Consider the following 60,190-nt stretch of genomic DNA (forward strand, 5'->3'; position numbering starts at 1 on the left):
TTCAGTTTATCATCATCTAAGCTAGAGATTTTTATTAAAGCAAACTATCCATTAATAGACACACACACGACCCTGAATTGGATAAGTGGAAGAGAAAAGACGGACAGATGGATGGAACAGCTGAGTAAATGTCCATCCATGTAAATGTGAAGCAGTGTAACATTCATAAATATGTAATATAAAGGATTTAAAAACACATCACAGGTCTGATTTTGGGCATTTTACATTAATCATCTGTAAGTCTTGTGGTAGGGCGACGTTCCTCTTTAAGTGGGACTGCATCGCATCTTTATTCTTCCTCCTCCGTCCCACATCTCTGGAGTCATACAGCTCACCAAAAACATACAAGCTTAGCAGATTTTTTGAATATGATGAAACTATCACTGAGAAAATGAATCAGCAGTATGTACTCACATATCCTCTGTGTCCTGTCCAAACTACAGTGTGTCTGTAGAGGCCTCTGACAGTTAAGCAATAACTTAAATTCAAATTGGTGATGTGTCCCACACAAAAAACTAAGCACATCTATTTTGTTGGGACCTGGTCGCTCTAAGTGGAGCTGTATCTGCCCTATGAACTACAGTACAAAGAGCTTGATGCCCCTGTTGTAATGTATCCGACTCCTTCATCTGTCACTCACTAACACTGCTTTTCGTTTCTCCCCTTAAATATTTAACTCCTGTCTTGCTTCAAGTTTCTAAATATCACAAACACCTGTTCCTACATGTACACCCCCTTTCAGGCTCCAATCAGTTCAGTTACAAATACAACTCAGCCTGTCCCAAGTTACGATGGTAAACAGGGCTTTTCTACTATACTTGAGCACTCAAAGTGTTTTATATGTCATGTCTCATTCATACATCACATATTTCTACAATGCATTCTGTTTAACATTCACACACATTCACGCTGAACACATTGGAAAGCAAAGTGGGGTTTAGCATCTTGCCCACTAAGAATTATGCAGACTGGGACCAAACTTCCAACTTCCAGCTAGCAGATGATCTGCTCAACCCCCTAGCCACCTGTCAAGTGCTCTATGAGGGTAGAAACGTTTTTGCACAGCAAATGAAGTCAGCTGCCATGAATCAGATGTGCTAAAAGGCTGTACTGTTTTCTTAAGCGTCATACTGTCCGCTCAACAAGCCCTGAGCTGGAAAACACCTAGACCACAGGTGGGCAACTCCTGGCCTCGAGGGCCAGTGTCCTACAGGTTTTAGATTTGTCCTCAATCCAACACAGCTGACTAAATTACCTCCTCAAAACGTCTTAAACCTCTCCAGGGGGCCTGGTTATGAACTAATCATGTTATTCGGGTATGTTGACACAGGTTGTCAATAAGCAAATTCTGTGGTTTCAGGTCACGATGGAGCACTCGGCGACAGTGACAGAAGTAGATGCCCTCCAAAATCTGGTAAAGGTAGCTCTTGACCAACATAGAGTCCATGTACTGGCCAGAGGGGATGGAGTCCAAGTATTTCTTCAGGTCCATGGACAGGAACTCGAAGATGAGGTAGAGACGAGATTCTTGCATTAGGACGTCTAGGAGTCGTACAACATTGGGATGTTTCAGCTCCTGGAGCAGAGAAACCTCTCTGACAGCTGTGCTGGGAACGCCCTCCTCCTCACTCTACAGTCGGATCTTCTTCATAGCCACAATTTGCCCCGTTGCCTTTTGCTTACCTTTATACACAACCCCATATGTACCTTCTCCGATTTTCTCTATTTTCAGGTAGTCTTCCATTATTGCCTTTTTTTTTTTTTTTTTTTTTTTTTTTTTTTTTTTACAGACACGAACAAACCTCTTCAGTTTTGCTAACGCTGCACTACCAGCACATAAAAAACCTGCACCTGTGACCTTTAACTAAAACTGAAACTAAAGCTTCAGGAATACTTTCATATCACTTCACACTTTTTGCTCACTGGCTTCCCTTCAGGTTCCAGGTTTTACAGATTTTATTGCTGAGAATCAGAAAGTTTCTTGGTCCTCTGAGCCCTCTGCTCACACACATTGCTGGTCCCTCACTTTTAATATGTGGCCAGCATTAGGAGTGAGACCCGTGCACCTGTCCACACTCTTGAATATACCGTCCATGTAATAGTAAATTGAATGCATGAACACACTCATGCTTTCTTCATGCTTCACAGCATATCATAGACCAATATGTGAGTCAGATTGTGTTCTTGCAGACTCAGTCTTGATGTTTGTTTGAACATTCATTGAAACCATCATATTTGTGCTGCCAAACTCTTTTTTGCTATTTTAAAAACTCTTGGATGTTAATTTTACAACTTTTTTAGTCAAATACCAGATCATTAAGAGAAGATTGCTGCCACCTGCATAATTTCTGTTTGGTGGTATGGCTGCTCTGGGACTTCCTCTACCTTTCAGTGGAAAAGCAGTGGAAAGGAGAGCAGCACCAAGACGTGATAGTTGACAATCATAGAGCCCAGTTCCTTGTATGTGCAGTTGGGACTAAATATGTCTTCTGTGCATCTACCTTTTCTCCTTCCTCCAAGGTGTTTTACATAAAGACAGCCAAACAGACTCAAACGATAGAAAAGAACTTTTATTCATCATCAATATTTGAACCATTATTGTACACGGGAACATCAGCAATAGCCTGAAGACTTTATTGCTTTGAAATGAATCCACATACTTTTAATCATCAGCATACTTTGACATACACAGACTGCCTTCACTCCAATCACAGGCACAAGAAGCAGACACAAAACTGACACTCAAATCCAACCTCTCATAAATATCGCCTTCACTGCCGTGGGCGTGCTTGCAGCTGAACGTGTGTGTACAGAAGAAAAAAATATTGTGTGACGTAACCCGATTAAGGCTTCTAAAGCAGCAATTACTCCACAGATTATAAACAGATAAATAACAGAGATTTTTGATTTATGCATGTCTCAAATGTGCAAACTACTGTAACGTGTGCCATCCTTAAAACACAGGAGACACAGATCACTTCATGGTCCCACAGGCACTTCAGATTTTGTGCGACTGTGACATGAAAAAGGCAACAAGATCACAGCAACAGTGAAACTGGCCCGCCTGGAGGGAAACGTAGTGCTTGAAACGTGTAGGTGAGAGTAACAGGGGCTGAATATTTAAACTATTTGACACAGTCAAAGCTTTAACCAATCCATGAGATTGTCTAAACAGGTTGTTTGGGAATTTTGTCGACCAGGCTGACACAATCGCGAGTGACATATTAAAAACGAGGAATGTCCTGCTGTGAAAATATTTAAAATTAGGCTGAAAATCCTTCAAGTTAGAGGAGATCTAACGTGACTGAAGTGCAGCTTATTTTTCTGACCACAAAACTATTTACACGAGACATTTGGCACAAAGAAACCACCGTTAACCGACCACAGGAGAAATGAGACCTCAGAACAAACTACATTAGTGCCCTACACGTGTACGGGTGTGTGTATATATATGTGTGTGGAGACATTTTAAAGTACACTTAATAAGCCACAGTGTCATTTTCCGTTTTAAAAAAAGTGTTTGCACGATGAGAAATGTGATACGATGTCATTAGTTTAGAGAGAAATAGCATTTTTTTTGTACAGTTTTCTTTTTTCTTATGGAACGTCATAACAGTCCCACAAGATCTCCCCCTGCTGGTGATCTTCACTCACCACAGGTGAAATATAAACATTTAAAATGCTGCATTTTCTGCACAAAAACAACAAATAGTTAAAGTAGGCTAAAAATCACTCACAGATCATTTAAGAAGCAAACTAAAGCAACACTGATTACATAAAATACAGTCATTGTTCAGATTTTGTTATGTTAAAAGTGCTACAAGCTTTCGTGTAAAGTGATCAGCTGTCTAAAATAAGACAAAATAAAGAAAAAAAATCGTAATACCTTTATATTTCCTTCGTAAGGCGCTTGGTGATCTTAAAATGTGAAGAAAAGAGTGTGAATAGCAATAACTCATAAAGCATAAAGGAATGTATCCCGTATATCTTCCACATATTCAATGTGAATCAGAGCAACTTTCAGGGCTAAAAATCAATCGTACACGTCTATCTACTGTTAACATGTTTAACTCGAGCTCGAGATAAAGTCATTTGATTCGGTATCTCCTGTCCCCTGAAATGTTTAAAATAAAAACAAATAAACTAAGCGAAGAGTTTCCAGCTGCTTTTCCATTATTTGAGACACAAACTGTTATTAAAGCAGCAGAAAAGCTTCTTAAATAGTGAAAAGTTAAAAGCCAAAGCAACCTTTGACATACTGCATTTCAATGTCTTGATGATGATGATGAAGAGGGACATCGCTTGAAGGACGCCGTCCCAGAACTCTAACTGGTGATAACTGACAGATTTTCGGTGCGATTTGACGATGCGAGGGCTCGCTGCGGATCACACCGGCATTTGCATCTCCGAGTACTCGTCGTGACACTCGCGCTCGTCAAACTTTGGCTCTGCGTCGTCAGCATCCAGCTAAAAGAAAGACAAGAAGTCACATTCAGTAACCTGAACTAACTCCGAAACAGCTGTGACTCATTTAAACGACTATTTTATCGCAAATTTGTTTTATTTTTTAAAAATTAGTGAAATTTTGATCTGATGTTTTGTGCTACCCATCTCTGTGGATCAACATCAGAGCCATAAATGTTATCGATATTATCAATCAGTTCTAATCATAACATTTAAATTACGTTTCCTTTTTTACCTCTACAGTGTGTGTCAGCGTAAAGCAGGGCACTGCGCCCCCCTGTGGTTAACTTACGCATGCCATCTCTTTGACAGTGAAGACCCGTCGCAGCACAAACATCTTGACGGGGACGGTGAGGATGAGGACAAAGGGGAAAGCCAGAGACGCCGCTGTCGACATAATGGCCCACAGCACCGCCAAACACACCAGCTGGATGCAGGTGAAGAGATGCATGCGCAGCGTGCGGACCTGAAGGATAGAGAGGTCGCTCACATATCTGACAAGGACAACAGTTTCTGCAGGGAGCGCTCAAAAAATTCCCAAATGTAGATACGTATAACCTTTGCAAACTATTTTAGGGGTTTAAATAAACGTTTAGAGGTTGTGTGGATTAACATAGATAAAGTCTCCCCTAGCTAGAAACCACTCTGAGGGAACTCCGGCGTTTTTAAGTGTGCAAAACATCTTTTTTGTGACAGACCGCAAAAATCCTGAAACTTCTTTTTCTGTTTGTTTCTGCTACAGCAGAGCATCTCCATCCTCACGTCCTTTACTTTGGCTGTAAAAGTGTGTTTTCATGTTCCTCTCACCTTGCGTACATAGGTGTGGTCAGGGTGATACTTTGGTGGCATGAGCAAAAGCATCATCCGCTCCGTTAGCTGGATACCGTTGAGCGACATCACTCCCATGTAGAGGAAGATCCCGAAGAGCACGGCGAGGGGGATCTGACACAGCAGGTCGCCGATCACGATCGACAGGCCTAACGGAGGAGAGCGTTAAAGGGTAAAGTTCACACAGGACACAGCCACGGGAGGAAAGAAAAGATGATAAGTCTGGAACTCACCAACTAAGATTGCAACCAGAAGCCCAGTGACCCGCTGCTCCTTCACCTCCTGGATGCGAGGTTTGTCTCCGGGAGCGACGGCCTTACTCATGACGGTGAGGGCGTTGACGTGGGTCACCGAGCGAACGGTCGCAGCGGCCATCCACGGCAGGCCGAACAGAGCTGAGGTGCCGCCCAGCACCACGATCAGAAGCAGGTCCAGATGGAAACCAGAACCTTTGACAAGCATGCGCTCCTTTTTACTAACTATCAGCCTGCAGGAAGCCGGGACAGAGCCAAACGTAAGAAACACATTTCAGATTAATCACATATGATGAGGTACGGCATTTTTTTTTTTGTGTGTGTGTGCTTGTTTATCTGCATTTTGATGCGTTACAGAAGCTAAAACACTAAACACATCATTTAGAAAACAGCTTAAACATCTGATGGGTTGAAACTGGGAAATAGCTGGAAAATTCAATCTTTGGTATGACCACCTTTATTCTTCACTCTGGGTAAACTTACTCCTTTTGTCCTCAACTTTTTTAAGGACACACTGCACACCATGTCAATTTGACTAATAGTTTTTTGCAGACAACCCTGCTAGTTTCATAGATTCAACTAAAGGAATCAGAACTAATTGTGTGTTTTTGTGACAGGCTGCTAGTAACAAAATCCCTAAAGATATCATTTCACACTGGCTCTTTGCTAAATTGTTGGTTATGTGTAGACACAACAGAAGTTCATCCCTTGAGTAAGGAGTTTATTTTATGCTTGAATGTCTCATGAGGGCAGTGCTGAGCAATTTAAATAAACAAACAAAATATTCCTCTGAAAATGGTCAGGTACATGGAGTGGACTGGACATGAGTGGTAAAAGCAGCCAATGTCCAACAAAACTCGTCCAGAAATTTTGGTCAAGATGAAAAAATGATAAGAAATTCTGGCTCCTTGGAAGAAAAACAAATAAATGAACAGTGGTTAAACGTTTAAACTTGTGCACGGTACTGTGCATCACGACTAAAATACACAAAACTTCCAGAGAATCTCCTGATTCAATAAAATGTTGGTCACTAAAGAACTCGGCTGATGTTTTGTTGCTGTAGTTTACCATTTCAGTTATGGTAAAAATGTAGAAAATAATGGAAAAAAATAAAGGAATACTGCCCCCAGCAGGCCATTGTAGAAAGTGTTAAACTGAAATAAATATCTTTATACTTTAATATCCTGCATAAAAAAAGCTGAGTGACATTTTCCCCGTGTTTCATCTTTTACATTATCTGCCTTCTTTCAGTAACAGGGTGTTTGTCTGTTTTTGGAAGGAGGTTATTAAATGTGCAGTCTACTCTGTACAACTGTGTTTAATTAAAAAATGATCTGGCTGTTTAGAAATATCAGTTAGGAAATAAATAATGACCAGGTGCATTTATTTCTTTCTTAGTAAAAAGTTACAAATAGTTCTCTACTAAACTTGTTTGACCCCACATTTGGATATGAATCTGATAGTTTTGTACTTTTAAAAACGTAACAGATTTTATTTATTTGATTACTGAATGACGTTCATACAAAACTATTGAAAAACTGTCAGTGCCCTCCACCTGTAAAACCATTCCTGGTTTGGGGTCTGTCCCTCTCTCTGTTGTTGCACCTCTAATGTGCGTGTTGTTCATTTCATTAACATCCAAGCAGCTGAAACCGATTAACAACCTCCTCTGCTACTACACTGACCAGATCAATATCCCAGGACTTTGACTTGATAGTGTCCACAGGGGAAAAAATAAAAAGTGTTCCTTAAGGAGTTTTTGAGCAGCGTATAAATGTACACCAGCAACTCTTCAAACATCTGCCTGTGTGATGCGGCTCCAGCAAAACTCACGTGGTGATCTGAGTCTCCATGAAGATAAGGATGAAAACCAGCAGAGCGGGCAAGCAGCAGGCAAACATCATCCAGATAGGGAATTCCCCATTTGATCCAAGCGGACTGATGAACCAGCCGCGCTTGTTGGAATTCGTCACTGAAAATCCACTGGGGACACTCAGTTTCTGTAAGGAAGACACGAGACAGACTCCCATCAACCTCTGAGATAAGGAGGTTCCTTATTTTTCCAATATTTTGCATGATAAACACACTGCACAGTCCACTGAGTCTCACCTGTGTGAATGTGTCTTCTATGGAGTAATCCACCAGAACCATGATGAGAATGGCGATCGGTACCCCAAAGTCTCCAATAATCCTGCGTATCTAAACACCACAGACGGCGCGGTTTAAAGAAGACTGCAAAATGTGTCACATCAAACAAGATCAAATATTTGCTGCAGATCTTAATTACAGATTTCAGCTCCTCACCCTTCCAGGGAAGAAAGCGCTGTTCTTGAATTTGCGCAGGTAGAAAGCGATAAAAAACGTCCCCGCCATGAGAACCAAAGAGAGCAGCGCCGTGTTCGGTTCCCCGCTGACCTTCACAGTCGACGGCTGGCTGCTGTTTTTCATCATTAGGGTGATGTTTTCCGCCAAGTCGTCTGCATCGGTGCCGTTGAGGGAACAGCTTTTCAGCGGGTGCTCCTTGAAAATCTGCACACAGAGTTTCATATTATAAAAAGGTGCTCACGCAAACACGCTGTGATTACTTTTCTTAGACAGATTAACAGGTATCGCAACCACTCTTTCTTTGAAATGAGATTAGCTCGTAGCAAAATGCCTTTTAAGTCCGTGCCATAAAACTCTAAAAATAGCAGATCTTCCAAAAATCATAAGTCTGGACCATAATTAAAACTCTAAATCCATTTAGGATTCAGGCTCCATCAATCAGAAAAGATTTCAGGTGTGCTTGTTAGAAAAACACGCTCATTTCGACCCCGACTTCTGAACCCTGTCCAGAGATTAGTCTGCTCTGCTTAGCGTCAGCGGCGCAAACACACAGCGTGCCAACAAAAACTTTTTCTAATCAGGAGCTTTTCACGTCTCATGTGTACCCTGACAAGCTTGATGAAGGTCTCGCAGATGAAGATGAGGGAGATGAGGAAGGAGAAGATTTCCTGGGTGAAGCGGGAGACGAAGCGCACCAGGAAGCTGCCTTCGAAGGCCACCATGGTGACCACGATGATGATGAGCCAAAAGCCGATCCAGACGCGGCCCGTCAGGTACTCTATGTTGTTTGATGTGCAGAACTGTGAGCACAGAGACATTAAGCACATTTGTTTGCCTATTTAGTAAGTCACCAGCATTTTTAACATTTTTGAAATTAACTTCATATGTTTTTATGCAACTTACACTGTAAAAGGCTTCTTCAAAGACCAGCAGAGGTCCAGAGAAGCCCACAACCAGCAATGGCTGAGCCCCGAGCAGACAGAAGACCACCCCCTGCACTGATGTTGACACAATCAGCTCAGAGACACCGATCAGGCCGTTTGTCTTCTCACCTGGAGGCAGACCCGGGGTTAAAAGGTTAATCAAGAGGCCACTATTACCAAAACACGGAGAGGATTTGCGATATGAGGCGTGAATACGCTCTCAATTCCCTCACACAGACTCACCCAGCAGACCTCCAAATGTTATGGCCGGAGAGAGGGCAGCGAAGTAGATGAAGATAACTGCGGCCATGCACTGGCTGTTCAGGGCATCCTTGAAGTCGCTGACATACTTTGGGTAACGCCGCTGCACGTCTCGTATCAGCCCACCAAAAGGCCGCCCAGTACGCTCTAAGGGGTCATCTGACTTTTTCGAAGGTTTGAGGAGTGCCTCTGAGTGACAACAGAGCTTTACGTTAAAACCCATGAGAAGGCACCTAAAATCAAATCGAGTGAAATTCCTAATTGAAACGGAAACACTTACCTTTTTCTTCAAGGCTTTTAGGCTCTTTGGCCATTAGTTTGACCTCGAGTTCCTCCCTCTTCCGCAGCATCTCCCTCTGAAAGCGGGCGACAGACCGCAGCAGTTCATCACCTCCCACCTCTGAAGGTGGCAGCACGATGCTACAGTCCAAGAAGCTGTTGATGGCATTCAGCAGGTCCTGCCTGTCATCTGCCAGGTAGGCCGCCTCGTGGAATTGCTGAAAGATGATGGCAGAAATAAACCAATTTACCCAACATCATTGGTGCCAACAGAAACCTACAGGTGTTATTTTATTTCATATAAATGTAAAATTCTTCTATGTCCTCCTTCACATTTTTCAAAGTTGACCAGTGGTCCGGATTAGAGCCTTTGCTGGGCCAATCCTGGCTCCAGGGGCTTATTTTTGACACCCCTTGTCTAAATCAGCACCACCACTCACCTTATCAGACATGAGGGTGGAGATGGAGCGTCCTATCTGGTGGTAGTCCATGCTTGTAGTGGCGGGTCCCAGCAAAACAAAGAGAAATCTGACCGGCACTGGCACTTCCAGGACGGACTCCAGCTCCACCGCTTCCTGCAGCCGCACAAACGCCATGGTGGGCTGCTCCAGGAAGTCCACGCTGCCTGGGAAACCACAGGACATGATGGTCAGTGTGCAGAAAGCGCTACATGCAACCAAAGGCAAAGTTTTGTAAGTAGTAACCGGTTTTTAGACTAACTGTAGTTATAAAAAAACAAAAAAAAACAACTAGTGGTACAGCATTACCTGGCCTGTGATTTTAGTCTGTTGCTAGGTGGTTGCTGGGGAACATGATGATTTCATATATAATTCAAGTTTTTCTGGGTATAAATTAGATGTTACAATCATGACATTAAATTTATACCATGCTTTTATAAAAGTGTTGTAGGTGCATAAAAACCTATAAATGGGTAATCTTAGCCTGTTGATTGATGGTTGCTAGGCAATGTGATGCCATATTATGTGATATAGATGAGAACCTTCAGGGGCCTAAGATGTACCTGTGTGCCACAACTGCTGATGCTGTAAGACAAGTTCATGGACAGATGAGTAACTTACCCACGAGGACCACTGTAGCCTCGGCATTTTCAGGAATCTTCTCCAGCAGCTTCAGTTCATGTTTGGACTTGGACCGATGCATACCAGGTCCAATGCTTGGCTCTCTCTGCTGGAAACAACACAGGAAGTGTAAATAAGGACGGTAAAGATCCCTGTGATATTCTGCAAACTCTGCAGACTCGGACTTACCTGCACTTCATTCTTCTCCATGTCGATGTGCGTGTCTGTGTCCCCCGTAACGCGAACTGTGCCCATGAGGGGGTCGGTCACTGACGGCTCTGTCTGGTTGGTGTGGTTGACACTGTGGTGATGCGCTATCAGACTGCCGAGGCTGGCTGCGGAGATGTTCCTGGGGAAATGGCTACTGTGCTCCTTCTCATCGCTCGGGTGACTAGGGGAGGCAGAGGTGGGGAGAGAGAGGTTGAACAGGAGGAGGAGAGGTAGTGACCAAGCATGAAGCCATCTAATAGCAGGAAGTGTGTAGCGGTGAGGAAAAGAAAACACAGTTTAACCAGCTTCCATTTGTTTGTGCACATACATATATCCGGTCTCCATTTTCCACACCTTGCAATTTATCATTTAACTACCTTGAGACATCATCGCCATTGCAGTGCACAGCATGTGCCACATTTTTTCAGATCATTAACAAGAACAGGTTCACCTCAAATGGCACTGAATGCCTCTGTAAGATGAAATCTCTGCTAGCTTATTTGTAGCACTGAGGCGCTGCCAATCACCTGTGTTTGAGCAGCAGGGCTCTGAGGACGTTGGCCCGGTCCTCAGCTTTGATCTGGTCAGAAATAATCATCTGTTCCACCACCTGGTGGGCGATGCCAGGCAGGGTCTTCTGGTCCAGGTCCAGCAGCACCGCACCTGCAAATACACAAGCAGGCTGAGCTCAGTCGTCTATGAACCAGACGAGAGACTTTCAGGCATACAGCTTACACAAACACACTCAGTCTCTCTCTTTACCGTGGGAGATGGTCCTTCTGAGTTCCAGCAAACTGCGGAAAGACAGCGAAGCGACGTGAGGCTTCCCCCAGCGGTCCGTCTCCTCTTCAACATCTTCCTCAAACTTGATCCAACGGGCCGTCTCCTTCCACTGCAGCTCCTGGTTCTTGTCCATCGTCAGCTCGTTCAGCTCCACAAAGACCTGAGGTGGTTTACATGCATACGGTCCACACGTCATCACTTGCACATCCGTGCCAAACACACAGAAACAGTGAGTAAAGCACTCTGACTGGTCATTTTGTCCAACTTTTCTCATTTCTGTTTTGTGCCTCATCTCATCTGCCCTTGATCCTGCAATCAATCTCAAATGCCACGCTCGAGGATGTCTCCACACCTGAAGGAGAAAGGAGCTATGGTGGTGGATGAAGAAACCCATCATTCACTTTAGCATATTAAAAGAGGCACAGGATAAAGCTAGAATACACAAATAACAGCAGGAGGACCTAACAAATGTTGGCGCTAACATTTCTGATTCCTCTTGCCTTGACTCATACGTTCACATATCTGCTCAAAACTTAAGAAATGAGGAGGGGAAAATTTAGTGATTCATGTCATGCTTTCCAGAAGTGAGCTATCTAAAAAAAAAACATACTCAGCACACAAAGATAAGTGTTGTTAATCCTTAATCTAAGTTTTAAGAGTAGAATCTGTACAGCCTTAACTTTCTTCCCCTTGAGCATCCAAAAGCAGTTTTTATAACTGTACAAATTTGTAGTTTCCAACAAAATGTGATGTAGCTGGATGCGCTTTTTACAACTACATTTGTCAAAAAGCTTCTTTCGATGCCAAAATATAGCTTAAAAGCAGCAACTACAATGTTAATAACCACTTCAAGCATGCTTAAAATGTGTTTACAACTATTACAAACTAAACAATTTACACATCCAGCTGCACTTGAAAAACAAGCAACTACAAAGACTGCTGTGCATCAGCAGCAGCAGTCTCCCAGCTGCCAGGATCAGGATCTGTTAGGGAGAGATTAATTACGCCATGCTGGGTCAGTCGAAGTCCTCCGAGTAATGATGTCCAAAAAAAAAAAAAAAAAAAAAAAAAACAAGCTGCAAAATATTCCCTTATTCCCTGCTGCATGCCTGTGAAGTCACGCTCACACAGGATCAAACCTGACTCTTGCCGGCCATCCAGCCTCACCTTCTGACGAGCCATCTGTCCGCATCTGTGGATGCCTTCTGTCCACGAGGCAGAGCGGTACAGAACCACCGGCTGCAAACGGTGCAGGAAACGACTCAAACGCTGACCCGACCGACAGTGCCACAAAGGACGGGACCTTCACTTTCACACACATCCCCACACAAGTAGTTCTTCCTCATCACACACACCTGACAGGGACCTGTTGTTTACTGGGGCTGCTGGGGGCTCGGAGCTGCGTATGGGAATCTGTGTGTGCGTGTTAATAAAACATAGCTCCCCCTTTCTCAGGAGCTCCCAGTGTCTGGTTACCCAAGCTCCCCTCTTTTTTCCTTTCCGTGTGTGAAAGGAAAGAACGAACTCATTCATTTTTAATTGTCTCCTTCTCTCCCCAGCCCATCGGCAAAAGAGTCGAGCCACTGCTAAATTTGAGAGCGAAAGAAGAGAAAACATTTCCTGGACTTTAAAGGATTTGAAATCTGAAGTAGAAAACAGAGCCAACCAATTACGACTGGGTTTAAAAGCCCTGCTATTTACTTTCTCACCACACAAACTTGTTTGTTTACTTCCACTACAAAAGTGGAAGAGTTTCACTTTTAAAAGCTGCTCGTCTTTAAACTCATCTCTTCCAAAGATCCCTGAGGTAAAGAAATAATTTGAAAAATCAAAGAAACTCTTAAACTTTCACTGAGGTGACAGCTTCCAATTCAAACTCTGACTTTCCTCAGTTTTATCTCGACATCTTTATCTCAATTAGGGTCATTCAGACTACCACACACAAGCTAATTTAAGACCTTATTCTTAATTCAGCCCAGTAGATTATAAATGTGCTATAATAAGATTTTTATGCAGTTTCTTAAAATGCAGTGCTTACTAACAACATCAATTTAAGACACCTGTGCGACGTCAGTGTGAGGTGGTGTCTCACCTCATGGGGGGTGCGATCCTGCTTGCGACTGCGAGTGGTCGGCTCCTTGTGGTCCTTGCCGATGTGCACCACTTGGTTCTTGGTGCTCTTCCGGACCAGGTGTCGGCGCATGCCAGGAACATCTTCAAAGCGATGACCTGGAGTAACGGAAATAAACATGCAGCAAACTGTAGCTCCATGCAACACAACAGCATCAGGTCTTTAGTTTGTATGGCACATTTTGTTTCTTTAGCCCAGAGATGGCACACATTGACCTTCCACCCTTTTAAATCTCAACCCATTTAATCACAGGCCTCTTCGCTTTGTATCTAAGGGAGTAGAGTTACTCATGCTGGCAACACACCAACCACTGAAAGGATGAGGAGAAAGAAACATGATGACAGAGACAAATGGTTCTGTCAGGTGTTGGAAGTTCAAAGATCAACAGATCCGCTGATTCATTCAAGTTGAATTCAGAAACCGAGGAGATGACAGCTTCACACTGACAAATAAACTTGAGAAAATGAACAGGCCTGCTCTTCAACAAGAAATATGCAACAGACATCCAATTACTTAGGTTTTAACACTAAAACACTATTTTTGAGACCATAAGGGAGCCTCGACTCAATCTCACATTTAAATGCATTAACTGTGGCCATGAAAACCGGATCATTGAACAGGAAAGCCTACACAAACCCCGAAAAGCTCACATCAACCTTAAATGACAGTCTGCATCTGTTGAACAAGCATCTTTTCTCTGAGCTCACTCAAACATACAACCACAACATCCAAGTTTATTATATTTTCAGGACTTCTACTACAACCTTTTGTGACATCCTGTTTATTCTAAATTGATCTGTTAATAAGTTAAAACACATTCAACACAAAAACGAGTGAAATTTTCCTTAAAAAAATATCAAAGCTTACCATTATCAGAGCTTGCATATCCTACGTAAAAAACACTGAGGCTTTTCTGGTTCTTCATCAAGGCTTTAACTCATTATCTGATAACCGGGCAGGCCTCGCCAGGACAAAAGATGAAATTCTGTCCAGAACTGACTCATTGGTTCTCGCGTCACTCGTACAACCTTCAGGTTTTATTGGGAGGGCCCCTTGTCAGGTCACTACATGATGTTTGCCTGCACTTTGGGGCAGAACCTGGAAAAAAAATTAGCCCTGGCTGGCGTTAAGGAAGAGGAGGGTTTCTGCTGCAGGCATCGAGAGCATCTGGCGCTGGCGCAGCCACCTTACTGCGTGACCCCAACCCTCCTCGCTGCTCAAACTTAAGTGTTGGACTTGTTTTGACAAATTGGAAAAAGTCGCCACTTCTTGACCGGCTCCTGACCCCCGCCGGAGCTGAAGCTTTCAGAATGCATCAGTGAGCAGAGGTGCTAATTTGCTCGGGTCGAACAAAAGGGGAGGGACAGTGATCTAATAATTCCTATTGTTGAGCGGCAGCCAGAGACGGACACTTTCCCAGGATGATTTAGGGTGGCGGGAGGTAGATAAAAGAGGACAGAAAGTATGTGACAGTGAACCTGTTTGCAGGCTCACCTCTTTCATAATGACCAAATATCACGCCCACACTTCCATCCTCAGCTGCCTTGTTTTGGCCCTCGGGTCTACTTAATTCTTCCTCTGGTTTCACTCCTTTAATGATTAAAGGTTGGAAACAGAGGTCCGGATTTAACAATTAGCCACCATGTTGGCTCAGGCCCGAGTCCAGGGCCCTCATCTGACAGCGGGAACAGCTAATTTAATAATGCAGGCCTGTCTGCCACAGTTTCTGATAAGCTGCTGCTCTCTGCGGAGGAGTCGGCTCCCTGACGCAAATCACCTCGGCCCTGGACACTACCCCACGCTGGGCTTGGGGCTGGGAATGTCACAGGGCAGTGGAAAGCAGTCTGCAGTCAAACAGAGAAGGGCCCCACACCTTCACCCTGATGTTTGCGAAGGAATCTAAGCAAAGTGACTAGCTATCAGTTCAGCTGTATTTAATCATTTCTCCAGCTTCTTTAACACGCAGAACATGTTTTAGTGCAAAGTACAAAGTTTGTGTTAATGCTGGTGAAGATTAACAGCAAATGATATCTACAAGAAAGAGTAACGCGTGAATAATACCATATTTTTAAAATGACATTCCCAACAGTGTGTTTTAAACTTTTTGTAAAAGGTGTAGTTAGGAGATTTCCTGAAAACAAAAGAATAATCTACTCACATCAAGGCACTTTTATTGTAAGGCAAAGATCCTAAAATATTAGATAGAAAACCAACAATCACACAGCCCCTCTGAACGAGCACTTAGTGACTGTGGGAAGGAAAAACTCCCTTTTAACAGGAAGAAATCTTCCGCAGAACCAGGCTCGGGGAGGAGGGGCCATCTGACAGTTAGGGTGAGCAGAGACGGACGGGAGAAAGACACAATGTGGAGTGCCAGAGTTTAATAACTGCTAATGCAAATACAGTGAAAAGAAATGAGTGAAGAAGAAGCACCGTGGGAAGCCCACAGAGGCCTAGGCTTATTGCAGCGCAACTACAGGAGGGTTCAGGGTCATCTAATCCAGCCCCATCTTGAAGCTTTATCAAAAAGGAGTTTTAAGCCTGTTCTTAAAAGTAAAGAGGGTGTCTGTTTCCCAAATTCACAGTTTGAGCCTGAAAGCTCTTCCTCCCATTTTACTTTTAGTTACTCTATGATCCAACAAGTAAGCCCACAGTCTGACAGTGAAGTGCTCTAATGGGGTGATATTCTCGCCGCGGGATTTTGAATCAGCCGAAGACTACAATAACATCAGTTTTATATGAATTTAGAAGCAGGAAATGTAGGGCCTTTATCTTTATTATCCATGAAACATTTTCAAACCAGGATAAAAAACAAAAAAAGTGAAGTCCCATTGATTGACCATCAATGGGACTTTTTTCTTTTTTGCATTCACAGTCCAGAGACAAACTGATGATTGTAAATATGTGATTATCTGTATCACAATGACCTGTATCCCACCTCTCTACCTATGACAACCTTAGTTTTGTTGAATAAATCAATAAAAGCAATGGTTGGATTTTTTACTAATAAATAAAATACTCTAATAGATCCATCACCTCAGACATTTTGCCCACAAACTGCATATAAATACTTAGTCTTAGGCAAAGAGCAAAGCAGACACAGACAGCTGGAGACACCACAGATGAGTAGTCATACCTGTTGTGCTTTCTCTGGAATCCACCTGAAGAGTGTGTGCAGAGTTGATGTACTGTAGTCTATTGTCTCTCCTCATAAGAGTCTGGACATGCGCAAAAAGCTAGCAAGCACTCTTTTGTGCACACAAAGCCCTGCACTCTTCACCTGATGACGAAATTGAAGTCATATGGCCCACCGGAGGCTCAAGGATGCAGAAACAATAACAAACCTTTACAGCCTGAGATTTGGTGGATTATGCTGTTTAATCACCGTCGTTTTCTTTTAAGAAAACATCTTTCTATGTTTAACAATAAGTCACTATGTACTGCTGAGCAGGTAAGTATACTTTGTACTATTTTTTGTCCAACCTTGCAAGCTGTAACAATCATCATTTTGTAAAGCAGACAGAAACTGCAGAGTAAGGAGATGATTATCTGTTGGGTTTATCATTACAAGGAGCTCATTTTACATACAGGCAGTCATGTGAGCCACTGGTGATCCCAGAATACAGATAAAAAGAATGCTACATATTTACCAGAATACACAAAACATAAAGAGGTAACGAGTCCTCTTTTAACAATATCAACAGCCAATAAAAAGCAGGAGAGAAACGCTTTATTGCTCACATTACATCTCACTTCAATCAACGCTCAAAGTGCGTTTCCTTCAAAAACACCCCTCAAACACAACCACAGAAGGCTAGTTGGAGGGCACCTATGTCAAATACCCCTTTACACTTTTAGTCTGTGTAGGCTTGAACTTAAGCCACGATTAGTATCTGCTTGCCAAATGATTCGCACTCACTCTTGATGCCGTCCAGGTCAGCAGAGGCCAGCGTCTGAGCTTCGCTCTCATCAGTGGGGATGCGCTGGTACTTGGCCTGCTCGGCACCCGTCATGTTGCCCGTGCGTCGACGCTCTGTCAGGTCGTAACTGCGGCTGGCGGAGGAGACGCGGGTCAGCGGCGTGTGCTCGGCTGGGACTGACTGGGCAGTGGGGCTGGAGGGCTCAGATGAAGGCAGTTTACTAAAGAAGAGCAGAAAGATTAGAAGTAAAAAAAGGATTGTTTTTCATCTTTTATCTTTAGGATTGAACATTTCCCCCTTTAAAAAACTGGGAACTGTGCACACTCAACCACACATAAAAATCCTCCTAATAGTTATTTCGTTTTAACAGGACTAACATTGTCGAAGTATTACAGCCTTCTACCGCTTCTCCTACTCTGATAAATGCATTCACGGTGCAAGTTACACATTTAGCTGCAAAAAGCAAAAAAGTGGACAGAGGACAAAGAATTTTAACAACACATCCAGCAAAAATAGACATAATTAACTTACCGTCTAGCGTAAACGCTACTTTACAACCTCGTCTTTAAGTCAACTTCCTCCACTTTAGGTAAGAATGGTTTAAAAGACAAATCTTCTGCGGTTAAGCTGATCTCTAATCGACTCAAAATAAGCAAAAGGTGTATGTGCAGCTTCTTTCAAGCTCAGATTTCTTTAAAAAGGAACAAAGTAAATGTCACAGGTGGAGTCAGGGCTGCTGAGTAGCAACAGGTGATATATGGGTCTCTGAGGACAGGATTCCTCTGGTCCATCTGATCATGCCCAGCAGGCTCACTGGATGCCTGAGACATGGTAACGTACAGTGCATCACACACCCCCGCCCCCCGAACAGGCGTGAGCCTCAGTGCTCTCACCCAAACAGGATGGCTGTGAGGACATTTCATCAAAAAAGACAAAAACATGCATTAAGCAGTCATCGCGGCAGGTAAGGCATGATTACCAACCTAACAATCACGCCCTTTTTCACTTCTTTTTGAAGTCTATGAAGCACACTTGACTCACTCTGTGGAAGTTGCGTCTTCATGTTCACCTCCCACACCGGACTGCGGTACGATGTCGAGCTTTCGGACCGAGTGTGGGCTCTCTTTGACACTTTTGGATACATGGTCATCTTCGGAAACGAAGAACTGTGGAGGGAAAAGGAAGCGTGAGAGTGCTGCTTCCTGTAACACGGTCAAAAATAAATAAATCAGATAAATCTAACGTCTCTCACATCCAGACAATGGAGAAACAAAGCCTGTGGAGACTTTTGCACATAAATCAGAGTTATTTAGATGTTGCTGGATTTCAGTATGAATTCAAAGGGAGCAAAAAGTTTCATGCAATCGTTTGATTATTACTTGTTGATTTTATGCGAACTCATTCAAGTGGGTTGAGGCAAATAGCCACCCACTCCGAGTCCGGTTCTGTTTGACATTCCCTTCTATTAAAAAGGGGGATTTTTCCTGCCCAGTGTTGATTAGTGTTTGTTTAAGAGTATAGAGTTTCTTCTCAAATTCCACCAAGCCTCAGGAACCCATCAACATTTATTCTGGTCTAGCTTTGGTCAGCAAATCAAAAAAAAAAAAAAAAAAAAAAGTCTCTTTATGCTTAAAGTAGAAAATCAAAGGTGAAAAGTTGTCAGACAATTGCAAAACCCAGAATTCAACATAATTCAAGCTTTTAATTACTCCCGAAATTAGAACAAGCCTAAAGGTACACAGTAGGTTTCAGTTTGGTTTAAAAGAGAAAAGTTACATCACATTGTTCCATTTTCTCGAAGCAAATTTGTATTTAAAACCCATTTTCAACCAATTTTTGTATCAAATAACGCTTCTCGTGGGGTTTTATCTTATTTGCTCCCAAACACTGTGTTAAAAAGACTCAAATGAATCTAATAATAATAAAATGATTACCTCCACATCTTTGGTTCTCTCTGACTCAGATCGCTCTGACAGAACAGAATTTAGCTCTGTCCCCTCTTCTTCCTCTTCCTCCTCATCTTCACCTTCCTCTATGGGGACACTGCAGAGAGGATGGCTGCTTTTGTGATCTTTATCCTTCTTCCTTTTCTTGCTGCCCTTCCTCCTGCGTACGTCAGAGGGCAGTTTGGACAGAGGCCGGTGGATGTGGTGAGAGGAGTGTCGGTGGTCTGAAACACAGATAAATACATCAATTTCAGAGCTGTTCGCACACAACTGAAAGCATCTCCATGCTTTATGAAGCTTCTGTGCACGCTCACATTCAATGTCTTCGTCATGGTAAATGTGGTGCTCCTTATCAGGCACGGCAGCAGCAGGCGTGAGGATTTGCTGGAAGCGCTGGACACCCAAGGCTTTATTCAGGTCCCCATCATCCTCCTCTTCTGGGCGCGGAGACCCGTGTAGTGATGAAGCAGCAGGAGCTTCTGGCTGCAACAAAAGATGAAAATAAACAAGACAGCAGTGAAATAAGAATGAGGAAATGCTTCAGATTGGCAACCTGTCCAGGGTGTACCCCGCCTCTCGCCCTATGTTAGAAGAGATATGCATATGTCTAAGAGTGCATGCTGAAAACCCAGCTCAGAATGAACAAGTGTGCGCCTCACTTAAAACCACCACTAGAGGGCGTTCTGTCCTAGCTGTGAACACATCAGTTAGGTCATCTCTTCTTCAACATGAGCTTTAAAGTCAGAAACCATAGCCATGAGCTTTGATTAGTTCCAACAGGGATCACATGGGTGATAAGAGATCTGTTTTCCTGCAGCACGACGCAGTAACCCGCTGAGCCCTGCTCCGTCTCTCCCGGTGAGATATTGAGAAAAGGATGGACTGCAGCGATATGACAAGAGTGCTCAGACACCATTCAGCAGGTGGCAAAACTCGGGGATCGCAAGTCATTTGACACCCTGTTAAATGTTCCCAACATGGTGGTCCTACACTAGGCTTTCCTGTGCTGCAGGGAGCAACAGCAAACGTGATGATAGTTTTGTGTCTAGGCTCAAAGTTTTAGCACAGATGGTACTGTACTCTTATTGTTATCAAATACTTTTCTGATGGGTTTAAACTACAAAACTTCAGTTTAACTACTAGTAATTCAATTAAAACGACAATAAAAATGTCGTTACTTACAAGCACGCTGTAAAATATTTTTATCGTTTTTTTATAGCTCACATCACATTTTCTACACCTTCTACAGCACCTGTGTGATGTACAAAGGTCCCCTAGACACACGAAGATTATGAAGTCCATCGAGATGAGAAAATTTAAGCGGGAAACTTTCTGGTTAATAATAATTATAGGTCAACAGATGATCAGACATGCAGGCATGTGCAGGAAGAGCGTGGAAAACTGACTCCCATAGCCTGTAACACCATGCTTCTTTTTGCATGCCACACAAAGGTGACAGCAGCGGTAAGCCCTCTGCTGAACGGAGGACGGGCTGAAAATAAAAGGCTTTCAAGAAAACGTTCAATATTGACCCAAGGTTCAATTTCTCAGATCTCTCTCCACCCCCCCCCCCCCCCTTTTTTTTTTTTTTAAACAAGTGCCTAAAAACAGGAGTGAGCAGACTCACTGCACCTCAGTGACCTCCAGAGTCAAGAATTCAGCTTTAAGGACCAATAACCAAGCAGATCTGTGCTATTTTGCTATGAACTGAAGCATCAGCCTGCATCCACATCACCATCAACCGTTCAGCACTTAATTACTGATCCAAAACCCTGCAGCGCATTATCCAGACGAGTGAAGCCCTCAGAGTGTAGCTAAATGATCTCGTTGTTTGTTTTTACAGGGCCCTCATTCATATCATGGTTTCACGGTGAATCCCTCGAGGTGGAAGCAACGTGTGAAGGATTCTCGAAGGGGTGCAAGAATTTTCCACAACCGACGGCACGTATGAGAACAAGCTGAGGGAAGCATAGTAGGGAAAAAAAGAGAGCAGAAAAAAAACGAGTAAATTGAATAAGATCAACACTTCTTCTGCAGTTTCAGTGACTTACCTCGCTCATGACGTGAGCTTTATCAAAAGCACGGTTTTTGGTGACAACAAGCGTCAGCGCCCTCCACCATGACAAAACTGGATCTCTTACTTCACTCAGCACCTCTATTAAAGAACTGCAGGCAGGAGATATCCCTCTCCCCCTGCTTATCAAAGCCTCGTGATGCCATAATCAGAGCCCTATCGCCCAGCCTGCCACCTTCACCAGGTTGCGTATTGTGCCGAGGCCGAACAAACAAGACTCGCATTCTCGCTTTGAGGACAAGTGTGGCCTGAAAGGACAAGCCGTGTTTAAACAGTCAAGAACAAAACCCGACGCTGACATTCATCCCCACGTTTTCCACATAAAGTCTAAATATTTACCTGGGTGCTTTAAGTGCATTTGATCTAAACCTCTTACACTTCTTTTTTTTTGAAGGCTAATATTGACAGAAGTAATGTTAAGCAACGGGCTGAAAAGAAACATGAAAGACTCAAAAGTGACTAAAATCTGACCTGTGAATTACAGTCTGTCTCAATTACAGAAACTAACAAATGCAGCTGTTTTCACCACATATCTACAGCTACATTTAAGACTTTTTAACAGTACATTAAATTATTTTGATGCACGCTCAATCATCCAGGTAAGGAAAACCTAAAAAAGCTGGACACGTTTTCTCAGACTGAAAAGAGATGAACAGAATCTACTTATTTGGGTTCTACTTTAAATGAAACTAATTAAACTTGACATGGAACCAAAGAGCAGTGTGAAAATAGACTCTTTCCAAGAGCTCGAGTTTATGCACGTTGCTCAAATATATTCATTACGGCGAAAAGAAAAACAAAAGTGTGACCCATCTTAAACACACAACGCAGTTTGTTTCATAAGCATTTCCAGTTTTTAGCTTGAGCTAGAACTGTTAAGTTAGACATTTTACAGTCAATGCTTTTTTAAACATGTGAAAAAGCCTGAAAGGTTGAGTCAGACAATAAAGCACGCTCTTAATACTGAATTTGCACTACATGATCCAAATGTGTAGACCGGGGCTAGAGATGTGCGGTTTGAGACCCGGCAAAACTGAGTTTAAGACATTTTAATATTTTAGCTTTAGCCAGAAAATGAGAGAAGTTTAAATGCATTAGTAACATAATTCAATCTAAGCACACTCTTCATCAATCCTGTTTAAGTGGTTCAGCTATTTCAACAAATGATCTATGTTCATGTATGAGAATTAGCAGTTGAGGGAGCTAATGTACGGTAATGCAATCTAATGGATCCAATACAGAGAAAAAAACAGTTTAGGATTTCAATTGTTGTGAGCTGAAGAAGGAAGAACAGTGCACAGAGTCCTGGGAGGACTTGAGACGGGGTCTGGGTGCTAGGGAAGACTTATCAGATGACTGGGGAAAGTTCAGCAGTAGTGCCAAGAAGGTGTTCGGTGTGTCCTCTGGACAGAGCAAAGAGGACAAAGAAACTTGGCTGTGGAATGAGGGAGTACAAGAAAGTGTTCAAAGAAAGAGGTTGACAGAGAATAAGTGGGATAGGCAGGATGTTTAAGAAAGTAGACAGGAGTACTGGGAAGCGAGGTGTACAGGAACGAGAGGTGGTAAAGACAAGGAAAAAGTTTATAGTGAGTTGTACCTACTGATCTCCAAAGGCCTGAGCATTTCAGAGGTTACTGTGTCTGATGTGGGCGTGTCTGATCATTACTGTGTTTTCTTTGAAAGTAAAATCTCAGCCCACACAAATATATCAACAACAGTGATCACAAAACGGTGTATAACTGAACACAGTAGTGCAATTTTTAACCAGGTCTTCCCATTAACACCTGACCTGTCCAGAGGGTCAGTCAATGAGCTCGTCAATAGCTTCAATGCTAACATGTTAAATGTAATGGACACTATTGCTCCCATTAAGGTGAAGGTTATCTCTGGAAGGAAAAAGTCTCCATGGAGAAACTCCACACTGGTGAAAAATGAAAAAAGAGAGTGTAGGAAAGCTGAGCGCAGATGGAGAAAAACAAACCTCCAGGTTCATTATGACATTTATAAAGAGAAACTTCACAATTATAATTTACAACTGAGGAATGCAAGGAGGTCCTACTTCTCTGACATCATCACTAAAAACAGCCATAATGCTCGGGTCTTATTTTCTACAGTTGACAGGCTAACAAACCCTCCTGTGTCAGTGGCAGCTGAACTTCATTCAACCATGGCCTGCAATGACTTTGCCAAATTCTTCACTGAAAAAATCCAAAAAATTAGACAAGCAATTGGTACATCAACAGCAGATCCAGGATATGTACTGTGTCCACCAAAAAACAGTTTAAACACCATGAAACAGTTTCACCCGATTAACAGCAAAGACCTGGAGGACATCTTAGGTCAACTGAACTCCTCCTCCTGCTGTTTAGATGTCCTGCCAACAAGTTTTTTCAAAAAGGTCTCAAAGACTTTAGAGTCAGACCTGTTACAGATCGTCAACTTTTCTTTATTATCAGGTGTGTTTCCAGAATCACTAAAAACTGCTGTAATAAAACCTATACTGAAAAAGGACAATCTTGACAAGACACAAATGAACAACTACAGGCCGATCTCAAATCTCCCGTTTTTAAGTAAGATCATTGAAAAAGCAGTTTCTCAACAGCTTAGTTACTTCTTAAAACAGAATAATTGCTACGACGCCTTCCAGTCAGGTTTTAGACAGAACCACAGCACTGAAACCGCTCTGACCAAAGTGTTCAATGACATATGTCTGAATACAGACAGTGGAAAAATGTCAGTCTTAGTTTTACTGGATCTCAGTGCAGCATTTGATACAGTTGACCACAACATATTACTCAAACGACTGGAGAACTGGACAGGTCTTTCAGGAACTGTACTAAACTGGTTCAAAACATACGTAGAAAACAGGAAATACTTTGTATCAATAGGTAACTTCACATCTGAGCAGACAAGTATCACATGTGGAGTTCCCCAAGGTTCCATCTTGGGACCCCTTCTGTTTAACATCTACATGCTCCCACTGGCACAGATTATAAACAACAAAATAAACTATCACAGCTATGCAGATGACACACAAATATATATCACAATGTCACCAGGAGACCGAGGCCCTGTACAGGCTCTTGGTAAATGCATTGAGGAAATCAATGACTGGTTGTGCCACAATTTTCTCCAGCTAAACAAAAACAAAACTGAGGTAATAGTCCTTGGCACCAAAGAAAAACGATTACAGGTCACCAGAGAACTTCAATCTATACATCTAAAAACCACAAACCAGGCGAGAAATTTGGGTGTAGTGATGGATGCAGACCTAAACTTAGAAAAACACATTAAGACAATAACAAAGTCAGCTTACTATCACCTCAAGAATATTTCAAGGATAAAAGATCTGATGTCTCAACAGGACCTGGAAAAACTAGTCCATGCATTCATCTTTAGTAGGCTTGATTACTGTAACAGCATCTTTACAGGTCTACCTAAAAAAATCAGTCAGACAACTACAGCTCATTCAGAACTCTGCTGCTCGAGTCCTCACTAAGACCAAAAAAGTGGACCACATCAGTCCAGCTCTGAGGTCCTTACACTGGCTGCCTGTCCGTCAGAGGATAGACTTTAAAGTTCTGATGCTGGCCTATAAAGCTCTGAATGGTTTAGGACCAAAATACATCAATGACCTCCTGACCCAGTATGAACCATCCAGATCCCTCAGGTCATCTGGATCCGGTCTTTTATCAGTTCCCAGAGTCAGAACCAGACACGGAGAAGCTGCATTCAGCTTTTATGCTCCTTATATCTGGAACAAACTCCCAGAAAGCCTCAGATCAGCTGAAACACTCAGTTTATTTAAATCCAGGTTGAAGACTCACCTGTTCTCAGCTGCATTTGAATAAAGCACCAAATCCACACTTTAAGCTTAAATTTCAAAACTTACATTAACTACTGATTTTATCTACTGTTCTGATTTTATCTGTTTTGATTTTATATACTGTTGTTTGTTTGATTGTTAATTAGTTAGTTTATTTGCTTGTTTTAATCAATTTTAAATCATGCTTTTTATTTGTTCTTGTTTCTAATGTCTCTGTAAAGCACTTTGAATCACCTTGTTGTTGAATTGTGCTATACAAATAAACTTGCCTTGCCTTGTATGTGAGGCTGGATACTGAAGGAGTGTTCATAGCTGCACCGTGCTGTTCTCTTCAAGGAATTACCATTCCACTGCTTTGATAGCACTTTAAAGCATATACCTAAGGTTAGAGCATTTAATATTAATTCAGTGCCAACTGAGTCATGTGTGATTCAGCGAATTTCAGTTATTTACCCACATTAAGGCCTGTTTATCTTTTGTGTTGGTGCAACCTGACAGGAGCCCATCCACTCGTGTTACATATAAAATGTTATAACGCAAGTTAAATCATCAGTCAAGCAGAAGTTAACACCAAGATAAAAGTAGCGAGGTAGTGGCTGGATTTCATCTTTACTTTTTGCGGATGATGTCATTCTGTTTGCTTCAACAGGTGGTGACCTCCAGCTTGCACCGGAGCAGTTTGTGGTCAAGTATGAGACGTCGAGAATGAGATTCAGCACCTCCAAGTCCGAGATGATGGTTCTCAGCTGGAAAAGGGTGGCGTGCCCTCTCCTGGTCAGGGGAACGTTTCTACCCCAGGTGGAGGGGTTTAAGTATCGGGGTCTTTTTCATGAGTGAGGGGAGAGTGAAGCGTGAGCCACAGAAAGGAGTTTCCTTTAGAAGTGTCCTGGACTGTGTTAAACTTGATTTGGACTTCTTTGGGAAATCTGATTTATGACGAAACCAGAAGTCACTCTTGACCCTACACCGCAACTCTCCACGCCATTCACACCGTTGTGAGCTGCATCAGTCTGATGTGTAGTTGCATTTCTCAGGAGGTGCACATCAAAGGTTATAGCATAAGGTTAAAATGAATTCACAATTACATTGTAAATTACATCATAGATTTGCCTTTGAAGCATGAGTCACGCATTAGAAATAGGGTGAGGAGGGCTGTCTGTGTCAAAAGGAGCCAGTTGAGGTGGTTTGGGCATCTGACTAGGATGCCTACTGGACAATTCCTAGGCATGTATTTCAAGTATTTCCTACTGGAAACAGGTCCTGGGAAAGACCTAGGACTCTGAAGATATTATCTCTCTCAGCTGGCTTGGGAACAACTTTGTATCCCCCTGGATGAGCTGGAAGACGTGGCCAGGGCGAGCAAAGTCTGCCTGAGCTGATCCCACATATGCGGCAAAAGAAATATGGATGGATAATTTTAAAAGGGGCATGTCTAGTTAGCTTTTCCTCAAAAAATATATATTTTGTTAAAAGCGATTTTCAAATAGCTAACAGGGTTTATCAAATACTGTATTTGCCAATTTTAAAACCTTTATCCACTTGTGAAAGATTTCCTTTCAACATTAGTTTACTGTATCTGCCGCACTAAGACTGCTGAAACATGTAATGCATCCATTTTTAATGCAGGTTTTAGTAAGTGGCATGCATGTGCAGAGACTGTTGTAGAAAGAAACCAACACTCAGCATGTGGAGGCTGCAGGAGATTATTTGTGTGGTGAGGCAGTCGCAAATCCTCCACAGTCAGCACTTGGAAGCAAAGTGGAGGCGGGGGTGCAGACACTGTAGTGATCATGTCGTGCATCGTGGCTGATGTGTCGCTGTATTAACTCATATCTTTAAAGTAAATCAACTGCAAGGAAATCCCAGTGCAGATTGTGCTCAGTTTTCCAGAACAGTGTGTGAAAGCAGAAGAGTTGTAACCCAGGTCTTACCTCAGCCAAATTTCTATTACAAACATTGATTTCAACAACCTTACTGTTGCATCATGCATTAAAAAAGGCCATGTTTAAAGTTTTGCTTTTCCCAGCCATCAGTCTAACGCAATTTGGTAGTATACACAGCCTGGGGTCGTGTTTCTACGCCTCATTTTATTTTAAAATGTCCAACTGACAAACTCAGTTTACAAACCTAAGTGAGATGAGTCACATACAGAGGGAGTCAGATACACGTCACAGGAAGAATGAAGCTAGAATGATATATAATACTTTTTTTAAAAAAAAGTGTGAAAGAGGAGGTAGTGCAAACCACAGAGGGCTGATCCCAATCACGGACGACCAACAGCTCACTGAAAGAGTTCACTGAAAGATCAAAGTTCAATGCCGCAAAGACAAAGTGTCCATTTCAATCTCAACGTGAAGTTCAAGGGTGAGACTCCCTAAAAGGAATCAAAGAGGGGGGCGTGATTACGATTGTGAAATAGTCAACAGGCAAAGAATATTTTTATTTTAACCTCCAACAAGAGGCCATCTATCCTGTTTAAAGCTGATTTTTTAAGATTTTTGTAGCATCCCTTAACATAACAATTGGAATCACGTGTACCATGTTTATAAAGCTCTACATACTAAAACCTGTAAAGCGGGAATGGAACCTCGTGAGAAATGCCACAGTCGTGGAGGGCAGCACCAATAAGCTGAAATAATTCTACTCAGTAGAAGTTTTCTCTCCTTATTAGCTTATTGATGCCGTTCTCCACAACAGTCCCAGTTAGGGCTGCTCGATTATGGCAAAAATGATAATCACGATTATTTTCACTGAAATTGAGATCACGATTATTTGACGATATTTATTTAACCCTTTAAGACCTACCATAGAACCAAGTCCACCAGAGCTTATATTATTTTTTTACATGCTGTAGTGCCATTTGTGGGAGCATTTCAAGTTGCTATACATCAATACAACTGTTATAGCCCATATTTTAATAATATGTATGCATTAAGTCCATAGTAATTACATAAATTGCAAAAAAGTGCAATAAACTACAAAAAAAATTGAAAATCGCTTTTGTTTTGTTTACATATATTTCTACTTGGAGAAATTTAAGAGGTTTATCCCTCAAAACTTTAAATACAATAAAGTTGCAAAAAAATAGTTTCCCACCACAGGAAATTTATTTTGAGTTTCTTCATAGTTTTATTTTGGAGATACAGCAATTTTTATATACTGCAGGAAAAACAAAAAACAATCCTATGATGCAAATTTGCAAAGAAAACAGCAGGTGCATCATTTCACTGTGGGAAGTGTTACGAACAGCTGATCGGATCGGCAAAGCGTGTTTCTGGAATATTATGTTTTTGTTCCTGCAAGCGCTTTTTATGCAATTTTTGCAAAGCTATATGTGGAACGAAACCGTGACCGAGGACAAGCTGATGGCATCAGATGTAAGTACAACTCCTCCGGTTTCATATGCAAAACAAATTATTGCGCTAGCTTACACGGTTCAGGTTCTACAGGGATTTAAAAATAGTTACGCAAAACGGAGCGTGCTGCTCTGACCGGCTTTAAAGGGTTAACAATGACTTTAAAATAATAATATAAAATGGTGTGCAACACCACTGAAGTTTTTTTTTTTTTAAACTCTCTTTTCAACCAACAGCAGTCACTCTCTTCTCTCCAAATAACTTCTGCTTAGCTTTCCGGGCTTCCCTCGGGTCCTCTTAATCAGCGGTCTCCACCCTTTTTTGCGCCACGGACCGGTTTATGCCCGACAATATTTTCACGGACGGCCTTTAAGGTGTCGCGGATAAATGAGGGAGGGGCTAATAATCGGCTCAGTCATTTTTAATGATCGTTGAAAGCCCAGATCGTAATCGTGATTAAAATTCGATTAATTGAGCAGCCCTAGTCCCAGTGTCAGTTAAGTGTAACATTTCCCATTAAAAAACAAAGTTTAATAGTCTAAACCTGCAGTTCTCAAAATCACTGATGACAAATTTTACGTCACTTAAACTAAAGTGGACCCAACGAGGCTCACAGACGTGTAAACTATAACAACTATTACAGGGGAGAAAATAAAGGATCCTCCCCAATAATTCTAACACTGACTCAGCTAATTTGCTAATGTGGACTGATTAAGCCATTTCTCCATGTACTCTGTTTACATTCCTAATAAGGTGACCTACGCAGCAGCAGGGGCAGAAGGAAGCATGTGTTGCACCCCGAGAGAATGGAGTGAGTTAGCTTAGGGTCACCAACCAGCAGATGTTCTGTAAGAAACCGTGACTTCAGAGTTTCATTTCCAAGGAGAGAAGTAACAGAGAATACTGCCACAACACTTGCCCCGTTATTTTTTGTAGGAAGTTCATTTCCTTGTTTGCTTTGCAATTTAACAGTTAACTCGTTGTGGTTTGGTTACAACCACTGAAGAAAAAAAAAAAAAAAAAAATCTCTGTAAGCCCCTGTGAAGAAAACCCATAATCTCACTGCTGACCATCAGAGGAGTGACTATGTGCAACTACTCGCGCATTAAGATGACATAAGAAAGTAATTATTAACTTCTATTTCTGCAGCTTAAGGAGAAAAGGAAATGAGCTACTGGGCATAGAAAAAAAAAACCCTCAAGAACAAGACTGAACATTAAACAGCTGCAGGGGTCGTGCTGAGGTTAGGTTTACCTTAAGAAGCAAAGTCAGACAACATTTGGAACAATCTCTGTTCGGGGAAAGCGGGGAAAGATAACATCAAGCCAAAATGTCACACAAACAGCCTAAGCACAAAGGCGACAAACTCACCTTATACAGGAAGTCCATCAAATGACATTACAGGCGTTTTTGCGATGTGAACCTCAGAGACAGTTTTGGATTTCCTGTATCAAGGTAGTGCTGGCTCCTTTCCTAGAAGGCAACGCGTTTCCATTTCAGTTTGCCTCAGTTACGTGACCAGGGCAGATCTTCACGGCAGGAAGACGACAACCACTGACATTAGTTTCAAAATGTCAGCACATAAAATCCAGAGTGGAGTAACTGACCACTCCTTGACCACACACACACACACAGAGCTCAGGAGTTAATCATTTACCCAGAATTTTTTTTATCTTTGTGCTACCAACTGGCAAATCTCATCACAGCCAAAAGAAATTATGGATCACAGGCTCAGTTGACTGCCATAAACCTACTAAGTACAAACACAATAAAGACATGCAGAGTGCTGTAAATGAACACAGGAGCTCTGCCCTTTGCACCATGTTCTTCATAGCAACTAATGCCTTTGGTATTATACACAAACTGAATATCTGTGCATCTAAAAGCACTGTATTAGGAATTTACTGCTTCTAAATAAACAGCATTTTACCTTTTTTGCTTTGTCAGGAACAGAAAGTTTATTTAGTTATTATCATTATTATTATTTAGTTATGATTTTGATCAAGGGAATAATCTGATCCTGAAGTGCTGATTAGATGTGAGCTGTGCAGGATGTAAGATAAACAGTCATACGCAAAGCTATGCATCCATCTATCCACAGCGGGGTGTAATATTAGTCAGATGACTTCATTTAAATGCTTAAATGAAGCAGCAGCACAAACATGGTTGAGAGGTCCAGTTCACTGACTGGCAAAGGTTGCCCAAGTCGGCATGCCTGTCAATCGAAGCAGCAACATCCCTAAATTTAAGCCTTAGTAGCATAACTCAAGGAAGAGTTGGATATAAATAAATAAATAAAAAATCCGCCCATTACAGTTGTAGAACTATTACCTCCAATCTCAAGGCCACACCTGGAAATGGGTGCAGTTCAATGAGTTGGTGCTCCAAGTATCTCAGTGTCTTGTTAATGTGCAAGCAGGAGACTAACAGATTAGTGCAGCATCTGCAGTGATGTGGATGCTGAATCAGTCTGTTGGGGTGGAGAGAGCCGAGTGTAAAAGTGAAACTGCCGATTTTTACCGATAAATCGACAGCTTTACTTTTGTGTTTTGATGTACGTTCCTACCCTCACCTATTGCCTCGAGCTGAGGGGAATGATTAAAAGAATGAGGCTGCAGAAACAAGCAGCGGAAATGATCTTCCTCTAAGGGCTGTCTGGGCCCTTAGAGACTCAGTCATTCAGGAGGAGCTCAGAGTAGAGCTGCTACTCCTCCACATCGAATGGAGCCAGCTGTGGTGACTGGACACCTCCTAGGTGAGGGGAAACAAGCACGTCCTGCAGGGAGGAGGCCCCTAGGCAAACCAAGGACATACAGTAGACATTGCATCTCTTAGCTGGCTTGGGAACACCTTGGAATATATATCTATATCTATCTCTCTATATCTGTATTTATCATTAGACATCTCAATAGATAGATCAGTAATTGCGTTTAGTGGATCGAATTTCATCTAAATGCTTCTAATTCTCTGCGTTAACTAGTGAGATTCGACTTCGAAGTGTGTATGCCTGGTGATTCAACCTTTGTCTAGTTCCCGAGTAGTTGCAACATTTGAAATGAAGTCCAAAGCTAGGCTCAAGGTGGGATTTCCTCGATTGGATCTGCCGTGAAAAACTGAAAACAACGGCAGAAGACGAACGTGTACTCTCAGTCAGTAGTGGCCTTCATGACTGGTTATTCAGAAATAAATGTTTTCCCATTTCTACCTAGCTGCACATATAATTCACAGTAAAGTTATCAAAAATATGGCTTGTCATTCTGGGAAAGATAGAGCTCCTGGGAAAGGTGAGTAAATCAGTTAATAAAACCGCAATCCTGATATTTCCTGGTATGAAATTGAATGTATGCCTGGATTTACAAACCATAGTCATAAACGGATCAGCTCTAGCAATATGAGAGTATTCACGGCTGGATTGTAATTATTTTCTGCTGCAGCAAGATAATCACGAGAGGACCTTGTTGAGAACCTCTGTGGAGGAATTCTGCTTTCTTTGGCCACTGACCAGCTGCCCTCAGGCCTTTGCCAGCCATGTTTATCAACTCGTGCTCCACCAGCAGCCTCGCAATCAACTCTCATTATGTGCCAATATTGTTTTCACTGTTTTCAACAACGTCAACTTCAAGAAAAGAGGAAGGAAACAGATTTAACTGTGTGCCTGCTGATATTTTCCAGCGCTATAATAAGAGGGCAATTTCAACAGGAGCTGCTCTCTGAGCGTTCCTGAACATTTTTATGTTGTAGTCAGAGCTGCTGTATGTTGGCAGAGAACTGGATGTTACTAGATCTGCACGGGAGGGAACATCACTGTCCAAAATACACACTCCAATGCCAGAGAGGGCAGAGGAAGCTGATGCAGCATAAATCCAGCACAAGGAGAACTGATAGGAAAAGACCAAACTAAGGAAAGACTAAGTCCTGCCAATGTGTTTAGTTTAATGTGGTTTTAAATCAGAGCCACTATCTCATATCCTTTATCATGCAGCCAGTGATGGTGTAGCCTGACCTGATAGGGCAGGCTGAAGCTTTTGTGCATGTGGGCGTGCGTACTTACTCCGTGAATAACCGAAGCCACGGCGTCCGTAACCTGGCTGGGAGCATCGGGGTTGCTCATGGCTCTGCAGTAGAGTCGTTGCTGGAGAGGCGCTGGAAAGCTGGTTTAGACTGGTGTGGCTTTAGCCCTTCTCTTTCTCACTGGGACTCAGACAGCTTTTGGGCAGCATAACCTGGAGCCAGATGCAGATCAGGGAGTTAGATCACATGATGACAGATTTAAAACTTCAAGGTGAACAAGAGTGCAAAAGCCACCAAATACAAATCTAGAAAGAATAAGGACGAAGCTATCTTTGAGATTTAAACGAAAATTGTCAGCGTTACACTTTTTTTCAAGGTCAGACAGTGAACTGTCCTAGTCAATTAACCCCGGGGGGTGGGTGGGGTGGGGAGGCCCTTTTGTTTCTTCAGACTTAAACTGGTCACTTTTATGATGAAGAAAAATGTAATGCATTATATTTGAGCCATAAAAAGGCAACAACTTCAGAGAACTACATTACATCTTTCTTTTCCTTTTTATTTGATTCTTGCCTTGAAGCCCTGCAGAGCTTCCCAACTACCATTCAAGGTCGTTGACCAATTCAGCTCGATAAGATAAGAGCCAGATAACATTAATGCTACTATGAAGAGGAGCCTTTGATAAGCGGCAGCACGTGCCTCAGCCAACCTCCGTCATTCCAGAGTCTCCGTCACGTATGGTACACATGTAATCATAGGTAGAGATTGTGTAAAATGTTATTGAAGGGGCTTTCGGTACAATACGTACAAAATTAAATGTATCTCTCATTAGATTTTCTTTTTCATTATTAAATCAAAAGTTGTGAAATGGTGTGGTTCTGACTTCTTCTGAGTGCACCCTGAATGTCCTTGGCTGTTGATGAAAGCAAGAAATTGAAGATGCCATCTTAAGCACCTGGGGGGAAAAAAAATATGGTTACATTTTACAGTAAAATGTAACCATATTGTCAGGCTAAAAAGATCAACCGAAACTTTAGCCAAATTAAGCAAACTGGTTACTTTTGTATATATCAGGTACCCAAAGAGTCCTTAAACAATATTAAAGCAGCAGGAGGGCCCTCTGTGGGTTCATGTTCTGCCAAAGCTGGCTTTCTGACAGCATCTATCAAAGAAATGATAAGCCTCCTTGGTGCCTGAACGCAATCATATCACTGACCTCGTTCACAGTGAGCAATTTCATAGAGGTTTCTCTGAAGTACAATCAATGATATAAATTTTAATTTAAGAGGCAGACTTGAACTTTTGTTTGGACATGGATTTAGCAAAGATAGTACTTCACTGCACCAAATGTTAATTACATGCATAGTTTGAGATAATCCCATCCGTGCGGCAGTGGTAATAAAAGAGTCCGCCTGAGTTTGAGCTTTGGGCGTGCATGAAAATTACTTTCTCAGTAAACCTAGACCCCACCACAGTGGAGGAGGCAGAGCTGGCTACACAGGGATAAAGTTACCAAACCCTGGGATTCTGGGAGAAAACTATGGGAACCAGCTCATCCACCTAAGGGCACGTCTGTAATCATACCTTTAGGATAACAATAATGATCAGAAAAGGAAAACAATAATGACTGCAGTTGCCTTTTCGAGCAGGTAGGTTAAGAAACAACATGGTCCTCTGTCTGACATCAGGTACACTTAGAGGACTGAACAAAAGAAAACTGGTGGGTCCCTTGTGCAGGAACTGAAAAAGGCACTGATAAGTGCTGAGGTCAGCATGTTCCTTTTCCCACCTGGAAGAAATCCATCAGGTCTTCCAAGAGTCATCCACGAGTCTGGTACTTTGTAAAGAGTTTCTTAGATGAGGAGGATGGAATTTTTTTTCTTTATAAGCTTGAAAACTTTTCCGTGTTAGACTTAGTCACAGCCTTTAAATGTGCAAACACAAAGCTTTGGGAAATCTTTCCTTCAGGGAGGAAGTAAGTATGAAAACAGGAAGAAGGTAACAGCAACAGACAGATGCCTGTCAGTAGGAGCTGTAAACTTATAGAAAGAAATGGAACAAGTGGTTTCCAGATTTCTTTCTAGCAGCTGAAAAATAGGTCTGATCCACACATACACAAGTCCAAAGCTTCAAATGCAACCAAATTAGCTGAAATTTTAGTGCCATGTGTGTAAACTAAACAGAAGTCAAAGACGCACAGCAAATGTTGAAATTGTAAATTTTTTGTTTTGTTGAAAGGTATACTCTTACTTTGAAACCTATTAAAGCAACAGGTTTCATAAAAGGCTAAGTTAAGGCACCATCTCTTCTTTGAACAATACTTTTGGTAACTGAGGAAACTTTTTACCAGCCAATTTTCCCGTTATTGCTTAATATAGGACTCTAGCTAATTAGCTAGTCAGGCTTCCTTTGTATTATGTGCCAAAGGTTTTATTTTGGTGAAAGGTCAGTAAGCAGCAATGAGACTGATGACACATGCAGAATGTGGTTTGGCATTACCTTGTTGGAACAAGGAAGGCCTTCCCTGAAAAAGGCTTGTTTGAATGGCACCATACACCAATCCAAACCATGCAAATATAACATTAATGGACCCTTTACAGATATGCAAGGTAAACACACCACGTGCATTAACTAACCGCCATACTATAATGGATGCCGACCTTTCACGTGAATCTAATAACCTGCATGGTGCCTCTCCTCCTTAGCTCCAATGACTAGTCAAATTCTGAATTGCTCATTTTAAAAGCGCTCTAGCCACCTGGGAGCTTGTTTGGTTTGCATGGTAGTTGGATTTGTTGATGTGCTGCGTTCAACGAAAATAGCCTATGTGTTACTGAGCCTTTGCAGTTGTATCGACGGGCTTGTAGTGGTGAGCCTGGATTTATAGTAGGCCCAAAGACTTCATACTCAGAAACAATACTAAATTGCTTTAGCCTGAACTCTTTTCATCTGTATTTGTTAAAGACTCAGCCTTGTTTGAATGCCTTTTTTTGTGTAAATATAGCAAGTCTTGGTCAAAGGACAACGTCTAAAGCTTGGCTGGGAAAAAAATAACCTGGTGCAAAAATAAAATGAATAAAATCACATTTACATTTAAATGTAATTTATAAGTAATAAAAACATTTTAATGCATTTACGGAAAAAAAAAAAAAAAAACTTCCACCTGACATCTAAATTTAAATGTCATTCTGCTTGACAGGTGCCCCGACTGGTAAGTGTTCAGTGTTTTATTAGCCTGTTACTGAGGACAGCTATGCATTGCACCCATAGAGATTACAGATGCAGATTGCTATATAGCCCTCTAGCTTCAGCTGATAAATGGCACTCCAGCCTTTCATCCATATAAGATAACTTTAAGAAAACAGTAAAGTTGAGCTTTCAACACCAATGAGTGACATCTTTCATGCCATCTGTGATTAAGACACTAGCCTAATCTTTTATGAAGTGACGTACAAAGATGATTTGTTTTTCATTCTAAGCATACAGATTAATAAAAAATAAAATCAATCACAGCTAACATTTTTCACCCAGATCTACCTCTCATACTTTTTATTATACAAGCACTGTGCCAACCAGGAGATTACCGCTTGAGAATTTAACATTTACACTTTTTCTTCAGCATGTGCAGCTTGACTGTGTCCCTAAGCATATAGCAATGTAATGGAAGACCACGATTATAAGTATCCCTGCAACAGATGGTCTGCCCCCCCCAGAGACTACTGATGTCAGCATCATCCAGTCAATTTGGGATTACTTACTTATTAGAGAAGTCACTGCCCCAGCCTAAAAAAACAATAGAAATTAAGCCAGTTCTTCAAGATCCTCAAACAAATTAAGTACTTAATGCTTATGTCTGCCTATGGTTACCTTCAAAGGGGTCACACCCAGTGTTGACTTGAATCAGATTTTTACAGAAAACAAGCGGGTGTAGCGTGTAACATGTTATTTTATAGTTTCTAACGCGAGACTGCAATAAATCCCAAAAGCAAACACTTCCTTTGCTTTTAATTACACATCAGATTAATCTGTAAATCTCCAAAGATCTGCATCCCACTTTCAGAAGAAGAGGATAACGGAGTGGGAGAGTGATGAGAGCTTGACATTTTCTCTTTATTTGGATCTCTGATGTGTACTTTGTGATGACTCATCGCTCCCAAAGTGTATGAATGCACCTGACTCTTTGGCTCTGTGGTATGTTGTAAATTTCCATTCCTGATGGAAATCCCTCTATGTTTTTAAACTTTTCTGTGAGGAAGAGTTCCCTACCACCTGATGCATATCACAGACACATTTATGGGTAAATGGGATCCTTGAAGACAGCAGGTTATAGAAAACAGAGCGCTGGATTAGGAGTCAAGTACTGATGGTTTGGCGCAAGAAAATCTCAGAAAAATAGCAAAAATGTCTTATACAGACCTACAAACTGCTTATTCTGCACCTGTGCATCTTCCACTTTGATGTCATTTGACCGTTTGTGTTAATCGCAAGCAAAAGGTTAAAAACAGAGGTGGGACCAAGTCATTGTTTTGCAAGTCTCAAGTAAGTCTCAAGTCTTTATCCTCAAGTCTCAAGTCAAGTCTCAAGTAATGTCAGGCAAGTCAGAGTCGAGTCTCAAGTCACTGGTGTAAAAGTCCGAGTCAAGTCACAAGTCTGAAATTTTGAATTTCAAGTCCTTTCGAGTCTTTAAAAAAAAAACGAAAAAAAGCATGTTGCAGTTATGCTAAATGTAAATATTAGACCATGTAATTTTTTAATCTGTGTTTTTCTCAACACATGACAAAATTAGTGATACAAAAAACCTGTTTTATCCTGTGAATAAAAGTATATGTTTTTGTCAATGTACCATAATAACAGAAGCGAAACGCAATATTGTGTCAGGACAATTCACTATTTATGCACAATAAACAAAGGAGCATAGCGCGACCATTTCTGTTCAGCGCCAGACTTGCTTGTAACCTATATCACCAATTATGTTAACTACAACAGCAGACTGACCTTCGTGTAAATGCTTGGAGCAGACTAACCTGTGAGCTGGAGTGTTCTGGGACGTTATATTTGATCTTTGAATGGCTGCAATCCAGGCCACCCGTCGCGTCTTTGTCACTTCGGAAACATGGCTCGAACAATTTCTCTTCAACGACGTAATCCGATAACAACCGATCTCTTTACCCGTCGGCTTCCCGTGGCTGTCATGCGACCGGCTATTGCAGTTAATAATACAACAGCTTCTTGACATTTTTGTGTTTCTTTTTATCGCTGTGTGACTGATTTTAATTGAAAGCCTGCGTGCGCTAGTACCTCTTGCCACGAGTTCCCAGAATCCTTTGCGGTTCTACCCGTGAATGACGTCACATTTTCAATCTCTATATAATATGCATGTTAAATTTTATATTTGGGGTAAAATATCAAGTCTTTTCAAGTAAACCGGTTCAAGTCCAATTCAAGTCCCAAGTCATTGGTGTAAAAGTCCAAGTCAAGTCACAAGTCTTAGAACATTTTTTCAAGTCAAGTCTAAAGTCATAAAATTAATGACTCGAGTCTGACTCGAGTCCAAGTCATGTGACTCGAGTCCACACCTCTGGTTAAAAATATCCTATGTCGTGCCCTCATAAATACACGAGACAGTCAGACGACGGGACGGAGGTTATGAGCCAGAAGAAAGCCGCGGCCGGGCCCGGCTTCGGTTGGCAGCTTGGCACGTGAGCGCCAACCGCAGTCTCCCTGCACATCTACAAATTCTATCAAAAACAAAGCATAATTAAAGAACAGTTCAATAAAATGTGCACACTGCCAATAAAAATGCCCGTGCACAGAAATAGAAGCTTGATCACAATGTCCAAACCTCAACCAATACACTGGCCTGTATTTATGAAAGCAGGACAATGACAGGGAAGAAAGAAGAAGTATGAGGTTTCATTAAAGAACAGAGCTTTTCCTTTAGCTGACAGTGCAGGTTTGAACAGACAACACCATTTTTTTTCCTGAAACACCGACTGTGTTGCTAACCTATTATACTATTAACCTTTTATTTAAAAAAAAAAAAGAACAAAAAAAATAAAAAAAAGAACTAAAGTGGGTGAAGCGACAAACACTTTAGAAAAATCACATCGTTTTTTGATGTAGCCACAAATGGTCAAATTCTGATTTAACCACATCACTTAGAAAGCAATCCAGTCCTAAAATGTGTCCTTTGAAGGCACCAATTTAGGATTTACAACACTGGAAAAACATGTTTGTGCTACTGAAACACAAGTGGGCAACAAGAGAGCTCATTTAAAGATCATTTAAAGGGCTTTTTGTTGTTTTTTTGGTTTTCTTACCCCCTTACTTTCCCTCCTTCCTCAAACTGTGTAATCTGTGGAGCATATTTTGATTTGTTTACAGCTGGCTACAGATCACTGTGGTTGAACCCTGAGTCAGCTCTAATCTCACCTCAAATGTTTCATTATCAGGAAGGATTAGACTTGACAAATAACGGATCAGGTTACTCTTTTAAGCACTAGCCCATATGAATAATGAATTAATAAACCAAATAAAAATGAATGGCAAAATCAATAATCTGTAAAAAAAAATACATACAAATGTGACAAATGCAAATAGTTGAAAACCTAGCAACTGTTAAAGAAGCAGTAAAAAAAAAAAAAAAAAAAAAGCTTATTGATTGTACCATACCTTTGTGTGCTTTACTGCAGAGAAGCCACCGCAGACATTGTAGTGCAATTCTGAACTCTGCTGTGAATACAGACCCGGGGCTGATCAGAGTGCAGGGAGAAAACAAACAGAGGGAGAGGAGACAGATAGGAAGACAAAAAAAAAAAGAAGGAGAGAGAGCGTGTTAGAGATGTGGAGTGTCTCGTCGAGCCGAATGCCCTCTCAGACCAACATGCACAGACTGATAACGCCAGCCTTCCTCCTCGGGATTACGTTTCCTCCTCCAGCCTGCTGACATGTAGCCATGTGACTCTAGGACCCATTCAGCACTGAGTCAGAGGCTGCTACACACACACACACACACACACACACACACACACACACACACACACAGAAAGTGGAAATGCGGCGATCGATATCTCTCTTTACATTCTTTACAACAAACCGAACGAGGGGAGTTGGATGTTTTGACAATTTTTTGCCTTTGTGACATAGACTTGCATTTGCTTACCACTAACTGTGACCAGTTCAGCTAAAACTAAACAGTGATTTTCTGCAATTTAGTTATGCTTTTTTTATTTTAGAGACCTTAAAATTTCAAATAACCCATAATTGGCACGCACCAAAAAAAGAAAACAATGATTAGACGCAAGTTAGGAAGGGTAAACATACTTTTGAGCAGCTGAAGTGTTATTTAAGAGTTACTGTAGATATATCCTCAGGCTCCAGCCTCCAGGTTATGTTTTTGTGCTTTTTCACAGACAGTGCAGAAGTGTCTTAAATATGCTAACCCTTTAGGATTCACCGCAGATCATCTGTCCCCATCTAGCCCCATCCTCAGCATCTTCCCGTCACACAAACCCTCTGCATGAACCCCATCCACTACATCAATGAATCTTCTGCTGGCTTTCTTTTCTTTCACGCTGAAAGCTCCATATTCAACATCCACTGTCCCTTTCTCTGCACACGCCTGACCTCGCCAAAAAGATTTTTGGTTGTGTCTCTGGGAAAACACTTGCTCTGTGATGTCAGTGAACACTTTCCTCCTGGGTTTATGGACTCAGTTGCTCGGAGGATTATCCAGAACCTGCTCATGTCCCTGCTGTCATTGTCATAGATCTTCTTGTCATTTTCATGATGGCAATGCCGAAAATGCTCAACTCAAGCCTAACAGGACTTCACTAACCAGTGGGTGACGTAAGAGTAGCTAATTTCGTCTTTTATACTGTGCATGATCCTAACATGTTAAACTGAAAGGTTAAATTAATAAAAACAAAATTAGCCAATATATTTCTGGCATGTTTGCATACTGATATTAGCATGAAGCTGGGGGGGGGGGGGGGGGGGGGGGGCGGGGGGGGACGGGACAGTTTGGGGGATGCTAGCATGTTTACAATGGGCAACACAAAGTACAGCTAAGGCTTATGGCTAATTAGTGACCAGCAATGAGCCAATAAGCACCATGGAAGTTACTAATGATGTTTTCTCACTTGTTGTCCAGCTGCGTGCTGAGACACCATTGCTATCCTATATTCATTATCTGCCTGGACCCACATCCTTTATCTCACTGAAATTGTGGCAATATTACGGCTAACTAACACTAATGTTTTGTGCATAAACAAACCAAGGTGGGAAAAACAAATGTAGGTGTACACTCTGTGTACATACTGTTTGTTTTTCCAGTCAGTTTAATATCAGATTAATGTTTTAAATGAAACATGAGGGGAATCACCAAAGCAATTACAGGTAATCGTAAAGGAAATCTGAATACAGTCCACCCAAAAATTGTTGCAGAGACCTTTACTTCAAAACCACAAGTGTCAAACTCGTGAAAGTTGGAGAGGAAACATGAGGGGATTTCTAAAGTCAGTAGACGTCAACTGCTGGGGACAACGACTGCATGTCTAATCTAGCATCTGAGGGGCCATTCATAAGGGTAGGTTTCACCTGAGCTCAGCTCCAAGTTTCACAACAAACTGTCTCCTTTAAAATAAAGAAAAACTTCTCATTGTAATTAGATGATAAAAGAATTGAATGCACTTTATGACAAACTGTGTAAACCCTCCAGATGCACTGTAGGTAACTGTAAACTGTAAATATTAAACATAAATAAAAACATAAATTAATAAATTAAGTGTTTCTTAATTGGTCGACCCAGTAAACGGTCAAACCATACAAGAATATTTTGTGGTTCTCCAGTTTTTCAAGCATCAAAGTCACATGAGGTTTGCACACAGTGCTTCCCATGTATTTGTTCTCAAAATATCCATGACAAATCTCTTTCTCAACCTAAAAAGGGTGAAACAAAGTCATGTGACACAAACTTAACAGGTGACCAAAGATGGCAAAGAACATGACAGGGGGATTTGTGAGGGACATGAACTGGACAGATTATTTTCTTGTTATCGTTTATCATCTTCTCATTTGGGCTATGAAACTTCTGCTTTTATTTCTAGCAGGTTATTTATTACAGGTGTTTCTACTTCGCCACCCACACCTGGTTTTCAGACCCTGCTGAAAACACATTGTCTCTTTCTTTATTTTGTTTGAAAAATATATTTAAAACGTTGTTTTACGCGAAGACAGAGTGCTTTAGTTGTTCCCTATGGTTATATCTGCATAACAATAATTATTACAGAACTGTGAGAATGTGTTAAGCCACCCCTCATTTCTTTAGATTTTACTAGGCAAATGAGAAAAAGGTGCAATGATTGGATGCAGTTTTGTTCAGTTCATTTTCAGTCCAGTTCATGTATAACTGGCTAACCAACTACTTCAACCTCCCCACTTCCCTTCCTTAAGAATGGCTTTTTGACAGGCACCGTTCCACTGTGAACATTTCTAATGACGCGTCCAACTGAAGGGCCAGAAGCATCTCTCAGCTCCTGTGTCGTCTCTTCACTTTCCTGATGGAAAAAACACTGTTTTATGTCTCGAAAACTGTTATCTTTGGCATTTTTCATAGAATCACCTAAAGAAGTGGGAACAACTGTGACCGTGCCTGAAGATACAATTGTTTTGAATTGTATCTAAATTGACTTTTGTGTGTAGACACAACACTGATTCATCCCTTGAGTCAGGTGCCTTTTATATGCTTGAATGAGTCATAGGTCTGTGTTAAGTGGCTTTAGAAAAAGATAAATAAATACTAAAATAAATAAATAAAACACTTCCTATACAAATAGTCAGCTACAAAGACTGAACTGAAAATGAGTAAATGAGCAAGGAATTTTTTTTTTTTTTAAGCCTTCAGAGTCTACTGCTAAAGTCAGCTTAATGATTACAGGAAACTCTGGAAGCAAAATAGAAAGCAAAATACTCCTTGGAAGCAAAATAGAAAGAAATGAGATGTTGAAATGTTGTTCTTTAAACGTCTACCTGCTTCACTAAAGAGCGCCCGTCAGATCAGCCACGCAGCTCTTCTTTTCTTCTTTAATTATTAAAGGGTAATAGCTTTCATCTAAACATGTAAACAGTGGGTGCTGAAATTAATAAACAAGTATTATTTTATTTTATTTTTTCCCCTGGCCTGCCGCAGCTTTGCAGCCTAGTTGGCAATGGAAAAAAAAAAAAAATCCTCTCATGTTATGGAAGAATCAACACCATTACACAATTAATCCCACCTAAAGTCACAAAAGCCGCCACATTAATTGTGTTTTGCAGCGAGCAAAGAACAACCCTGTGATCTAAACAAGTTGCTTATCCATTCGCCAAATAATCAAGCACTGCATTCCACAAAAGCTTATATCAGCCTAAGGGCTAAAGAAAAACCAAACGCCAGCAGAAGTCGGAGGGTGTGTGTGTGTGAGAGAGGTATAGTTGTTTGTCTCCGGGGATGTAAGCTCACTGCAGAGTCACATGCATATCTTGCGGGGGAAAAAAGCTAAAATTAAAGCCACTTCAAAGTCTGGGGCTTTCCTCAATAATAATAGCATTATCCACTGTGGCCAGCTCTAAAAAGGTGCGACTTCATACACACATTGACAACAGGTAGTCATTTCTTAACCGCAACCACCAAATGAGAAGCTTACATCACATCACCAACCTGCACAGAATATGTCAAGTTAATGTTAGGTTAATATACCGAGCCAGATTTGGCCCAAAAGCTGGACTAAATAAAGAAATCTGTACTTCGGTCGAAACATGAAAGCAAACACAAAAATGACATTTGACGAGAATTCTTGCACGACAACAAGCTGCCTTAACGCAGTGTTAGTGTTAACGCATTTCGGAAAACTCCCCTCAGCTTCCTGTAATTCTTTTCTCCACTCAAGTTTAACACAAGGCAATATTCTTAGTCATAAAAACACACAAACACACTGAAGTGATGCAGCTGAGGCTGGACTTGCAAAGACTATGCATTAACACAGAGGTTCACTACAGCAGTCAGACCCCTTGTGCTGCCTTCTAATGCAGACTGACCTCGATGAAGCTGTATACCTCTGACAGCTGCCCTGCCTGTGGATCTCTATGGCGATTTGGCACTGGTGTGTTGATAGCGTTCACTCAGTTGCCTCCGAGTGTTTTAGCCTAAAATAGCTCAGCAGTTTAGAAGTGACCCCGCCAACTCCTGAGTTTTGTAACATGCAGACATCTCTTCACAGCCCAGTGGCCACACCAGCTTCACTCAGGGTTTGGCACGGTCTAGAGACTTCAGCATGACTATGCTTGTTATGCGCACAAAGTCACTGGAAGAGCTCCAGTCTAACACAGCGAACAGCTGCTCTCAGTCAATCTATGCACATCTTATATCAAACTCCCATCAGAGGGTTCAGGCAGAAAATGGCTGTGCTTACAGCTGAAACAGCACCTGTCTTTGGAGTGACGAGAGATTTCAGAGACTGCTGAGTCCCAGCCAGTCTATCGTCCTCACCTCCAGAAAAGAGAACGCAATCATCTCTCAAGCATTCACATACCTCAGAAAGGCTTAGGGTATACGAGACACAGCGGCAGGCTAAAACAGACGCAAGTCTTCGCTCTACTTGAAGAATATCAGTGTCCACAAAACCGAAACAACCCAAGACTCAGCAAGTTAGAAAAGGCTGCAAAGACTTAATGTGTCTGCTATAAATAGGAGGCATGGAAACTGAACAATGCATTCAATCAACATGAAATAGGTCTTCTTTTTTTTTTTTTTTATCCTTGTTTGACCTTTATTCCCCGTTTATAGAGATAAAAGAGATGTATTAACAAAAGCTTCCACTCTTTGTCCTCCTCCTTAAAAAAAAAAAAAAAAAAAAAAAAAAACAGTCAACAGGAAGTAGCAAGCCTCTAATAAACATACAAAGTAAAATACGTGTCTATGTTTTCATCTTATATCTAGATATTAGTTTGTAAGGAGTCAGTGGTTAGCCAAAACAACCAGTCACAAGCTTGAAAATCACAACAACGAGCTTAAAAAGTAAAAACAATAAAAATGTTAAAAAAGCCATAAAGAGCCAAAGGGTAGTATTCATATTATCCACCCATTTCATCCTCTGTTATTAAAAAGATATTGACAGCCTCCAACAGCAATTGTGGTATTGGTCTCAAAGTACCCATATCAGATTGTAATAAAACCACTGAGCTAGCACAGTGAAGGTTCTCTCGTATTCTACTTCAGTGAATACTGAGATAAAGCACCTTGTCTGCAGCAATGTAATTACAATGCTGGATTACACATAGTAATATAAAAAAGGGGGGGGGGGGGGGAGCACACAGTGTAATAATGGAGAAAAGACGAGTTGGAGCCCCCCGAGACCGGTCCTATCCAGCTCCAGTAGTCTTAGGGTGTGGTTCTCCTTCTCAAAATTGCATCAAGGGCTGCTCAGGTTGCAGAAAAACAGCAATTGTGAAGCTGTGACCCGGTGCACTTAGAATAACCACTTATTGTCCTGAGACTTAGAAAGGCGCGGGAATAAAATATCCCCTGGACTCCCAGACCCAAAACAAAGCCCTAAAAGAGATCTCACACTATGCCAAATACAAGTCAGCCATTTATTCATTTCTTGGGAAACAACGTAATGTGATTACGTTTGTGTGGCTGGCAACACAACTTGGGAAACCTTTGCCAGACTGAGAAAATGAATGAAATTTGAACTTGTGTTTGCTTGGGAAAGGATGATGAAGGCAAAGATTGATCCAAGAGGAACAGAAAGGATGTCAAACCAGATCATATTTAGTCTGGTTTAGATGCTCCCAATAAACTACAATCTGCAGACAACTTAATGAGCTTTAATGTAACAGGACAGCAGGCCTAACAATGCACATTCCAACGTCTACAGCCAAATCACATAATGATAATTAAATGCAAAATAGCAGGATAGAGCCGAGCAACAGCTGAGCAACAGCCAAGCAAGCCAACGTCATGGTTCCAGATAATAAACAAGACAAAAATAACAGTGTTTAGGTTCAGATACATTTTTCAGGATTAATATGTTTATGGAAAAAGCAGCATGCTTGTTTATCTGCAAGGGGAAGGTAAAACAAACATGAAGAGCTACAAACCCGTGATAGATTATTACCAAAAAAAACATAATGCAGAAAAATGGGTTTGGGATAATGCAGAGAGGATATAATACTCAGTTTGTCCAGCTTCTCTTTTTATTGCTTATTGCACTCTCAGCATAACATGTAGCAGAATGTTAGGGGTGCAACGATACACAAAATTCACGGTTCGGTTCGATACTTTGGTGTCAAGTAGGGCTGCCACGATTAGTCGACTAGTCACGATTACGTCGACTATCAAAATCGTCGACGACTGATTTAATAGTCGACGCGTCGTTTGAAGCTTTGTAAGATCCCAAAAGACGCAGGAATAAGTAGTAGGATTTAAGAGTGTAATAACGGACTGAAACAGAAGATGGCAGCACTGCATGTACAAGGATGCCAGCTGCCGTTAAACCCCGAAGAAGAAGAAGAAACTGTGTCCCAGAATTCATAGCGCAGCCCAGCTCAGTTTCCAACAATGGCGGCAGCTAGCTAGTTTTAATTTTACTCTTATTATTCTTTCTGGGTTACAAAATAAACGTTTAACATATTTTCAGGCGAGAATGTAGCTGTGTAAACCTCAAATATCTGCTCAGTTTATCAAGACACCAAATATTTTCAAAAGCGCTCCGACGTTTTCGGAGACGTCTGTTACCCACTAGCTCGTTAGCTAGGCGGGGGCAAGGCTAACTAGAGCCGTGAGAACACCGGACTCCCGGCAAATCGTTTTCAAACCCACCGCCGTCTTTCGCTACTCAGGTTAAATATATATAAGTCACTTAGATAACTTAACAATGTTATTGTTTGGCTTTTTTTAGTATTTTATTTGTTCCTGAGTAAATCAGTTTGGCTGAGATTAAAGTTATAGTTTTTACACAGCTGAATAAACGTCAAGCAGACAACTGATTATCAGAAGTGTGAGATGCTCCAGAATTTACTCCAGTGTCCTGTTATATTTTAGATAGCAAGGAGTTTATTAAACTTCACTGAACCAATCTGCAAATTTCATTAAAATTTAATAAACTACCATCTTGTCTTTATTTTTAGTTAGCACAGACCTTAAACACTTAAAGCTGTAAGCTAATGATAGTTATATAAGAGCAGATGCTGCTGGTGCAATAAGCTGTACGTTTTACGTCCAATGGATGATGATCTGATTAGTCGACTAATCGCAAAAATAATCGGTGACTAGTCGACTATCAAAATAATCGCTTGTGGCAGCCCTAGTGTCAAGGTTCGATTTTTTTTGATACAAAAAAAAAAAAAAAAATGTTCATGCCCGTTTAATTTGTCATTTATTAAAATTATAAATATATATTTTAACTCAAAAGTACAGTTTTTAAATTTAATGTTGCTGAAACAACAAAGTAATAAAAACATAAATCTGATTGAGGAATCACTCATCTTTGGAAAAGAGTTTATTACAGAGAAATGGCTCTTTCCAAAATAAAAGCTATACTATACGCTTCTTCTGGGCTATACTCTCAGCAGCATATTAAACATATCAGGTCCCCATAAGGAGAATCATATGCTAACGGCTGTCTAAATGACTCGGGTAAAGTTTGTAGCATCTGTGCTTGTTGTTTTTGTCTGCTTCCACTTGTCTTTGCACTAGGATGGCGTCGGAGTAAATGTGCAGTCATATTCGTTGTGTTCCCACTAGTGCTGTCAGCGTTAATCTCGTTGAAATGACGTTAACGCCACAACACGGCAAATCTCCGTTAACGAGCTACCGCGGATCGCCCCGTGCGTGGGGCTGGACGGCCAACACGTTAACGAGCAAACTGCGCTAACACACTAGTTCCCACCCATGTAATTGAGCATTGCGTGGCACATCCAACATACTGTTTTACTTTAGTCCATGACGCGCTTACCTTCAGGGTCATACGTCACATGAAAACCAAAATAAGCTAAGTCCATCAATGAGCTTGTTTCTTTTTGAGGCAAAGATGTGAGATTTTTGTCATTTTATCTACCTTGTTTAGGTGTCTGCCTCCATTAAATCAACTCTACAAAATATTTACATGTGAGGTGCAGTGGCTGAAAAGCTCCACTACCCTACTTGGCTTATTAGATTGGGACTGTGCAATTATCATTTTTGTTATGACTATTATTTTAATTACAAATTGTCCCTTTTTTTTAACCAATGACCTGAGTTTGTGCAAGGGATCGCCAACCGGTCTCTAGGCCCGTGTGACTGATGCCCAACACAAGAAAATCAAGATAAAATAATTACAGTGCCACATCCTTTTCTTTTATCGTTGCTGCAGTCTGAAAATCCATATTCACATTGGCATCCATTTGTGGCTGTTCAGTTCACTAAGCTATTTATTTATTCATTCAGGTTTTTCAGTTGAACTGCCCTCCATACAGTGGAAAGCAGTTTAACTGAGAAGATAACTTGTTTATGTATAATAAATACGCAGTTTCTCCAGAATCTGTAAATAATTGCGTTAAATGATCTCAAGCTTGTTACTGACCAAATTAGTTATGATCATGATTTTATAGAAAATTAATTATAAACATTTGGTATACTATCCTGAATCATCAGGCGTAGCACTGATGGTGGTGGGTTAGAGAACTTCAACACATAACCTGACAACTCTAGTTAACCTCCTAAGACCCAAACTCTTTATGGCATGCATTTTTTTATTTCTCTTTCCCATTGTGACTTTATAGTGTTCGATAGAACACTATAAAGTCACAATTGAGTAATGATGTGCAAAACTCTTTATTTACAAAAACAAAATAAGAAACAACAATTGTGCGCCTTTGAGCAATATGGCTCATTTGAAAGCAATTTGCAAGAGCAAAATTTAGTATTGTGGTCTAGACAACCCCAAATGTGATGTCCCCATATTTGGACGCCAGATCCTAGGAGATTAAAACAGTGTGTTCATATTAACTAATTTGCAAAAGTGTGAAGTTAGACATTAAAGATCATCCTTCTGATTCACTAATATCTACATTTTTCACTCCTTACAAATCAGCATCAGAGCAGATATCCAGTGTCTGCCATGCTCTGATAAAAACGTTCAGCTCATCCCCCCCACTTTTCCTTCCTCCCCTTCTGCATGACCAAGCAATTCACAAAAGGAATGTGGAGACGCTCTGCTCAAATATTTATCCTTCAGCATTTTTCCCCCCTTTCCTCTAAAGCACAACACGCTGCTGTTGTCAAACCAGCTCGCAATAAGTCTGTTCGACATATTTCACAGAAGCAAAGGAAAACAAATAAAAGCTGAGACTGATCACACTGATAAGTGTTCAAGCATTGCAGAGCTTTATGGGACAAAAGGACATCGAAGGACTCGGGAATTTTATTTATTTATTTTTTTCTTTCTCAAAGATCAAATAAGTTCAGATTGACCAAGACAAACATTTCACATTCCTCCATCTAGCCCTCAGGTTTTGAACAGTTATAAGGGGGAAAAAAGCATCACTGTGGTTTATATCACTTAAACTTAATTATTGGAAACGATAATCAGTTTAGCCAGTGTATTGGCCTTGCATCAAAATAAAAATATCTCCTCAAATAACCTGCAGTGCACAGAGATTATACTGGTGAGTCAGCAGAAGAGACATCCTTCCTCCATCCTGCCAGAGGACATGTGTCCTTACATCCATTAGACAAAATACACGGTCCTGGTTTCCAAGATGGGGATTTCAAATGGTGCAAATAATCATGAGTTATTAATTCACTTGAAATTACACCTATCCATTTATGAATCCAAACAGATGATAGACTAAGATGGGGTTTCTTTCTCTTTTTTCTTGCATAAATTATCTTATTTTCTGCAACATAATCTGTGGAAACCAGAAACAAAACAAGCCAAAATGGATTTTTCCTCATTAGTTTCTGTTGCAACGCTTTACTGACAGTGAATTTAAAAAGGGATGTTGCCCATTTTTGCCTCCTTAGACTTTGCTAGAGTAGTTTTGCATTAGTCACAATCCACAATAATCCACTGTTCATCCACTCTCTGAAACAAGCTATTTTAGCTTTCTTCTGATTGGCTGCCCCTCACAAACTTGAGGTTTAAACAGCAGATGGATGTGGCTTTTTTGCTTGGAGCCAGAGCCTTGTACTTGAGATGACCATATAAGGAATATCCACTCTCTGTGACATCATAACGAGGCAAAAGTAGACAAAAGTGTTTTAAACTAGACATAAAGCACAAAGTTTTTAATATTTAATACATGCATGCACTATTGTAACACCCTGCATGTATGACAGAAAATAAGGAAGAGCATAGTAATAGGTACAGGTCCACTTTAAAAGCAAGTTAAGTTTGTATTTACCGTAACCTCAGATATCAGAGAATGCGTTACTGTAATCCGATTACTTTTTTCAGGTAACGAGTAAAGTAAGGGATTACTATTGCAAAAACAGTAATTAGATTACCGTTACTTTCCCGTAGGAACGCTGCATTACTGCGTTACTAAAACCGTGATTTTTTTGCGAGTACGTCTCATGACGGTGACGTAAGCGAGTGCAACGTTTGTGACAACAGCTGTGTGCAGATCAACAATGGATCACATATCGATTGTGGGAGAGAGTATGAGCGTGCAGCGTTTAAAGCGTGGAAGTACTGACTTTACTTTGAGTTTGATTCCATAAAAAGTGACAAAAACATTAGTGTCCGTTGTGCGTGGGAAGAAAACTTCTTTTTACAGTGAAACCCCCCCCTAAACTTCCAAGCAAGCACCGAGTGCGCAACGACGTAATGGGAAACTCAGAAACTCGCAGATTCTTCAACTGACCGCTGTGGCACACCTGCACCAGGGTAAACCTCCGCCTACCCTACTCCTGCTTTACAGGTGAAAATAGAGCAACAGGACCGCTGAGTCTTTGATTTTATTTATTTTCTGCTGTGTTTTACTTGCATCTATTTGAAAGACTGAGTGTAAACACACACAAAAAAAAATTTATGTGCTGGAATGTGCAGAAAATAAGTTTAAATGTTAAACTAATTTCTTCAAGTCAGAGAATGTTGCATATAATTAAAATTTTGCTTGATGCATAAAGTTAAAAGATTAAAACTAATAAAACAAGTTTTAAAAAGAGACTTTTCCATTTGATTACATTTTGTATGATGGATTATGCAGAAAAAGTAGAATTGGGCTGAAAGATCTATCGCTTTATCACCTATTCAGGTTGTAAATCATGTTTTTAAAAAGTAATCAGTAACTAAGTAATTAATTACTTTTGAAAATAAGTAATCAGTAAAGTAACAGGATTACTTTTTTGGGGAAGTAATCGGTAATTAGTTAGTGATTACTTTTTTCAAGTAACTTGACCAACACTGGATATGAGCATCACTGTTTCCTTTGTTTTTTCCACAAAAAAAACAAAACTATGTTACTTGTAACCGAGCCCTCCTGTGTCTTTGTTTCCCCAGATAAAATCAGATTCAGACCTCTTTTGCATCACATGCTCTGCCGCAGCAGGAAACTCACAAGTGGCACTACAACATAAATAATGCTACGTTCCAGTAATTAGTCTAAGGCAACATAACCTCACGTCTAATGACAAAGCGCCATTCAACATTTCTCTTCTTGTCATGTGCAACCACCGCATGAGAGCCATTTACAGAAACGGTAGATGTTTCTTACAGGCTACAGCATCAAATGATACGCATTAATGCTTTTCTATGCTGTCTTATTTGGAAGAAATATGCCATTTTTCTGTCATTTCTCATAATCTGATAAGCCTAGATGTCTGTTATTCTTAAGTAAATTAAATCCCAGTTAACAAAACTGATTACAGAAATTATTTTATTACCTGCTGATTTCCTTTTGGCTCTAGCCAGAACTTGACTGCAGGGGCGGGGTATCTGTTGCCTCAAATCAATGTAAAACTTTTAGAGCAGTTTGTCTTTTTTAAAACAACAAAGATATACATTTTCTTGAACAGACTTGCTTAACAAGCTAAATTAAACAAAACTGTTCATTTGAACATTGGCACAGGCCAAATTTCAAAAGTGGGACATGGCCATTTGCCGCCATGTTGTGTAATAACTTCAGAAATCATTCAGTAATTTCTTGCTGTGGTGTCTAAAGAGAATACCCAAGAAACTGCTGATCGGCTGAGATTTTCCCCACACACCCATCTTTAGAGTTTACAGAGACTTGTCAGAAGAGGAACTATCCAGTAAGTGGAAGTTCTGAGCAAAAATGCTTAGTAGAGCTTCTGAAATCAACAAACTCAAACACTCGTTACAACCAAGGGATGCAGAAGAGCATATCTGAATGCACAACATGCCAAACCTTGGCAGCACCCACTCAATGCCTCTCCTGTCAGCTAAGAACAGGAAACTGAGGCTACAGTTCACAGTTCACACAGACTCACTAAGGCTGGATAACTCTTATCATACTGTACTTTGTTATTCTCTCTGCAGAGGATGTGCAGATTTAAGTGCAACTATTGCAGTGTGTACTTGTACTTTAGATGGAGGAACTGTACAGAGAGATAGCCAGAGGCAGGAATGATTTCCGGTGTCGTTCAATGCTGCATTTTGGTAATCTCAGGCTCTCACTGGACGTGCTCCTATGACTGGCCAGGAGGTATCGTCTAGCATTTGCCCATCTCTTGGCTAACATCTGCCTCTCTGACACCACTTTTAGAGACTCCAGCTTCATCCCCACACATTACTGGCCTTCGGGATCAGTTTATTGAGTCTGTTGGCCTCTGTGACCTTCAACCTGTGGCCCTAGGATGCAGGGGCATGGAGGATGGCACTGGCCACAACAGACTCTTACTGTAGAAAAGCAAAGTTTAACTGATCTTGCATATTGCCTTGATCTCATTCAGATTGTGGAATCTGAATTTATTTCAAGCATCCATCCTGGCAAGTATCAAGGTTTCAGGCTTCTAGTGCAATGGAAAGTTTCTGAGGAAAGTTTCCAGCACCTCGTTGAATCTATGCCATGAAGCATTAAGGTGATTCTGAAGGGGCACACCCAGTATTAGCAAGGTGTACCTAATAAAATGTCTACAGAGTGTGTATTGAGAATATGTCTTATCCTATGTGCGTTCACGGTCATGTTCCCAAAGCTCCACGCCACGTGGGGGCAAAAAGAAAAAAAAAATAAAATAAAATTTTATATTAAACTTTTTTTCCCTCCTAAACATTAAGTCTTGATGTTTCTTTTGAACCTTTATCTATAAATTTATATGCATATGTAACAGAATGATAAAACCGATTGACCGTGCTTTCGTCATCAGGAATCTCAGCTTTGGAGTGACCTTCCTGAGAAGATAAAGCAAAATCTACAACTTGCTCCAAACCACTTCTAAAAACAATGTTTGGTTTTTTTAAACCTGCTGTTATCTCCTCTCCTCTCCATCTTTTTTTTTTTAAATATATCTCCCTCTTACTGTCCTTACAGTATTATCTTTTTTTTTAACTGACTATGTGTTTTTCTTTTTACTCTAACTGACAATTTGTCTTTATTACAGAATGTTCTCCTCCACCCTAACTAAAAACCATTATTCTAAGAGGCAGAACAGAGACACTTAGTGTTCAGTGTTACAAAAGAATGAATAAGCTGGCAGATGGGCAGACAGAGAGACCCCTGGAGATCAGAGGAGAGCAAAACAACATGTGTGCATATATTAAACATCATTTTTTTAAAAAGGAATAAAAAGCTCTGGCTTCTTCAGTGGTATTTTAAATTCACACAGCAGTCATTTTACAGCTGTAATCATGTTTTTTAAAAAAAGAAAGAACCGTTGTAGTCTGTAACTTTATAACTTTTGGGTGTATGATTAACACAACAAATAACCAAAATAGGATGAAACGGCTTGTTACAGCTCCTAACCAGTGCTGGCATGCCTCGTTTAATAACTGATTAATGTATTAACAGGAAGATAACCAGACTGACGACATCTGGATTAACTATTCCCCCTTATGACCTGAGAGACAATAATGCTCCTGTTGATCCAGTGAGTGAATGAATGAATGAATGAATGAATGAATGAATGAATGAATAAATAAGACCGACCACACGTCCACTCCCTTCACTGCTGTGTTTAAAGCCGTCTGTCCTTCCTGATGACACAACGTGAAACAACATCCTAGCTCTTAAAACAAAATCACCAGCGTGGCTTTGGTCAGGAGGTGAAAAGCACTAGTCTATGGGATGAGGAACTCCCACGACATCAACAAAAACTCTCAGTCCGACCACATTTCTACCACTTTCCCCCCTTCCTCTTTGTTTTTTCACATTACCTGGTTAACAAGCTGGGAAACAAAGCTAAGTCATCCACCGGCGGAGGTAACGGACACTTGACTGCATGTGTGGCAGTTGACTGGCTGTCAGCTCCGCTTCTTCACTACACAGCAGAACAAGACGTCGGTCGAAACCCGTTAACTGACTTCAAAATTACGCCGCTCTGAGCGAAAAAAAAGATGCTTTTTCATAAAGCTAAAGTCGTGTGAAGCGCTCACTCACACACAGATTACAGCTTAATTACTTACCGGTTCCTGGTACTCGACCCCAAACTCTACGTGTGCTCAAGCCAGTGTCAACACTCCAGAAATAAAAGCATTTCAACTTCCGGCTAGACTTTCAACTTAAAACAATTTCGCACCAAATTCGTGCATTTGCCACGGTCACGTTAGATGCATGACATCTTGAAGCTTAAAGCAAGAAAAATAATCAAAAACGTGACACTGCAGTGAGACAAAGGACTTGATTGTTTCTATACTGCATCGTGCACCTTTATTTTGAAGTTACACCAATCTAATTCCGGTTTAATCTAGGTAACTTTTGGCAGCTGTCGCCGTTTTCTTCAAACAGAAGTTGCTGCGCCTGCGTGAACTATAAATCACATTTCAGAAGGCCTGTGACGGCGTCGTTCCGTTATGATGCTTATGACGTTAATATAAATAAATGTACGTGGGAAAATAAACATTAAAAACAATAAAAGGTTTTCTGTTTCTTATATTTCTATTTCACATTTTACGCAGATCAAAGCGCAATATGACATTAAGTTAAAATAATAACGACAATTTACTTATCTTGACTTAGGAAATTTCCAGAAAACCCTTAGTTTGACCCCCAGAAAGGACGGGCAACCTTTATTAGGATCACTAAAAATCATTTAAGGCTCATAATTTCATAATTTTATTCTGTAACAATGTGAATTTATAGTCATTTTGCCCTTAGTGTTAGTTTTCAATGACTTCACGTTTATTAGATAATTCCCTTTTCTGTTCCCATTCTGTTCCTTTAGTCTCCGTACTTGTCTTTTTGTCCTTTCTTGTCTCCCCGTTAAGTTGACTCTCTTCCTGTTTTATAATAGTAAGTGTTGTTCTCTTCTGTGTCTTCTGTGTCTGTGTGGAGTTTCTCTTCCTGTCTCATTATGTTAGCTGTCTGCAGCAGCTGTGTTCCCACCTGTTACCTTTCCCCTCGTTATCTTCTGTGTGTGTGTGTGTGTGTGTGTGTGTGTGTATTGAGTACTGATTCGCCCCTTATCCTTTGCTGTGTTGTCCCACATTGCTGTGTGCTACCTCGCTGCAAGCTTTGAGTTTGAATATTTGAATTCCTGGCTCAATTTCAATAGATCTTTCAGTAGATCTTTCCTGGACGTTGTTTATTTCTTGGAGTTACAGCATTAAAAGCTGATTTTGACCCTTTTTCCTGAGTCCTGCATTTGGGTTCAGCTTTGACTGGTTACACAGCTGAGTTATGACACTTTAGTAATGCTGTTGTTGAGGCTCTGGGGAGAGCAGTCCATGACTGGTAGCTTTCTGCTGTGTGTGTGTGTGTTTTTTTTAAATATATGGGTGTACTTGTATTGCATGGCCACCATGTTTGGCCTCATTCTCATGCTGAAAAATTAAGCTGCTGCCAGTTAAACTATTTCCAAATGGTATTGGCATTTTCTGCATTCATAATTCCATCAGTTTTGACAAAATTCTCAAAACCTCCATCGTGTTTTACAGATGCTGTTCATCTGCTGCAGATAGTTTTCATTATATATCTCCTCACAAGAGCATGGTAAGTTTTCAGCTTATATTTCTTCAGACATCAGTTTCTTTGTGCAAATATATGATTTTATGTCTGTCAAGCTGAGTTACCTTCAACAAATCTCTCATATCACATGTCGTTTATAAAGAAATATATCTGAACAACACTGCAGTGGGTTCATATTTCGCATTACTCATTGCTGGCAGCAGAAGTGGACTGCCTTGTCTTTCCTTTGTATACCAGCAGAACCTCAGGGGCTACCTCAGCCCACCTTGCTGTTCCCTGCCATCACCTGACTGCACACCTGAGCCACTTGTATGCCCTTGCATACTAATTATTAGTCACATTGTTTGATGACAGTGTAATTTCTGCAATTTTATTGAAATATACACATATATGTGTACATGCAGGTCTACTTTAAATATATGTCTAGCTTTACCCAATATCTAAGAATTGTATAATAATCTAAATGTCTCCATATGCATGTGAATAAAGTAGTAAGTAAGAAATAATATATTATGAAGGCTGTATAAGCTGTATGAACTTTATCTAAAGGTCTTCCTTCTTCTTTCACACATATTAACCCTACCTGTCGCATTACGGTCTGCTGCAACTTTATGAATATCTTATCTCGCTTAATCACATTGTTATCTGTTCCTGTGTCACTCACTGTTGCTGTATTACTTGTCCACAGCAGTCCTGCAAAAGCATTAAAGAAAGAGTCTTTATATTAATTTCAAGTGTAGAGTAATATGAGTAATTAAATCCTACCTTTTCTTTTCTTTTTTACAGTGCTTTTTAATCAGAAGAACTCACAATGATACAAGCGCATGGTGTTATTTTATTTTATTGTTTGTATCTTCTCAGTTGATCAGATAATTGGATAATCAGACCATCGGGCTTATTTATGATTAATAAATTGTTTATGCCAATCAAATTTTGTATTTGTCTACTAATAATGCATGACATCTGAAAATCAGTGTATAAAGTCTATGGCCACATCACATAGAGTAAGTGTGACCCCTGCTGACAGCTTACTGCTAATGAACTCTGAAGTTACACCTGTTGTGTTTAAGCATTATAATGTATGTAGTGAATGAATACCCACTTCATTGAGACAAAAAGAGATTAAACATAGTTTAATTGTTCCAGAATGTGGAAATTATTGTCTCACAGCAAGCAAAATAAAGTGGAATGGACAAAATAATTAAATAAGGGGGTTTTTTTCAAACAAAAAATCCAAAATGTAGTTTTTATTACACAGTTAAGTTCAATAAAGACATGAAAACAAGTGAAATAAAATAAAAGAGCTCAATGAATTAAAATCTGGCACTGACAAAAAGACAGGAGGTTGAGCTAGGGGAGCAGATGATGTTAAGATTCTCACTGGGAGAGACCAGAACGGACAAGATTAGTAATGACTATATCAGAGGGACAGCTCACATTTGGAGATAAAGTTGGAGATGCAAGGTTGAGATGGTTTGGATGTGTGCAGAGCAGGGACAGTGGCTATATTAGACGGAAGATGTTAGATGTTGGAGCTGTCAGGCAAGAGATAAACAGGAAGACCTCAGAAAACGTTCATGGATGTAATGAAGAAGGACCTGTAGAGGTTTGATGTGACAGAGAAGGATGTTAGGGTGAGATGGAGGCAGATGGTACCCTGTGGCGACCTGTAAAAGAAGCAGAAAGAGGAAGAATGAATAAAAAGATAAATATGATAGAATGAAAATCAGCATCAATAAAACTCTGAACAAAATCTTCTTGCTTAATACAAAACAAAGATCACATCAGTAGGCCTCTTTTGTGGCGTGAAGCCACGGTGCCGCTTGCTGATCATCATCTCTCTTCTTAATCTAGCTTCAGCAACTCTTTCCCACGTCTTCATGGCTCATCAGCTTTATCCCTCTGTAGTTACTACAGCTCTGCACCGGTGCTCTTGAAATCAGAACCAGAACAACGTTTTCTCGATTCCTGATTGAAGTTTGTGTTAAATAGTGTGGTTAAAAAGTGCACTGCCCTCTCGCCCAGACATCTCCATACCTCCACAGATATCTCACCTGGACCAGATGCCTTTCCACGCTTCATCCTATTCATAGCTGCCCCACTTCCTCTCCCTGATTCACTGTTACTATCTCACAGCACACAAAACATGAAACACATACATACAGAACATAACAAATACAAAATAGTTCAATAAGGTCAAGATTGCACAAAAATGGAGACAGTTAAGTAGGAAAAATAAATAAAGTAAAATAAATAAAAGAGCCCAGTGAATACAAACTAAATATTACATGATAAACTTTATTATATTTACATTATAAACATTATAAACTAAATATTATATTATAAACTTTATTGTTGTTTTGCAAATCTTCACTCATTTTGAATTTGATGCCTGCAACAGGTTCCAAAAAAGCTGGGACAGGTGCAGCAAAAGACTGGGAAAGTTGAGGAATGATGTAAAGGATATTACCATGTGGGCTCAGGTATACTTCAGAAAAACTATTGTTAGTTAACACAGTTTGTCCCTACATCTACAAGTGCAAGTTAAAACTCTACCATGCAAAACGAAAGCCATATATCAACTCCAGATACAGCCCAGAAATGCCACCGGCTTCTCTGGGCCTGAGCTCATCTCAGATGGACTGACGCCAAGTGGAAAAGTGTGCTGTGGTCTGACGAGTCCACTTTTTCAAATTGCTTTTGGAAATCATGAACTTTGTGTCCTCTAGGCCAAAAAGGAAAAGGATCATGTGGATTGTTGTCAGCACAAAGTTCAAAAGCCAGAATCTGTGATGGTATGGGGGTGTGTTAGTGCCCACGACATTGGTAACTTGCACATCTGTGAAGGCACCATTAATGCTGAGAAGTACATAGAGGTTTTGGAGCAACATATGCTGCCATCCAAGTGACATCTTTTTCAGGGACGTCCCTGCTTAAGCCACATTCTGCATGTGTCACAACAGCGTGACTTTGTAGTAAAAGAGTGTGGGTACTAGAATGACCTACCTGTAGTCCAGACCTTTCTCCCATTGAAAATGTGTGGTGCATTGTGAAGCACAAAATACCACAACGGAGATCCCAGAGTGTTGAGCAAAGGAAGTTTCTGGTACACCTGTAAAATGATGTATACCAGATCTTAGGTAAACCTACAATCTCAGTTTAATGCGGTTTATTATAAGTGTATATTAACTAATGTTACTAGGCCTGTATACTCGAGGTATTGTGCTAGACTACATTATCAAATACCATCAATAGCATATAACACATCATAGCCCTTTGACGTTAATACCAATCTACTTTAAAATAAGCATTTTTATTCTATCAGTAGATAAACAGTAGATGAAAACAATATTTCTAAGATTTTCAAAGGGTAGAATTATCTGCTGGATGCAGCTCATAAAGTGTACCTAATAAATTGCAATTTCTTTTTTTATTATATTATTTTAGTTGCTTCAGGAAGGTGAACGCGCGCAAAGCTACTGGTCCGGACGGGATTCCCGGCCGCATCCTCAAGTCATGCGCGGCTCAGCTGGCTGGAGTGTTCACGCACATCTTCAACCTTTCCTCTCTCTGTCTGTAGTCCCAGCCTGCTTCAAAATGGCCACCATCGTCCCAGCACCCAAATCCTCCACCATGTCCTCATTGAACGACTGGCGACCTGTAGCCCTGACCCCCATCATGAGCAAATGCTTCGAGAAGCTGGTCAGGGACTTCATTTGCTCTTCACTACCCGACTCACTGGACCCTCTACAATTTGCATACCGCCACAACAGGTCCACTGATGATGCCATAGCCCTGACACTACACACTGCCCTGTCACACCTGGAGAAGAGAGACACGTATGTGAGGATGCTGTTTGTAGATTACAGCTCAGCATTCAATACCATCGTTCCCTCGAACATGGACAGGAAACTGCAGGATCTAGGACTGAGCAGCTCCCTCTGCAGCTGGATCCTTAGCTTCCTGCCTGACAGACGCCAAGTGGTCAGACTGGGCAGCATCACCTCATCCCCCATCACACTGAACACTGGTGCTCCACAGGGGTGTGTACTGAGCCCTCTCCTGTACTCACTCTACACCTACGACTGCATGGCCACTAACAACTCCAACATCATTGTGAAGTTTGCGGACGACACTACAGTGGTGGGTCTTATCACCAACGGTGATGAGACGGCTTACAGGGAGGAGGTCAGCGCCCTGACCCACTGGTGTCAAGACAACCATCTCACCCTCAACGTCGCAAAGACAAAGGAGTTGATAGTGGACTTCCGGAGGTGCAGAGAAGTACAAACCCTTATCACCATCAGCGGCGCTGCTGTGGAGAGAGTGAGCAGCTTCCGGGTCCTTGGTGTACATCTGGCTGAGGATCTTACGTGGTCAGTACACACAAACAAAACAGTGAAGAAGGCGCAGCAGCGCC

General features: G+C 41.0%; 1 protein-coding gene across 4 annotated transcripts; it reads right to left on the reverse strand.

Moving 5' to 3' along the window:
- Positions 1 to 2,552: 2,552 nt before the first annotated feature.
- slc4a2b (solute carrier family 4 member 2b) lies at positions 2,553 to 39,618 on the reverse strand. Of its 4 annotated transcripts, XM_085286891.1 has the most exons (24): positions 39,340 to 39,617; positions 32,711 to 32,882; positions 19,718 to 19,886; positions 19,392 to 19,627; positions 18,499 to 18,623; positions 17,457 to 17,677; positions 13,499 to 13,635; positions 12,574 to 12,645; positions 11,386 to 11,566; positions 11,151 to 11,286; positions 10,603 to 10,804; positions 10,414 to 10,522; positions 9,775 to 9,959; positions 9,336 to 9,552; positions 9,038 to 9,244; positions 8,775 to 8,923; positions 8,477 to 8,671; positions 7,851 to 8,075; positions 7,656 to 7,745; positions 7,380 to 7,546; positions 5,526 to 5,779; positions 5,272 to 5,441; positions 4,757 to 4,930; positions 2,553 to 4,467 (listed from the first exon to the last, which is right to left on the reverse strand). In XM_085286891.1, exons 2-24 carry the CDS (start codon positions 32,768 to 32,770, stop codon positions 4,387 to 4,389), a joined length of 3,762 nt encoding a protein of 1,253 aa, XP_085143017.1. In that variant the 5' UTR covers positions 32,771 to 32,882; positions 39,340 to 39,617; the 3' UTR covers positions 2,553 to 4,386. The 4 variants fall into 4 exon arrangements, with proteins under 4 accessions (XP_085143017.1, XP_085143018.1, XP_085143020.1 ...); XM_085286892.1 differs by lacking the exon at positions 12,574 to 12,645 and having other exon boundaries at positions 10,603 to 10,876; positions 39,340 to 39,618; XM_085286894.1 differs by lacking the exon at positions 12,574 to 12,645 and having other exon boundaries at positions 10,414 to 10,519; positions 39,340 to 39,614.
- Between the last annotated feature and the right edge of the window lie 20,572 nt (positions 39,619 to 60,190).

The sequence above is a fragment of the Mchenga conophoros genome, linkage group LG9 (assembly GCF_057382185.1).
Source record: "Mchenga conophoros isolate Kocher_MC1m ecotype Shallow Benthic linkage group LG9, M_conophoros_male_GT1.1, whole genome shotgun sequence".
In the NCBI taxonomy this organism is placed as follows: Eukaryota; Metazoa; Chordata; class Actinopteri; order Cichliformes; family Cichlidae; genus Mchenga; species Mchenga conophoros.

Excerpts from the sequence above, each read along its gene's own strand:
- slc4a2b (XM_085286892.1), bottom strand. The coding sequence starts at position 32,770 with ATGAGCAACCCCGATGCTCCCAGCCAGGTTACGGACGCCGTGGCTTCG. Across the intron at positions 17,678-18,498 it reads GAAGACGCAACTTCCACAGA|TAAACTGCCTTCATCTGAGC; the intron begins GTGAGTCAAGTG and ends GCTCTTCTTTAG. Across the intron at positions 9,960-10,413 it reads GGCTACAGTGGTCCTCGTGG|GCAGCGTGGACTTCCTGGAG; the intron begins GTAAGTTACTCA and ends GTGGTTTCCCAG.